Here is a 72089-nt window from a genome sequence, read left to right on the forward strand (position 1 = left end):
TTAGAGCGAGACATCCTCACGACGCATGCATAGGAAATCCCGACCTCAAATCAAAGAACCGTAAAAGCATTTTACCATCATCTCCATTGAAATCAAAGATCTTTTTCTAATGAACAAGTCACAATAAACTGCTGTTTGAGACTAAAATCACCAATGGCAGTGCTGAAGGCGCTTATGTATTTTTCCAATATGGCCGACTCATTTATAAAATTAGAGCTGATAGTTGCCCTGATAAATCAATTTTTTTCAGACATTCCTTTCCATCGCATTGAAATTACATTGAATCAATCCTATTAGCGCCACCTACTAGGAGTTATACCAGCGGTAAATGCTAAACGTTTTAAAATAAAATATTATTATTGTAACACCTCCATAATTATACCCTGAGCTATCATTTTTTGGTATATCAACTAGCTGTTTCATCATATTACTCTAGTAATTAAATGTTAGCCATGTAATTTATCTTTATTTATATTCAAAATTTTAGTCTTTACATAATAATTAATATGAACAATAATCCACCTCAAGAGCATATAGATCGGCTCTGAGCACTTTTCGCCGGACAAGGAAGAGCCCATAACCCATATACATACATATTCGGCATAAAAGTAGTTGAAATATTAGTCGCGATAGAAGAATCTGAGACCATCATGGAACAAGAATAAAATCTATCAACGAACATTAACTAGATCAAGACGAGATTCACAGTTGAAAATGACATGACCCAAATATGACAACCAAGTTACAAGACACTCAAACTCAATCACATGTCAATATTTCCATGTTCCACTTCGAATTCGATGGGTCAAAATCAATGACAATCCAAGCATCGAAAATCTCTGCCAAGAAGAACGCATAAGGCATCCCATCTAACCGAATGTCACGCCCCAATTTAATAAAAAATCTGACAGAAGAGAACAAGGAGAAAAAGATATCGCAGCTTCGAATACAAATGCTATTACCATTAAGTAACAAGTCAATGACTATTTAGAGTACTCAAAAATTTATAAAGGTAACGAAAGCCATCTTTATAGAAATAAAGAAACCATTCGATTAATATGAGGCTTATTTCGACAACATCTCATGGGAGATGATATTTTTTCCTTCTCTGAATTACTTCCGTACACTGATCATTCATACCTATGTTGTTTCTTCTAGTAAAATGGAAAATGTTAATACATTCTCTTCGAAAAATATATCTTAAGCATATGGCCACTTTCAAGACATTAAAACATTGGTGATAGTGATTTTCTTAAGATTTAAATTACCGAAAAGGAATAAGTAATTATTGGACAGAGGTGACTGTACCATTTACCTATCCTTTCTTACTAGAGGAGGAGAGCTATAGCACAATTACGTACCTATTCGGTATCATAATTAGGACGCCACTGTACAAAAGGCCTACCCAGAGGTTACAAAACATTAGTAACCCACACATTAGGCTCTATAGTCTTACTCAGAGAACTACTCCGGCAACGAAGTGTTACGGAATTTCTTCCATAGTAATCTTCGTTCACGAAAATCGCTCGGGGTTCATTCATAGAAGATGTAATTTATTAGAGGCACAAACTGTTTTTTATTAGGCATGAGGAGACTTTTTGAAATTCCGATCGAAATTGTTAAAATGAGATGTAATTTCAAATATTCCCATAAAATTACGGCACCTGAATTGGTGACGCGTTGAATGAAAGTTCCCTTAGCGAAAGAAACGTAGCGAAAATTTTCCATCACGTGAGGAGAAAACATAAATAATGCCACATAATGACAATAAAGTTCTGCTATAGCCATGTTCAACGAAAATTTCCGAATACAGAAAATATCCGAATGCCAATTAACTTCGGCAAGTATAAATATCTCCAACACTGGTTCTGCGATTCACGAAATCATTAATAGGGAGGAAATAGGGAGAGTGAATCCACACTCTTAGCACAGAAATTGGTGGATTCAAACCTAATCTCCTCTCCGTCTTTTGATATTTTCACTGTCATACAAGTCATAATCTTTAAAACTGTCAGATTTTCTTGAATTGGCACTAAATGAATTAATTATATCTTCAAAATATCCAATAACATTACCCGAAAGCTTCCTTTTCCAAATAAACTCCAAATGAGAACTGTGGAACTCATTACATAAAGAGCAGATGGAGCACATTATTCTTTTCTCCGCTAAGAGAGCATTGAATTCTTCACTGTATCTTTCGCATCCTCCAAGGAAACATGTTGTCCGTTTTCTTCCAAGTCTAAGCTCTTGCCAAGAACCTCATACTGACGACATCCGATATCGTTTTTTTCGTACAAAGCAAGGTGTTCCTGAAAAAGGTAGGGAGTTCCATCCGGTACTCTCACGTTCCTACCGATCCACGAAATCTGCTTTCCTTTGTACAAGCTCTTTTTTGTCCATTTTACGGACAAGAAAAGAAAGGGCATGGGCGATTCCTAACTCCAGGTGAAGGATTTAGTCCGATATAATATTTTATCGCGTTTTATTCCATCCATTTCTCTTGAATATGCGTAACCTTTTCCAATACGATGGCCTCTCATCCTTCCAATTTTTTACCCGACCCTTACTCTCCGCCATTCATTTTATCTTATTTTTCAACAGATTTTTTATCATGTAACCTTCGGTTCAATTAAAAAAATATATCGGCTTTGACAAGGCATCACCAGGGACACGGATTATTGATCAGTCAAAGCTTAAAAGTTGTCCTATCATAAATCATGTGTCAGCTGCAATATTTTAAGCTAAATACATAAGTCCTACCTCCTGGATAGGAAATAAGACAAACTGAAAAATAACGCATCATGTTATCTTGAGAATTAAAATCTTTCAGATAATATATATTGCAGCTAAGTAACCAGTCGTATAGGCAAATTGTGTTTACATCTAACCTCTTATATTGGCTACAAAATTTCACAAAAGTTAGCCCAGTTTGTAGCTATCACGTCTTCTTTTACATAAACACCCCTTCATTACACTTGTAAAAATTACCAGCAATTTCATGGGATTTTCTTGAATATGGGCGTACATATAATTTATGAAAGAGACGTGCAATCAAAGTCACGGATTCCTAAGGAGTACTATGGCTAATGACAGTTCATGAATCACAATAAATCCCGATTTATCGTACGGAGTCGTTTTTGGAATGAACATTTCTTTTTATACTGAGACCCTAAACAGGATAACGATACAGCCACCAGACATATTCTAGAGAAGTAATATGAGTCATATAAATTGAATGCACAAACTGGGTATCTGATGAATAAATAAATTAAAAAGGATGCCTAAAGCAAAATTTCATGATGGTTAAGAAACGAAATATCCTCTAGCTATGTAGGTATTGAATTGGCTAATTGCATATTCCCAAGTGAAATAATTTCTTATAAAAACGCGAAAGCCCTTTTTTGTTTATCGATCTAAGAAGGAGTATGGCAGAACTCAAGAAAATTGGTAATCGCAAAACAAGCATCAAAACCTTAGCGCAGTGAAATTTAAATGGCTCAAAACGTCTACCTAGAACCAGGTACTAGTAGTACCTACTTACCCGTGCTAAACAATTTAAATATTGATGAGTATAAATAGGTTATACACGTCCAATATGAACTAGAAGAAGAGTGCAAATTCAAACCCAGATTTCATAAATAATGTTAAGAATACAGCAGTTGCACATATTTTAACTTAAGATGCCTTCCAACGTCCGAGTAACCACCCGATAAGATTTTTCTCATTTTATTGTTCCGCCTCATCACTGAAAATGTGGAATTTGTCCGATAGGCGTGTTCATTGATTTCCTTTATTCCAATTCTTTTCTATATTAATTTTTCCAAAGGTAACATCCTACACCTGTAGCAACTGGATCCTCTTAGAATAGCCACTTCAGCACCTCTCACGATAAACTAATCGTACAGGGAACATTTCAGTGATATAAAATTTCAAATGAAAGATTAACAATCGAAAAACTGGAGACCTTTTTATACGCTGCCGATTCATAAAAAAATTAATCAGGAATATACAGATAAGTAGTAGTTATCTCAAAAGGTAATCCTATCTTGCAGACGTAAAAAATTAATTTGAAAATCATGGCAGGCATAACGAGAGAAAAAACTCAAGAAAATAAAATTCGGAACCCATTATCAATTGTGTTGCCAAATGCCAATCCATCAACCAGGGACTTTTTAAAAATTGAATCATTCATTGCCATCATCCAAAATGAGTTTTGCTCATTTCTCAAAGTTAACTCGATAGCAAAGGAATAAGGTCTTGGTCAACCAAACCGAAGGAAAAAGGCTGAAATTTAATCTGCATGTAGTTTCTATTCCTCGATAGTACATAAATACCCCGTTATTTGAAGTACGATATTTTACCGATAGTAATTACATAACCGAGCAACCATAATATATAATGCTAACTTTTAATGGTCCATTGCATATGTTCGCAAGGAATATCTTCTCCTGAGAACCATTATGTTTCATCGGTACGCATTGCTTAAACTGTTAAAGTAAAATTAATTTCTCATTCAATGGATAATTTTGTTATTCACATTAAAAAAATAGAAAAAATGTAAAAGGTAGGCATCACTTGGCCAAAAAAATCAAAGACTTTTATTCACATTCAAAAACTATAAAAATTAAAGATACACCGATTATATAGCGAGAGAAAAGTGACTTTCTTCATTCATCTCTATACTTCATTTCAATGACTTAAGTTTTAAATGCCTTGGAAGTATATTTACTGAGATAGACTTGCATATGTAATGTGATCATATATTTTCTATTTTTGAAAACTAAGCGTTCTAAAACTCAACAAATCTCAACACTGCCACCGACGTTTTAACCACGAATAAAGAAAGCTGTGAAATGTATCAATAATAATTTCCATTTGAGAAGTTGACTATTCGCTTTCTACTTTCAATTTCAAGGTAGGTTTGGCGATCTGAAAATTCTGGTCACAGCTGAAAGGACGAATGCATAATTGAAATCACAGATGGGATAGAAAGATACCCAAAACTTCCGCAGCGTCGCCAGAACAAATTGCAACAAAGACTGCTGGCAAGACTCCATTTCAGATCCATACCGGTCTTCGTAGATAGCAGCGAAATAAAAAATATCCGGATACGAGCGGTAAGAATGAGGTCGAAGATGCAAGGAAAACATAGCCCGGAGGAAGTCACGGAGGGATTGTGAACAGTGTGAAGCCTGAATGAGCATGGAGGTCTTACACATACAATGTGACTAACGGGCCAGGGAGAGAAAACCCAAGGAAAAGGCGAATTCATAGCACTGCATAATTTGAGACGCCCGTTAAAACAACAGTTGCGTGATACAAAAAGTACGCAAATATTTTTAGGCAGATTCAACGTGACCTAGCTCAATAAAAACGAATAATTTTCATGTTTGCCTCCTTAAAAATCTATCCTGCCTTCCATAAACTACTATTACTGCGATATCACGAACGAGATATGACTACTCATGTGCCAAGAGTCAATAAATGCACTTAAAAAACTTTTAAGTCGAAATAAGAAAGGAATCACATAATATTAAGGTGAAATGAGAAGGGAATTGAAAAAGAAAAAGGCGGATGAATAATTTGGGACGTCCATCAACACTGTAATTGCGTGATATAACAAGTACGCAATTATTTAAGGCAGATTTAACGTGACCTAGCTCAATAAAAACGAAAAATTTTCATTTTCGTTTCGTTAAGAATCTGTTTCCTTCCATAAAACTGCTATTGGGAAAATACGAAGGAGATAAATCCACGAATGTGCTTCTATTCGATAAATGAACAAATGAAGTTTAACCATTCCTCCTGTCGAAGAAGACAAATACATCCGATATGATGAGAGAAATTTTCCTTCGCTTATACTTATATTCCTAGTAAACAAAATCTACCAGATTTTCCTTTCCAGAAATAGTTTCTTCAATCTTACGGTAACTTTTGTGATTTTATAATCACCTAAATCCCAAAATATACAAAACTCTGAAGATAATAAAAAAAGTTAAACCCACAATTCAGATATATTCTCGTATATTTTCGTATGTTCTCGTATGTTTTTCTCTTCAAAGCTATCTGAGCTAGTTTTTAAGAAATAAAGTTGGCTGTTAATTATTTATAAATAACATCACTGACGAGCTAAAACTTTATTTTAACAGTCACCATGAAAACACTTAATTAGAAATTTGATAGCATTATGTTATTGACACCCAAGGTACAAATCATTCCCTTCATTTCACTAAAAAGGGACGTTTCAGTTATCATCAGAATCAAATTTAAGCGACAGCTTAACTGTGCGCCAACCTGAAGGCAGATATGCCGACGTATATCACATCTCTACTGCGTCTTAGGAGATTATTTTTATACCCACGAAGCGCATGCATAATACGTTACGTTCTGGCAATTTCAGGCAGTTTTTTTGGTCAGTTTCTCGGCAACTTGCGGGACATTTCTCCTACTCCGTTTAAAAATTGTTAAATGGCATTGACCATAAGAAAACTCCCTTTCTTACGCTTACAAGACACCATTCCACAGCCTTTAAAGGCGAATACAGTTAACACGACCATAGTCGATGCTGGCTGCAACTCTCACACTAAATTGGAAAATCACGAGAGCTAAGAAAATGACAGCATGTAGCAATGTTTAGATAGATAGATGGCCAGAATTATTAGGCTGTAGATGGCAATTCCAAGAAGCACCATATTTTATAATTTAGCGATCCACAAGTAAGGGATAGTGAAATACTTCATCAGCAAAAAGGAAATCAATAAATAAATACGAAAATCCACTGAAATGAACTTGGAAGCATATTGTTTCAATATAGGGGCATGACAACGAAATACCTTTAACATCAAGGGCATAAAAACGGATGATAAAATCTAATAAATTATTGAATGGTTACATTAAAACATGGTTGGCTTCGTTAAAAGTGAAAATAAGCGCTCACATATGCTGACTTTTTACATAACTGTAGCCCAAAAGTCATCAAATTACACGCCTACGGTATTAAATAAGTCATGAAAGACTAATTTCACTTCAAAATTTGTGGGATGGGATTAAACAAAACCTTTCATCGGGCCTTAAGGAACGAAAAAATTCATAAAGAGTGTCGAATAGGGTTCAAGTAAATAATTCACCCAAATGGACAATTTGGGAGAGAAAAAACTTCAAATTTCATCGAATAAGAGATGATCACTGATACATTCAGACACATGAATTATCCATTAAAGCACCAGATATACGAATGAATGCCCTGAAGTTCGTTCTAAATTTAGATACCGATATCACATTACAACAATAACACTGACTCCTCGCAATAAACAATTAAGGTAGCAAATTAGGCTGCGCCGTCGCTGGGGCATTTCCAATTCTATGCGACATAACGCTGATATTGAGCTCATGAATTAACCATAAAGCCTCCAGTGCTACCCATGAATTAGCTGAAAATGCATTTCTTGCTCTTCCTCACCCGGCCATTTCATTTTACCACGGAATTCCCAAGCTTCCGCGAGCCATTAAAACTCTAATAAATGGAAAGAGACATCTATTTTGCATCGCATTCTCTCCAAGGATGTGCAATGTTCATTGCATGCTGTCATGACGTCCTTAATGCTCAATGCTCATGCAGAGTAGCTTAAAAGATAACAGAGAGAAATCCTATAAACCGAACGAAAATATTCATTAGGGGATGAAATGAGTCAAATAATGTTATCGCATAAAATAATGCATGCGATTTTCAGTTTTAGAAATCCTAATTAAATGATACATGTGACTAAATAATAATAGGAATGCTTATCGATAAGTTGAGCTTAAGAGTTAGTGATTTCTAATTTACTATTTCACACAAATTTGAACAATTGACTAATTCAATTTATATTTTTTCGATGCAACAAGTGGGAATGCTGAGAACGAAAAATTCGTTCTTGGTCTTCATAATTCGACCTCACTGGTAGGCATCGAACACTTTTCTTTGATTTTCTATCGTCAATAGGTAACTAAAAACTTAAAGTAAGTAACGTAAGTGGGACAGTTTTCAAGGATATACACCTGCGGGGTGTAAATATCAATACTAGAAACCGAATCAGATGCCATAGGTACTATTATTTAGAAAATTATCGTAATTTAAGTTTCATAGAGCATCAGTGCGCTCTTGAGAACATCTTATCCCTTTTAAATAAGTATTATTCGTGTTTTTATGAACTATAAATTTGTATTTTGAGCATCAAATAAACAAAACAAATGTAAAGAACCAGCGAACCGCTAGAAATTTATAGTGAACCTTAAGAAGAAAAACACTTGTATGAAATCAAAATTTGAGTTTTATGATAATAGTTTTTACTGACTGTTATTTGTAATATTATTAAAGTGTAATGTTATTTATTTTCGTAAAACGTACCTTAGTTTCAATTTATAATAATAATTAATCACACAAAATATTAATATTCCTATGAGGCATGCAATCATGATTAGAAAAGGGGAAATGCTTAAAAAAAATGAAGTATGCTAACTAATACCTTATATAATTTATAGCGAAACATCAGTATAACATTTGTAAATAAGAAAGTCACAATCTAGTCTAAAATAGCATAAATACGATACACTTTAGGATGCTCACAGATTTGGAATAATGTTTAAGATACCCTCAAAGAACATTGAAGAGTACTCACGAATGAACAGAAAATCATACGGTAGGTGTAAGCTCTATTACAATCACCAGGAAAAAATAAAATAAAAATGTTTTTTAGGCCATTTATTTATAACATGACATAACCATCTATGCCTCCTGAACAATAATATTAATAAGTAGGTACATATAATACGATACAGTAATTTAAATCATACTTTATCCAATAGAAAATCAGTTCATAACTTTTACTCTAGCATTCCTTTGGGACAAATACTATAAATTTCAAGGGGTGCAAAAACAAATACAATAACGCCCCCGCATTCCTCCAGCCTTGAATTACCAGTCAGCGCTAAATGTACTTAACTATGCTTTTGAGGCAAAGTTTTCAAGCATGTAAAATTAATATGCAAGTGTCAAATTCTTGTGCATTGGAAAATTCATTACGGTCCTCTACCTTCAAATTACTATGCTATTGTTTCTTCAAGATCCATAAGGGTGGCTCAATCACATATAATACTTGAATAAAATTACACGTATTTAAGATATTTTATATTAATACATTTGTAACAACTAAGCTAAAATAATCGAAATAAAAAATTCAAAAACAACCTGGTCTCAACTGTTTATAAATATAACATAATTCGTTCATTGCTCGAGGAATTACAAATTCAGTAAGTTATCAAACCATCAAAAATCATAATTTTACACAGGCAGAAAAATGAGAAAATTACCACCTCAAACAGACAGTAGACTGTATTTTTGGGTCGAAAATTTCCTGAAGGGTCGAACGCAAAAGGTTAAAGTGGGTGAAATGTGCTCCGAAGAAGCACAAGTAACGTCGGGTGTCCCACAAGGTAGCGTCCTTGGACCGCTTTTATTCTTAATTTATATATATGACCTCCCAAATAGCATTAACTCCCATATTAGGCTTTTCGCAGATGACTGCATTATTTACAGGAGAATAGAAAGGGAAAGCGATCGAGAAGTGCTTCAAAATGACATAAATAAAATGACAGTTTGGGTGTCAAAAAATGGAATGGACATAAACGTAAAAAAGTGTAAATTTATAACTTTTAGTAGGAAACTAAATGGACCTAGGAGAGAATATTTATATTCAGGGACGGTTATTCCAAAAAGTGACCGATGTAAATACTTAGGGGTGTATTTAATGAAAGATTTAGGGTGGGAGGCAAATGTCGAACAATTAACAAAAAAGGCGTTCAAAATGTTACATTGGGTGATGAGGAATCTTAAGGAAAGTGATCGAACTACAAAGGAGAAGGCGTATAAGACATTAATCCGGCCGATTTACAGAATCCATCGAGATGGTGCAAAGAAAGGCAGCAAGGTACGTCATGGGGAAACACAAAAAGACCGAAAGTGTCGGTAAAATGCTGAAAGAACTTGGATGGGATACACTAGAACGGAGAAGAAAAATAAATAGGCTTTGCGCACTCTTCCGCACACTGAAAGGGGAAAAGGCATGGGGGGAACTTCGGAGAAAGATTGAATACCCCAGCTATATTGGTAGGCATGATCACCAATTCAAGATGAAATGCCGGCCGCAAAGAACTAACGTAAAGAAGTTCTCGTACCTTAACAGGACGATTACGGAATGGAATAGACTCCCTGCAGAACTGTTTAAGCCCTACCCTAACAACGTAAGGATTTTCAAAAAGAGGTGTAGAGGATTAATGTTGGAAAATTAATATCACTGAATTTTAATACTTTCTAGTTTCATTTTGGTAATGTATTTCTCATTTGCTATATTTTTCTTTTTCTTTTTATTTTGTATAACCTGTTACCACCTGGCAAATAGCCAACTTGTAACTTGAACTATATAATAATAATAACTTAAAGCCCAATTTGCAAGACAAGTACAAAAATCATCATTTTTCACCAAAAGTGCGATATGCCAAAAAATGGAGGAATAAAAGATCTACGAGGTGAATTAAGAATAATTTATAACGAAGTTGAAAAGTTCAGTTCTGATTCTGATTGATATATTCTGAATTTTCCCACTTATGACGCTTCCAACATTCAAATTTTTGCAATTTCACACATATTTACGATTTCACGGGTATAGTATTAATAGCCAATTACCCAACAACACTAACTAGAGGCAGAGAGTTTCATTATAATATCAACAGCGAAGTAAATAATCTTACTGAGCCAATATCAAGCTCTCGAAGTTTCTCCTGTCGAAAGAAATTTCTGATTCACACATGGGTATCTACGAGCATCCTATCAACACTCAGTATCCCATAATTTAGGGGCACACGTGGAAACTGCCGTCAAACAGAGACAGCTGTGCATGTTACAGCGACACATGTTCCTGGAGAAAAGCCGAGGCGACCGATTCGAAAATACGCGTTCCCAGTGCTGATGTTGCAGTGCAAGACGATGTCATGGTCTTGCACTAAATAAGGCTTAACATTACAAATCCAATTTATCGAGCCCCAGTTCTCGTTTCCTCCTTGTTTGCGCTGGCGAAATACCTTCCAAACACGAAACATTCTTGATGAATTTCCAGAATCTGAACGATTGTACAAACAAGCATTCGATTCCCGACAAGGTCCATAACAAATACTTATTTTCCGTCATTCATCCTAAACATGTTTAATTTCCATCACATAACATTTAGCACTCCAAAAGAAAACTGCCATCCTAAAACTACATGATGAGGCTGTTTCTATAAATTGGTAGATCGAAGAATAACCGTCATTCATTTGGTACAGGCGCATGTAATCACACACGCGCTACAAATTTAATCTTCGGGATAAGCATTGAGTTTGAAAAAGAAACAAAATGGTTTTACTCCTTGGAAGGCAAAAGCTGATCTTAGAACACCTTTAGCAACAATAGGAGCATAAATCACGGAATTTCATTCATATCAACTGTTTTGAAATTAAAGTTACATGAAGCAACGTAGGATCCTCTATATTCATTCAGCATCCATTCCTATAATACGGTACAAGAAAATTGATTGATGAACTATTCCAGGTTTCCCTTTCTGTAGTGCAACTAGAAAATTTAGTTTTCTGGAGACCATCCATGTCAACAAGTTTTATTTAATGGCACAACTACATAGTCAAAGCGGGTATTGACGTAGCAAACAATTTAAATGAATCAATCGTTGTGAATCACTGAATGATAGTAAACTGAACAGTTTAATTTATACTATTTACATTTATGATTTTTATAGATTTGAAATTTCTGAAATTTTTCACTTCTGATGCTTCCATCTTTCAAATATTTGCTTTTTTATACGTTTTTATGATTTGAAATATGTAGGATTAATGGCCTTCTACCCAATATTTTAATTTTTATTTACTTGTTATTTACAAATTTTGATGGAAGCTCCGCAATAAAATGGCCTTGGGTATTATATAACAATAGCCTCAATCGATCACAATGCCGCATTTAGATGTATATTCGACGAAATTAGAGTGGCAACAAGCAATAATAGCCCTAAATATCGAGAAAAATGAGTCTAATACAGCTCCTTGAATGTATTGTGTGCATTACGATGTCAAAAAGCAGATTCTGAGTATAGACAATATGTATGCCTTAATTCTGATAAAAAGTGAAAATTACAGTAACTTCCATTTCAAAATGTGATATAAACCTGATACCCAATGTCATACTGATCAATCGTCAATTTTTTATCACCAACACCTACAGAGAGAGTAAAACGTGTCACCGCACAAGTAAGAAATCCCAACTTATTTTTTTTAATAATCGATCTGAATATCAAATGCGGTGTTCCTCTCGAAATGACCTATGTCATCCTATGCAAAGCAAAATGGACAACCCAAAACGCAATTACACATAATAATCACAAATTGTGTTGAAAACTCAAATGGATGAAAACAGGATCATGATCACTAGTTAAATTCTTCGCCAATTTCTAGCGTTGGCGAGAAACGTATCGTGTTTTGTGGTAACATTAAAAATGATACACAAATATAGACTTGGTATGCCATTAATGACTGGGTATTGCAACTAAAATTAATTTTTATCCCTTCGTCTCTATAAAATTTGATCACCAAAGTTTTACACGTGCAAAAATCAAAATTAGCCCCATTTTGCAATTCAAATATTAAAAATTATTTTTTTGACCGTTCAGCTGATCAAATAATGCCATTACAAATTTATTTCGGTGATTTGATTGCAAAATTCTACTGTAGTAAGTGGTTTTCTAATTGAAAAATGAGTTTACAGCTTAAAAATGTTACTTTAAGTAAAAAATAAGTTTACAACTAATGAAAGGTAAGGTTACCATCTCATCATTTTCATATGTCTTTCCTCAAAGATTTATGTTAGGTTATGGTCACAGTGTCTCCCACAGCGCAAAATAATTTATATTTTTTCACGATAAATTTTATAAATATTTTCTGTGAAATGGATTGAGAGTACTAAAATGGATTGGAGAATAGAGTAAATTTTACACTAATCGAAGGTCCAAGAAAAGTAGATAGTTTAGCTGATTGTGAGATACATCACACCACCTATTGGCAGGATTTTAACCCTTCACATAAAATGCATCAAGTATGTGCAAGATATACAAAATGTTTATTGGTTGAACAACCCACTGGAAATAATTCTACTCCAATCATCAGGAAAGCAATACTCGACAAGAGAGACCAGACTAGCAAGGTGCTAATGCAAGATATTTATGGAAGCCAGCTCTCTTGAATTACTCAGAATAACACTAACTTTCCTGACCGAAGAACATCTGTGCCAACGACTACACATTTGGAACCGTCCACACAAATCCATTCCCGTGGATTAACGGGTTGATTTCAAAACAAATCATCATGATATCTCCTAGAACCGGTTTAAAAAAATATCAATCGATGCACGACTGCTAAAAACAGCATTTCCTTCTCTGCGTCAGAAAAAAAACACAACAACGACCTCCTTTGAGACGGTGAACTATAAAGCAATCATGGTTTACTCGACAAGAGATCTCGTTGAATCAAAGCATATGCACAAAACAGATTCTAGCCTCTACTTGCCCACTCTTACCTTGTGGCTGAAGAAGGGAATTGAATAAGCAAGGGAAAAGCTATTCCGTTTACCTCTGACAACCTCCATTTGGTGCATTATTAGTGGTATTTTCTTCGTTTATCGAGACGCATTACTTATTAGAACTTGCAATATTACGTTGAAATTTTCATGGCCCATGCAGAAGACTCGTGTCAGGATTAGCATGAATCTCTAAATTCAACAAATATCCTCACGCTCACTATCGCATGCGGGAAAAAAATGAAGATGCATTTTAAAGTTGAGATAAAGTGTTGTTAAGAATTTGAGATAGAGGGATAAGAACGTTAAGATAGTTATATTATATATTCGCTGGAAATTTCAAAATGTTATCCTGAATGTTACGGAAGCGAGGCGCAAAAATAATATCGATCATGCGAGCTCCATGAGTATAGTTTGACTATTATTTTGTTGATAGTGATATTGAGTGTTCAAATTAATATCTTCTAATAATGAAGGAATAGATTTGTAAAAAATTTTGTAGAATTCTGCTTAGGTTTCCGGGATGATACTTATGATACGGATTACAGGCTCTCCAGCTGCATTTGTTGTTTAAGAGTGACAACAGCTTCGAAAGCCACCCAGCTTTGTCTTCATGTCGAAAGTGGGAAACCTTCATTTTTCGCCGTGAAATGTATAGAACTGGCTCTGTCCTTAACGCTCAGTGCTGATTGGTTATTACTCTCTTCCACAGGTTGCTGATTTGGTAGCCATGGTTCTACTTTTTCTTTTCGGTTTTGTGGATTATTAAGCCTATTAAGGGGAAACGTCTAGTAAAATTCGTGTTCATAATCCAAATACGTAATTCGACCAAAACTCCATAAAATTCTCACAATAAAATAAATCATTCGATGACTAAATATTATTTAAACTTTGATGAAGAATAACTTTTCTGACGATACTGATAAACAATAAAAACACTAAATTTATTAATGATAGCAAATGATATTCTTGTAAAAATTAACGATCATTATATTCAAACAACGCTTTTTAATTAATTCTATGCAAGCTAATATCAATTTTTGCCATGACTTCTCAAAAAAAAACATTAGTATCACAAGTAAATTAATTTATCACGTAATCTTTTTGAATTAGAGGAAATATTTTTTCCTTCCCTTGTGGTTCTTGAGAGACAGTGATATTTTTGAAAAGCATTCGTACGCTAAATTTACAGCACAATGTTGTTTATTGATGGAAATCTTTCATAGCGTGAGTTATTTCTATTAATAAGCACCCACGTCGAAGAATGAAATATCACTGAAAAGGCTGCCTGCTTCCAATAGAAAGCAAATACCACTGCTCTTGGATATTTGCCAGAAATTGCGCGTAGGCACACATGCCAATTTTGTTGTGCCATTAAGTACCCGTTTTTAGGAAAGAGATCTAAAACCTACACTTCCATCAATTACTAGTGAATTACTTGACCGTTTTTGATGCTCATAAACAGACACTCGACAGATAGCCCAGGGAAAAAAATTATGAATGGCAATCAACGGCAAGGCCTGAAATAAATATTTATCCCTTTTCAAAGAACACATAGCCACCAGACACCTCGAACTTTACGTTTTATTATTACGGATATCGGAGCTATCATAACGCTATTTTCTCAATTAATGAAGGTATCAGCCATGCATCATAAATAAGTAGTGCATGTGCGCAACAAATATCCAAATAAACATCGTAATAATAGTAACTTGGTGAGAAAATTAGTTATTTTGCACATTAGCGTAAGAATTTTATCAAAACTTATCTTAATATATACTATGTTAATTCAGTTCAGGGGATTTTTATACGCTTAACGTGATTGATTAAGGGGAAAATTTCTACTTCTATCTACATCTACATAATACCCCGCAAGCCATCCAAAAGGCGTGTGGCAGGGGGTGTCGGGATACCAGCCGTTGACAGCTAAAAAAATGAACTGCTCTAACGAAGTTGGGACTAGCGTTTATTAAAGCCCTTTATAGTTCGGAGGAAAACGAATCCCCATATCTATCCGTTCGGCAAAACATCTCTCTTAATTTATCGCTTCTATCGGACCGGGAAATATAGTGTGGCTCTAATATTATGTTCTCCGTGTCGCTCTTAAAGATATCCAATCTCAATTGTTCAAGCAATCTAAGCCTAGCGCGCAGCTTCCTAGTCTCCAGCGGGTCCCAGCCTAATTTGCTTAACATCTGGGTAATGCTGTCTGTACGCACGTAGCAATTTTTGACGAAACGCGCAGCCTTCTTTTGTATTTTATTCAGTTCAGTTATTAAGTTTTCTGCACCGGATCCATATTCTAGGTGCGGACGGACGAGCGTGAAATAGCACCATTCTCTTACTTTCTCATCTGAGAATCTTCCCACAATACGCTTGACGAATCCTAATTTTTTCAGGGCTATGCCGCAAATATTCTCTATATGTGTTCCCCACGCAGGGTTTTAGGTTATCGTAACTCCAAGATACTTCACTTCGTCTGTTGCCTTTATGTTAATACTATCCACTGCATAAACATTGTTATAGTTGTACAAATTCCGCAAGAAATGTACCGTCGTATTGTTGATAAGTGGGGAAAATTGTTGATAAAGTGGAAAATTATGAAATTCATTGGTTTAAGCCCAAATGACGCAAACGTGGATGATATTTGAATATATATTTTAAAGGATATATCTCTAATTTTATGCTATATATACCAATTTTCATATTTACGTAATTCGAGTAAAAGGAGAAAACTGACGGTTGTTTTGAACAGCTAATATGAATCACATTATTATAAATCAAATTATTATATTTTTAATATAAGTTGATTAAAATTAAGAAATCAATGAAGCAACCGTAATAGGTATTTTACAATGTTGTAAAATCTATCACAAAAGTGTATGATTTCAAAAAAATAAATATTGATCAGGCAACCCTCATTCTAAACCATAATTCGTTCCCTACACGGAAATACTTGCTGAAATTGGTGTTCATGATCCAAATCTCCACAACAACTAAAATTCCATAAAAATTATCTTAGTATAATAAGTCAGTCTTCAACTAAGAATTACTTAAGTTTTGATTTGAAATGATATAATTGGCGATATTGACCATTTTTAACTCGCCCAATTAAAGCACCTAATTTGACGTTGAAAGAAAATTAAATTTCTTTGTAAGTTCAATCATGTCAGGCGAAACATGATGGAACTCCTTCATGATGTATCAGGAAGGAAAGGCAATGGCAGGTTCCACAATTTTGTTAATTACTGCGAACGGTTTCGATTATATGATACTGTGCAATGAGGCCGGATGATGATACTATGTAATCGAAACCGGTCGCAGTAATTAATAAATTTTTGAACCTGCCATTGTCTTTCCTGTCTAATACATTACATTTCTTAAATTAATTAGCATTGCATTAAAACGATTGTTTTTATTGATTAATTCCATATAAATTAGTGTCTATCAAAAACTACAACTGGTTTCCTGAGAGGGAATAAATTGTAGTTTTTGAATGAGGATTTCATTTTCTTTTACCACTATTTTATATACTGACTGTATTCGGCGAAACAAAATTTGCTTTCTGAAGTTTGAATGTCCCCGTGTACAAGCACATCGAAAGGATCAAAGTTCCGACGGTATAAAGCGATCTGAGGTGAATAAACTCATGACCACACCTCCATTCGCAATTCGACACCGGTTACCTCAGCGTTCACCTCATCTAAATAGACAAACCACCGTTGCAACTATGGGTACACTAGCACGCGTTTCAAAGCGGGCATCCAATGAGGCCTCGTATCCTTTCACCCTTCGCTAAATGTAACCTTATCCTCTAATCCGCGCTTCACTCTCCTTCTCCTGCTATGAATGCTTTGACCACAATTAAATCATTCCGCTATTTATGCCACGCGTTGAGCGGAACTCACTTCTCTCAACGTTCCCTTCAATGCGAACTCCCTTTCATCCAACCGAAAAATCTTTTCGCTTCCCTTGTTATTCTCCCAATCATCTTACACCCTTTTGTGCCACTTTTCCGCACTCATTTCGTCTTTTAACTGACTAAACCACTCGTCAAATACGAAGCCCGGTGTTTATTGTTAAGTAAATAAAGAGTAAATGATAAGGAGGGGAATAAATAAGGAGAGGAAAGCGGGAAAAAAACCCAAGTGGAAGAGGTGGCGACACACAGATCGCTAATTGAGGAGTGGAAAACGATAACAGAAAGGAGAGTTTGGACGAGAGAAAGGGCGCTCCGTTGTTTCTCCATTAAAAGGGATCCAGGTTATTGGTTCACGGGTTTTCCACCCCAGTGAGAGGTTTGGTTCATCCCTAAAGATTCGCAGAGAGCGATAATAAACATCCTTCACAAGACTAGAAACGCAAAGAAGGCCCAATGTAAAGGAAAGCATATTCCAATAAAACGCTAGCAAAATACATATGTGATCACATACGAGTACTTAAGTTGATTTAATTGACAAACTTGTAATAACAATGGTCGAGAGGAATTTTTTCTTAATAACTCTCAAAAGGATTCTAAGTAGCAGAAAATATCTTTATTCTTGAAGCAATCCGTTTGATTTCAATGAAAAAAGAAATTATAAGATAAAACGTAAACATTGGATATAGTAGTGAATTTTTTAGATATTTCCTTAGGAATTTGATTGCTAGGATGTAGTTCTTTGGCCTTCATACCATTTCAAAGAGTAATCAATTTACTATTGTGTAATGTATAAAATCGTATCATACGTATATTTTTGATTTGATCATACATGTGTCAACATTAAAAACCAACAGTCCCTGTTCACGCAAGTTTAATTACAAGTTAACTTTAATTAACGTTTCGGCACACAATACCACTGTTAAGGTATACCCCAGTACTGTTAACAATGTAAATGTTTTAATCTAGCATGGATATTTTACAAGAATACATGGTAAGTTGTTAGGAAAAAACTACACGTAAGGAAAACTGTTTCCCTTATATTACAGCAAACTTTTGAGTCAACTCTACGGACTATGGTGTAGAAATCCCATCGCAAAAGCAGTGATCCTCACTAGCAGCACTATCTCCTCAATCAGCGAGTTTGTTTAAGGAATAGTAGGTACCCATCCGCACACAAAGCATCAGCCAACTTAAAAAAACAAACTAATAAGTGTATTATGTGCAAAATAACCTAAATCAACATATATGTGAAAATATGAGAAAATAACCAATGCACAGTTTTTTCTTCAAGAGGCTCTGATGCCAAGAACGGTAGGGCGTAACCACATGGCCGGAACGGTGGAAGGAATTATGTGAAAACCCGACGGCACAGTTCAAGAAAAATACACAGAGTGAGTAGGGTACTCGAGGTTAAGTGGGCATTACAAAAAATAATAATTAATTAGGACTGAATAACAATTGACTTGGTACGCAGTCAGGCGCACGTGTTCCAAGTGGAATGCAACAAAGTTGAAGTTCGTCATTAAAAAACATTTGACTTAGCCGGGTTACTAACCCAGATCTCCCTATTGTCGGTCAAGCGTATTAGCTAGTTACACCACCCAGTCATTTTCTGAGATCAAGCTTAAGGATGGGTTTTCCTGAACAAGACATCGACGTTACAAGTCCACACTGATACATGTTGTGAAGGTCGTAGGAAGCCATTGTTGTAGTTAAAAACTTTGTTGCACTATTCGGCGACGACGAATTTAAAAGCACTGCACTGCATGAAAAAAGTGACTATGTTCCCAGTCACGCGCACGGGTTCAAAGTCAAACGGCCAATAGGGTGGTTTCCTATTACTTTTTATTGCCTAAATCGAAAGATCGAAGACTCCTGGAGTACGTATTTCACGCATTTAGATTTTTAAATGACGATATCTATTTTTCGCGATTAAATGAAAAGTGAAAATTTTCAAGCGCGCGAAAACACAACGGCTAAGAATGAATGCCAGGAAAACTCCGTATGACGTCGTTCTGGTTCCCTCTGCCGCAAGGGAGGTGACCTTGAGGCGAGGCTCTGAGCGCTGATACGACTCAGGATGCTATCAGGTAGCAGAGTACCCTGCTAGCTGGTAGCGCTTGGGTTAAATAAGGATTATTTATACCTTATCAAACGAAAAAAACTTTCAGACTTTGGCCAGTTTTAATAAGTGATTATTAAGACAGGTTTCCCTGAGTTCTGTGCCTCATGCATGCATTGGTAACCTCAGACGATGTAAAACCCCTATCCTCTCGTGTAGGAAATAGGTCCCTGTGACGTCACGTGGAGTGGCATAGCATGCCATGCTAAGCATGGGCGCCAATCTAGCCTTTTTCAAATGATGTTAAAATTGACCATTGCCATTCGCCTAAACCGGTATTTCTATAACAAAATAATTTGTATATTATGAATACACTAATGGTGGGTAACGAATCGCAATCAATGCCTTTCGTTTTCTTTGATGAAGGACATTACCCTATTGGGAAATCCAGGTTCGAATCCCGGATATGTCAAATATATTTCCACAGCCAACTTCTTCCTTGGTGTATTTAATTAATTATGAGCTGAGAATCCTTTAGTGATTAGCACATCCGCGCTCCCTTCGTTTCCATCTTCGCTGCATTCACTCAACTCTGACCCCTGACGTCATCAATAGTGAGCGGCGCGCCCACTGGAATTGCGTTAAGGTGCCCGCAAAGCCTTTTTTTCCTCAACGCCACTACTCCAATCTTCCTCTCTAGATCTACAAACCGACTCCACCTACAATTCTTGTTCTGATCGAGTACAAGGACTCAATACAGCAACAAATCTTAGCGTAGGAGAGTGAAAGTTGAATTTTTCAACTCGATAAATTCTGGTGAAATCAGAATACTAATTTCAGAAGTGCAGTAAAACATTAACTGTTGGAGCTTTCATTTTGATAATTTTTTTATTATCAATTATTTTAGCATGCTCGTTAGCCAAAAATTATTATATTCTGATTTTGTCGCCTAGGAAAAATACCTATTCCTCTCCCATATTTTATCCATACACTTTCTCAAAAATAATAATGATTTGAGTAGAATAATGATTATGCTTAACATACAGGCACCAGGGCTTCGAGAAATTTTTAAGTTTAATCCATTTTACCTGAATGAATTTATATTACTAATAGAATAATGAAAGGATTATTAAAAAATCCCTCAGAAAGCCGTAAAACTCACAATTTTGAACCATTTATCTTAAACTTCCGCAATTTATTAGTCACGCACTTACCTCTTATGCTGTTGAGTATACCATCCATATTAGTATATATACCGGTATTAGTTGCACCTAAACCCCCCCCAGCCTTAATTCCTAGCTGCGCCCCTGGCATCCGAAACATCTCTGTAAACTCAACGCCTTCATTTACAACTTGTGTGTCATCAACTAAAATAAATATTTCTTTTATCAACAAAAATAAATATTTCTTTTATCAACAAAAAAACCTTATCAGTCTTAAACTATTTCTTTATCCTGAAATAATAATTTAAAGTTGGCACATATAAGCCGGGGAAGCCTCTTATGGTAAAAGTTGACTTTGGCGGGCGAGGTAGCCTAATCATGAAATAATTCATGAAATTCACAGGAATATAACTGGAATACATGGGCGTGAAAGATAGTTTTCATTACTTAAACCTAAATTAACCAGAACTCGAATTTGTTAAAACTTATTTAACCAGAACTCTCGAGTTCTGGCTAAATAAGGGTTCCCGCGGGAAGTTTGAATATGTGTGGTTTTAATGTAAAATGAAAGAAGCGTACACGTGTGAAAACTATAGCTTCCACCCGTGTATTTTATTTGGTAACTAGCATTCGCGCCCATTGCAGTACGCTTTCAGGATGCTAGAACGATAACACAAAGATAGCTATAACAGAAAATATGAACCTGGAAATTAAAGTTTCAACTCGCAAACAAATTACTCTGCGGAAATCTAGGCGCCTAACATTAAATATCTTGAAAAATATCATAGTGAAAATTTTTTATCGGTGGGGTACCTTTCCTGCGTATTGACACTCCCTCCTAGTAGAGAGCCGCTAATGAGTCATGCTACTATAGTCTGTCCAAACGCGGAAGGCGGGTAGGAGATTAAGGCACCGCTCCGGAGACCAACACTAGCCGCGTAAACTCCATCCGCCATACAATAGCCCTGGTCTGGTTGACAGAATGCACTGTAATGAATAACGAATCTCAATTTATTGGAGTATTCTTCCGATTAAGGTAGGTTCCCATGGAGTACTAAAGAAGTATCGGAGCCTCCCTTTCCTTCAAGCATTGTCCTCTCCAATTCACTGCAAGGCCAACTCTCCTTCAATCTATCTAAAAATCTTATTCTCTTACTTCTCCTCCCCTACCCTCTAACACCATTTTCTGGTGATGATGTTAAGTCTCTGCAAGGATTTCGCATGTTGACGACCACAAGGGCCTTGCCGATGTCACTGCCTGAACGACACCCGTCCTTTGCAAACGATCCCGTTCGATGAGTTTCCGAAGCTCATTTGGTTGTACTCCATATTTTCAGGGAAGAGGTATTTGGTAGGTCCCTACAGTGTTTTTTTTCGTGACAGCATCACGCGCACTACCTTTCGTTGAAGGAGCCGGCGAAGCGCCCGCGCCGGTAGCGTTACTACCGTTGCTGCATAGTAAAATTGTTTGTAACTAATGAATGAATATTATGTAAAAAACAAATATGTACCAAAATTGCAAAATTCATTTCATTTTAAATAAATGTATGAATCTGGATATAAAATTTCATATTTTTAACTGTAATATGAAAATGAAAACTCGAGAAATTTGAAAAGGGATTCGGAAGTGAAATTTCCATGAAAAATTAAGAGACAAATGGATTAATATTGCGAGGAAATCCTTACGTATTTATCAGGCTCTCCTGTATTCCTTTATAATAAACTTGATGATCATTAACGCTTTATTCTCCGTGAGATGAAGAGATTTATTTTTGCTTGTAAGTGCATTTGACACCGTTCTTGAAAAAAGCCTGTATTTTTCAAATATTATTCATTATATTTTACCCTTAATTTTAGCCGTGACAAGTTGAAGTTGAACCACATGAACACCGGGCACCACTAGAATACATAGGTTTAACACACAATTTTGATTGAGTTTATTGTTAAGACAATCAGAAGTAAGGAAATTTCAAATGAAATATTTGTGATTTCAAAGTAAATTTCAGGCCGCATTAGGTTGGCAACTCAAAATATGCAGCCTCTTTAATATTATCAGCAAAAAGTTTCGCAAAATATTGAAATTTACGATAAAATCAGCAATATTTACTTGGAAACTTCCCTAGTCCTTATTGGCTTTTGTATAATAGGCGAAGTAAAAAAATTACCTTTCAAACCTATATGCTCCAGTAAAATGCCTGTGAATGCCATGAATTATTTCATGAATAGGCTACAACGCTCGCTATTCCAACCTTTCCATGCCCCCCGAGACTCCCCTTAATACACTCCGCATCTTAAATCATCACATTTACAGTCAAACACCGCGAATTTTCTCTCCGTCCTTCCCTTTCTATCGTCTCTAATGGAGTATATTTCCTTTAGTGTCGGTCGCCACCTCCTAAGATTATCCGTATCCTTACTCATCTATCAGGCTATTCTACATTCATATATAGGGGGACACGGGGTGGAACGGGATAAGCCATTTTTAGGAGCGAAAAAAAGTTTAACTAACTATAACTAGTCCAGATTGGTGTTGTTTGACTTAAAAGGTCAAGGTTGCATCCTTTGCTTTCTGATTATGGTATGGTATGGTATTTGAAGGAGGCGATCGACAGCTGAGGTCATTTGCGCCGTGAGGGAAGGGTATGGAAGGAAGGGTGGAGAGAAACCCGGAGTCGGCATTAGCCCTCTCTTATCGAACGGCGCAAAGGGGACCACGGCTTAGCGTCCCATCCGACGGACAGAGTGCTGCGCTTGAAATGTCCTCCACACAACATTAAAGCAGGGATCGGGCAGTCTCTGAAAATTCTCTTCCAATTTCCCTGAAAATTCTCTGCCAATGCCGGGATTTGAACCCGAGCCCGTCATGTGGGAATCCAACACTATGGCCACCACACCAACCCGATCCCTTTCTGATTATCGTTTGTTACGTCATGTCATACAACTTCAGCGGTTGGAGAGCTTGCTGGAAAGATGCACTCCTTTACTCTATCAATGAGGAAACAAAACTTAAAGGATACTACACTTTTGATTCTGTTCACCGTTATTCAATATTCTGCTATGAGACCATGAATTCCAAGTTTCATGTTTCCCACTTCTCTGGATACCTACTGTATTTCCCGAGCAACGCCGGGTGTCCGGCTAGTTTCTAATAACCCTAATCAGCATCCACGCATTTATACCCATTGTGATGAAAAGCTTATTTATTTATATCATTTTTAATTATACCCATGCTACCGAAAACAGCACATCCGCCTTTAACATCAGGGTTTCTCAACAATTTAACAGTTACACGTGCACAAAAGACCACGCCCTGGACAGGGGCAACCTACCCAGACGAGACTCACACCCGCGACCTATAGCTAGGTAGGCGAAGACTTCACCCCGCTGCTAAAGAGGTAGGCATTTTTTTAATTTTAGTAAATTCTATACTGATTTTGGAAAATGCGTGTTTTGTTTGAATCTAATTATGTTTTATATTAAGCTGTGTTAATATGGAGTTACGCATCACGCGAACAACCCAATAATCCTGCTTCCAGCTCTACTATGCCACCCGAGGCTCCCCTTATTACACAAACCTCGACCACACCCGCACCTCCACTCCCCTAGAAACCGTCTCCGCGGTCCAACAACCCCACCAATTCCACCCTCCTCCCACTCCGCATCTTAAATCCGCGTTTATACCCTCCCTCATGCATATTTACAGTCAAACACGGGGCTTCCGCGTTTGCGTTTGCAATCAACTTGCATCAATTGGATTCCGTTCCCCTAAAACCGGCCGGAGAGCGGTCGCACAAAAAAGGCCATGGGGATAAGTTGGGCTTGAGGAACGAAGGAGGGATACTGAAACTTTGTTTTCATAAGGTTGGTATGAGTTTGGAGACAGGATGAGGGACAGGTTGGATGAAGGGGTCGCTTCACGCAATGATGGTCTCCCTTTTCCGTTCGCCAAGATAGAAAGTATATGCGTCCCCTTTTTTTTAAATCCCCAGCGTGGATCAGCAAGGAAGATTTAGGATAGCATCGTATATTAAACAGAGAGACGATCACATTGACGGAATATAATTTCAATGGCAACAGATACCTAAGATTTTCCAAATACAAAGAGGGCCAAGCCAGATATATTACTCGTTTGAAACTGGTGATATCATCCTGAAAGTTTGAATGGACTCAGCGAATATTTTCCTGGTCCATTTTAATATATAGCATCTGTAATTTCTCACATGTAATGTTTTACATTTAATATACAGGCTTATGCTTGCAATTGTGTAGATAGTTTACATGCGATTAGCCTAGAATATTTAGGGTAGAGTTGAATATTTAAGAGATAAAAGTTGGCAATGACGAAATATTATTTTAATGCCAAGACATACCTAAGATTTTCGAAAACGAGGTGGTACAAGCTGGTTTATATTACGTGTTTTTAACCAGTGATATCATCTTGAAATGTTCAATGGACCCTTGCCGATATTTACCTGGGTCACATAGTGCTTTTATTGAAGCATTGAAATATTTCATAGAGGAGTAGCATTAAAAATATATTCACCTCATAGCTAATTTGGCATTTAAATGGCAAATTGGGAAGCGAGGCCACACATCTATTGAAATTTTAGGTCACAGTTCTGTTTCCTGAGCTCAATTTTTTCGTTAATTCGTAGGCATTGCAACTTTTTTTTTAGTTTTAATATTAAACACCTGTAATTGCTCAGATGTATTTTATATACATTTAATATGCAGGCTTACATTGAAAATAGTGTATCTAGTCCAAATTCGATTAACCTGTAAAATTTAAGCTAGTGTCGTATATTAAAGGGAGAGACGCTAACCGTGACGGAATATAATCTAATGCCAACAGAAACCTAATATTTTCAAAAGCAAAGAGGGCCAAGGTGTACATGGTAACGGTGGGACGGATGGAATAATTCTCAATATAACGACCAAGTCCCTCACGATGACGACCCATAATTATCCTATCCATTCATTCTTACACGAAACTTAGTGTTTGATCAAATTCTTTAGAGAATTGTAAAACTTATTTCTATTATCTCACTGCCTAGACGCCTTAATACGCTGTTGTATTTGCGAATTTTAGCTATCAGTGAAAAATCATGCATGAGATATTTTGTCTCTTAAAAGACTGTGAAAATATAAAATAAAGCTTAGTGCTGAGTTCTATGCAATCATAAAATTAGTGGAGAGGTGATAATAGGCGTAAATAAGATTCAAACGGTAATAATTTGTTACCTCGATGGCCTTCATTCTCTTCTATCAAAATAAGCCAAAAATTTACATTCATGTGTCAAAACTAGCAATCATTTAAAATTTTACGCTCAAGTCATCAGTATTGACAATTTTCCTTCCTTAGGGAAAATAAGATATTTAGAAAGGAATAGCATCCAAAAAAATTATCCTTACCACGGATTTAGCTTTCAAATGAAAACTCGGAAAGCGAGCCTACAAGTCACTGGGCATTTTGGATGGAATTTCGGTTTCCGAAACTAAAACTTCTCCCCAATTCGCAGGCATCGCAATACGATAGGTTTAATTCCATTAACAAAATATTTCCGCGGAATAATCCTTGCTATATTCATCGACTGTTGCCATACAATCATTCGCAGTTATAATTTATTTGTCTCCTTAGGCTTTTGCTTATATGATCTAACCCAATTTTCCTAAAATATTTAAACATTACGGTTCCAGCGAGAGGGGCTCATATAATACGATTTTGAAAAAGTATTGATTTTACACCCAGATATCACTGAAATATATTAAGGTATTGGTTATTTTTTTGGAAGTTTTGGGTGTTTCATATATAAATTAAAAGGAATCGAGCTGCGGAAAGAACACCGCAGATTCCTGGGATTAAAAACAAAGACAAAGGAAAGGAAGAAGGGCAAAGAGACGTCTCCGAATGAGTTGCAAAGGACAGGTTTTTTAATGATGTAAAAGAAAATTAATACGGCCACAAGAAAAGGCTAGGATATAGAAGAAGAGAATGGAGATTTTTTAGAGAGAATCAAATCATCCGACTGCTGACATGTGATATTGATGATTAGGTATAAGAATTCGTTCATATCCCGGAAGATATAATGGACCGAAATAAATGCTACATTTTATTCTGGCAGTCATGTATCTCAAAAGGTATTACAAGATAATTTAGCAAAGTTTAACGTCTGGTGTCCTAATATATTGCACAACATACCTATTCAAATAGCTTGCTTGGAGAGCCACTATTACAATTTTCACACATAATCGGAGTCAGCATAAATTAACTCGGTTATTTGGAAAGATTTTAAATATTTTCCTCTCCGAAGTGCAATTTTTCCCCGAGGTGCTGATAATTCTTTTTTTTCGAAGGAAATTTGAATGGCAAAACATAATGCCATTCATACCATCTTGTATGCCTACTATTCCAAAAATGATTGAAAAAATATAATAAAAATTTAAAATAACTGTATGATACCGGCAGCGGATATTGAGTAATACCATGTGAAGCGTCGGCATCAAATCCTATCGATCATCACTTGGATTGATGTAACCATTTATTTAGAAACGGACATTTTCTGCCAATTTTGTACGTTAGGTCATTATTTACCAAAAACTTGAAATTGAAACTTTTCCGTCTCAAAATTAACTTAAAACAAAATTAATGTTAGACAACTTAATATTTACGTAGTAATTATATTTACTTGAAATTTGAAAATGCAACTGATTACCGAAACATATCAACTAAGTCGAGTTTTGTAACTCGATGATTTCTCTATGACGTCTCCACGTTGCACCGCAGTCAGGAAAAACTGAATTACCTGGCCAGGTACTGGATCGATCTTGTAAAGAGATCTCGGCAGACGAAACTTAATAAACCTACTTCGCAAAATCTCTCACCCGTAACACCTGAGTTAGCTCTGTTTGAATAACTACGGGCTAACTAATGCCACGAGAGTGCTTTCAATTCTAAAGTAAAGTCAACATCAACTAGTTCACCTTCGTTGTGAAATATGGGCTAGAAGATGAATAAACCATGAGGACGGCATACCTATTTGCCGGCGAATGTTCCGTTAATTCTAACTAAAGTCTCAAAGCAAATAATTTACCTATACGATGAAATAAAAAAGGAATTTCAACACTACTCCATTCAATAGAGTATGATAGAACTTGTCGTTAGGTAAATGAATTAGAACCTCTTGCTGTTTAGACGCATTTCATGTACAGTGGAACCTCTTACAATTAGTCCCTAGCATTTTTTATTTAAACAATGCTTAAAAAATCGTGGATAATTCGAATTTTATTTTGGATAAGTAATTAGAATTTTTGGTGTGTCAAATTAAGCTATAAATTATCTTTTATAAAAGCTGAGAGACTTAATTCGAGGAAACAGGAAAAAAAAACACCCTTTTTTTAAATAAGTAGGTTTTGTTTTATGGTTGCCATGCCAGGAGCTTTATGTTTATTTTTCAATATACTGTTAGTCAATAAAGTACGTATTCAATGTTTTCAATCTCTGCCTCGTTCACATTACGATCGTCCGAGCCGTCGTCGGAACTATCGTGCATTCACATTACGATGGTTGAAACCTGTGCTGCTCTCTAGTGCTGACATCTAAAGTGAACGGGAAATTGATGATTAGCAAAGCTGTTGAGGTTTGCATTGACAAGATGTTACTGTTTTCAACGTGTATTTACCGAATAATTTTTCTTCCGCTCATATTCTTCCTTCCTAGGACAAATCCATGAAAATAATAGAGCTTCACGAGCATTTCGTCTTTCTCTTGTCGCTTCCGTTTTCAGTCTCCCAGCGCCTAACCATCGTAAAGTGGCAACGTTCGGAACTACGTCAACTATAGTCAGAACTTGCATTCACACGGCTAGTTCGGTCAACTATCGTTAGGACGACGGCTCGGACGATCGTAATGTGAATGAGGCATTAGGTTATTATGATTTCGAATTCCATTGCAGTGTATTACGCAATGATATCTTGTATAAACATAAACGATGACGAGTTAAGTTGGAAGTGCACAGCAGTTCAGATGTTGCTGAGGACATTTCAAGGTTAGAATAAAAATATTGCTCTACTTTACCTCGTAGTTTGTTGAAATAAATATTCCCGTTTTTAGGTTACTTTAATCTTGTCAATAGACGTTAATCAAAGTATTTATATTTTAATAGTGCCAATTCAATAAATATTTTTGATTGTAAATATGAATTTTATTGTTTTGGATCTATTTATAAAGACTTCTTTGAATCGAATATTTGGACAATTCGAAGTTTTTAACTGATCCTTTTGTCTTCAAATTATCCAAGTTCCACTGTATTTCTATTGAAGCATTATCAGATTAAATACATGTCAATCCGAGGAATAGGATTGGTGTCACCCCGCGAATTCTACGCAAGGATGTTTAAATAACAGGAATTGATTGTAGAGCACCTGAAGTATAACATCATATAATGCGTAATTCTTCACTTTGAATAGTAAAAGGAAGGTGCTTAAATGCCTCAGACACAGGGGTATTACACATATAGCCGGACCACGAGAAACGAATATGTTTACTGCACAAAATCACTTCCAGTGATGAGTGTGAAATCATGAACACAGAGTCTAGGTCAGCCCTTAAAAATACGAAAGCTGAAAAATTCTAATATCGGCGAAAAACTTTCAAAATATGCCTCAATAAAATGATACCTCTAGAAAATCCAAGCAAAATTATTAGAAATATTATTACTAGAAAATTGTAGTGATATTTGAGATATGGCCCGAAATAAACAAGCACACAAAGTTAGGTCAATGATTCTTTGTTTTTTATTTATCCACTGCTAGTAAACTATATGCCTAATGTTTCCGCAACTGTACGCTGCCAGTATTTAAAAATTTTGAATGTGGTGGGGTAGATTGCTATGTTTCCTTAGCTATAAAATTTGAAGAGTTACCTGTATAAACATGTGTTACTAATTTATCGCTCGTAGGTATTTGTAAAGCAATAAATATGTCGCCATTCACACATTTATCTCAACTTTATTTTCTTTACGATTCTGTTTTGCGTGGTAAAAGTTTTTTTATTTTTCGTTTCTATTCCAAGGTTTAGGTGTATTTACTGCTTTTCGAGTATAGATGTGTACAATATTAACGTTACTAATTATGTTTTTTTCATACTCATCACGCGTAGACTAATAAAAATAATTATCCGGAGTACAAAATATTGCATTGCAGTGGAGTGCATTGCACATCCATGAATACCTGATCGCTTGCACAAGAATAACTGTATCTCAATCAAAAAATGCTTCGGTAGTACACATTAATCTCTCCTTTGTATAGCATAGTTTTTTTACTATAATCGATAAATTTATCTGCGATCGATTTACATCAATTCATCTATTATCAAGTAAACATTTCGATTCTTTTTGATGAATCAATTTCTTTTGTTTGATAGTTACCAAGGGTAGCCTAACGGGTTGAACACAAATCCTCACCGAGAATATGCTGCTGAGCTGGCTAGTAGCATTCTAAGTTAGTAGCTCTAAGTAGCTCACATAATAGAATCCATGAATACCACATCCCTATTAGGCGACTTAAAGGCCGTAGTAGCCGACTAAGTTAGTCGTCTCACTGGCGTGTTTTAGTGGAAATCTATGAATACGGTTGTAGGATTTTTTTTTAAATGTATGCGTTTGCCTTGCACTGGATAACTTGTTCCATCCCCCACATTAACAAGTTGTGCAGGCTTTGATCGCTTAATTAATCTTTCAGAGCGATAGGGCATTTCCTTTTTTTGCTTTTGTTGACGTCTGTCCTATATGCGAGGTAATGTGCGGGATAGTATGTAAATACAGGAGAATACTGCCGTTATGGTTTCCATCATGGCCAAAGATCAGCCAACTTTACGGATCTTGTATTTATTTACTCTGAAGCCCGTCATACTTAGCCAATGGCTCAATTTAAAATTGGAATTGCAACGTCCCGCTAGTATTCACAATTCACCAGCGAATGAGTTGACGCACGGCAGGTCAACGGGAAGGGTGATTGCTGAATTGCCTCCGCTTTGACACAAATGAATCACGCTGTAAATACCTCGCACCCTTGACCTCGCATGGGCAGAGAGTGAAAGCCGGTCGCTTCGTACGGATCGCCAGCCCTCGGCCTGAATGAGGCGCCCCGGGCACGAGCTATGAATAATTGCCCCCGCGTCGATTACCCGCTCGCTCTCGTCAAACATAACCGACGACGTCATGTCGCCAGAGCGACGCGTTTACCGAATCACTCATTGATCCCGATGTTGCTTCAAAACTCACGGGGCTCCACGGTCCTAACTACGCGGTCATCGCCTCGCTTTTCCTTTTCGTGCTCGAGCTTTAGGAGAGAAAGTGAGGTCTCTAAATGGGCAATCTCCTTGAAAAAATTGACCCGGTCGTTCACCCAGAGTGCGTAAATACATTCTATAAGGCCATACCTTTCATCATTATCATCGGCGTACCCAGCGATGGGCAGGGGGGGGGCAGCTGCCCCCCTAGAAACAAAAATCGCAAAAGTCTTTAAGTTAAATCAGTAGTGAAACCAAAGTATTCAACAATTTTTCTTTAAACCCACGAAAAATGATATAAATTAGTAAAAGATGTGTAACTAAAATAATATTATTTTTTCAAGGAAATAAACTCATAAATCCTGTGGCTTGCCCCCCCCCCCCCCCCCCCTAGACCATGGCTTGCCCCTCCTTAGACCATGGTTTGCCCCCCCCTAGTTATGATCCTGGGTACGCCCTTGATCATCATCACTGGTCAATAATCCTAAGATTGGATTGACGCTGCTCTCAATTCAATACTCCCATCAGCTAATCTTTAAACACCTACGTATTTGTTCATTTCTGAATGAAGAAGCTTTGTTGAATTCGAAATTTTTAAAAATATCAAATAAATGTTGGTGCAGTGCAAAGTTATCATTTTCAACATCAAATCATGGAGAGGTGAAGTCCCTTTGTTGGGAATGAAGTTCCAAAGTGCGAAATGTAATAAGCTAATTCTTTCTCAATTCTTGAGATGTTTAAGCGAAAAGTGCCATTTATTGTACCTAGTTTAGACGTTACAGATATCCATAAACAGCCAATTTCTTCCAATAAATACGCTCATATGTGTGAAAAATTTGCTACTTCAAGAAGTCAGGATTAGATATTGTAAAGCTGTTACCTATCTGACTTGACCTTACGGATATATACTTGAAAGAATACAAACCAAAGTATGTTGATACGAGCACTCCTGAAAAGGTCAAGGAAGTAAGTAAAAGGTAACTAGGACAGTGCAGGAGGAACAAACGTGGAAGATGAAAATGAAAGGGATACTTCATTTACGCTTCTACAAAATGAGGATGTTACCACTGGCCTTTCCAAAGCAGGGCTAGTTAAAAGACTTTTTTTAGCGGTTTGATTTATTTTATTATCCTTCTGCGTGAGCAATGTGCGCACAGATATATAATCCTCAGAATGGCGGTCAATCAGTTTTTTCAATTCTTCTTCATCACCTTTGAAAATATGAAGAAATGAAAAACAAGAAATGGCCAAAGATTATCTCCCAACTTGTCTTCCAAAGTCATTTAAAAACTCAAACTCTAACCGCTAAAACAGAGCAAACATGTATTTATCCGGATATTATTTTATGATTCATTAAAGCCTGGTGTACAATTACGCGTATTATTGGCAAATAACATTTAAAATGAAGCAAAAATTTATCCCAACAGAGTGAATAAGCTTTTCAATTTACTTCAAAGCATTCGTAGTAATACCATTCTCAATTTTATACACATCAAAAAGTCTCGCTATGGATCTTAATGCCGTAAATGGCACAGACATCGCAAAAAGGTGTTGGCTAAACTTGAAAATGAAAAAATCATTCTATACCCCGATGGAAACCTGAGATTAAACGTCCAGATATCGGCATGTTCTATCGCATACATTTGTTAAAATTTTTGAAGGCAGTTCTTTAGATAAAAGGGACGGCAAAGAATATTTTTAAGCAAATTGAATAGAATTCAATCAATTTTTTCCGTCACATCGTGAGATATCATTTTTTAAACTTATTCTTTAATTTTACAGCTCGTTGTACCTGCAATAAATTGTCCATATGCAAAAAAAAAGGAGAAGCGTTCATGTACTACACATTGCGAGCACGATTTTGTCAGTGCCTAAGATTAACCCTATGGGCTCTTATCGCAAGTTAGACGGAAAGGTATTTATTCCGAGTTTTTAACCACGTAATTGATCAAACATAACTTTATATTTCACGGAGGCAATCGTGAAATTAACAGCGACGAACGTTCACGGCAAGTGAGCGTTAAATTTGAGATTTTTTCTAATGAGAAAATATCAATTTCCTCGACCGGGATTCGAACCTAGAACTACCACGGAGAATTTAGCTAAATTTTCCTTCTCCACGAAGAAAAGAAGGCTCGACCGGCTCTAAGCGTTTTTCCTCATCGCCTCTCGATGTTACAGCTGAGCAGACAAAGGAACATGAATGGCACCTGACAAGAATCTTATTATGAGGGGCGCGACTTTTAATTCAGCTGCCTTTGACGAGATTTCAGCCCCCCAAGTTCCTCCTTCCTCAAAGAATTGAGTTCTAGTTCGTAGTTTGGCTGCGGCACACCAGAGCCACGCAATTAATGGCCATCAACTATTTCCTCTCAGCAAAGAAAGAAGCGAACGTAATCATCCGACCCAATGGAGCGGATCTGAAAAGGTCTAACATTTTTCTTAAGGTGGAGACCCAATCAAAGTTCAAGTCCTTCCTTTGGACTTTTTTTATACATCATGAAGTGAAGACCCTCCCACTCTGTTTCTTAGACCTCCAATATCAATCCCTAAAAGACTTTCCGAGTTACTACTTGTTTCTGTGACCTTCCATGCTTCAATCTACCGAGAGAGATAAAAGGTGACCTGTCGCAAGAGTCACGTGTACCATTTTCCTTCCATCTTGACTAACTCCATTAAGGTGATTGAGGCTAGAGGCTGACAGGACTATTCAGAAATGGATTGGAGATCGTATCCTTCCTAAGAAATTCACAGGACTACCTTTATCCGATGAAAGTGTTGATTGGACAATAAGTCCAAATTGGTTGTACATTAAGATGTTTTATATATTGTTTTTTTTATTTTTGTAAGGCATTGGGATGGCTTAGTGCCAAAAAAATATTAGCATTGAAGTGCTCTATTTTGATAAGCGAGGTAACGAATGGTTAAAATTGTTTCAATGTCTGATTCCAGTTTTAGGAAGAGGGTAGAGAAGGAGTGATAAGTCGGAGATTTCCCCACATTCGTCAATAACTATTAATTCTTTCAAAATGAAAGTCTACACCAGATGAAGCAGTGGATCCCTCCTATAGCCAAGTATTATCCACACAATTTAATAATAAGCAATGTTAATCTTTATCTTTAATAAAGTTAACGTAAAGGTGTGAAGTTTTGATGACGGAAAAAAGACAGTAACGCGAAAGCTACAACCCAAAATTTAATTTAATTGAATAATTGATGCTAACTTACAAGAATGTGCAGGTCAATATCGACTTTCTAAAAAGAAAATGATGATCTCCCTTAGCCAAAGCTTTTCTTTTCTCGCAGCTTTCCAAAGCACAAAGTTTAATACAATTGAAATTTAATAAGTATGGCATCTACGTATTATATATACACTTCAATGGGCTGGCTTATTAATCATTCTGTCCGTCCACCTAGTCCTTGTTCACCTCCTTTAAAACCACGCATCTGTAGCTTCAAGTTTGGTCATTCCACTCCACGGTTTTGTCTACATCTCACATTCATATGTTAACAAACTACATGGAAAACTTTTCAAGAATTTCTCCCTGGTCTAAATACAATTGTTGCTCCTCACTAAATTCTTCTGTGATTTGAGGGCTATAACAGCTAAAGTTATTCTTATGTTGACCTCAGGTGATTTTCCACTGTACTACCCAAGTACTTCCTCCAATATTACTCCGTTTTCTTTCTACGTTATGTATTCCTTTCATACCATGCTACCTAACAAAAATAACTGTTGTTTGATAAATAATCAGTTACCCAAATGACAACTCGAGACGCAAAAAAGTGTCGAAATAAAATATAATTATGTACAGCTCAATAAATTCGTTGATTATTTCTCTAAAATATTGTTCTACCATTTGTGGTGGGGTGCTGCTTAATTCACCGTTATCAAGTTCGGGCAACAAATATTTCAGCCGTTGAATGATCACATTGCTGTTGTTTACAAAGAAATGTTTCTTTGATTTCAAGGCTTTCATAACTAAAAGCCTGAATATATTCTTATCATGACCTCAGATGAGGAGTTGTTATGATGTTCGTGTGTACTAACTTAGTACTTCAACTCTGTCACTTAATCTCACTCCATAAATACTCTTCACAACATGGCGATAGACAAAAAGACGTATTGTTTGAGAAATAATCAGTTGCCCTGATGACCATGTCGAGGCTTTTAAAATCGTAGAAGTTAAATAAATTGTGCACAGCATAATAAAATTATTGATTATTACTCTAAAATATTGTTCCACCATGGATCGCATGGAGCTATTGAGTCCACCGTTATCAAGTTTAGGCAATAAATATTTCATCGGTTGAATGACCAAATGCATCGATCGGACGATAAGGAAAAACAATGACGGGCTGGAAGATTGGAGGAGGAGGGGAGCCATTACCAACAGCCGTTCCAAACTCCCTTATAACCCTGGTGATTGCGCCCGTTGTATTCCACAATTAGCGAAATGGAGGGCCCGATAGAAAGGTTTGCGGAAAAGGATGAGCGTTGGTCATTTGGAATGGGGATAAAACTGTTTTGACTCTCCTGCGGGAGACGGGACGCACAGTCATTTTTAATACTGGAGAGGGCTGAAGCGACTGGTGGCGACACCAGGAGAGAGTGAGCGAGAGGGACGAACTAACAGCCACTCCGCGTCATCACCATAAATAAAAGTCGACTCAATCCCGCAAAAAGGCTTTTTTTCGCGTCGCTTTCCTTTCTCGTGTTTTACCGGTTGAAAACTGAAATCGACTCCAAATGCATTCTCGCGACTACAAATGAACGGGTGTGAGAGCCACTGTTATCCAAAGCTCTTCAACATTTTGTGGAAGGTTCGTTCTTGACACGTTTTTCGGAGATGCTCTTACTTTTTTTTTTCAAAAAATAACAAAACCAAAAGAGGTGTTATATTCGTTTCCGTTAAATGGAAACATCTGTAACTACCGCACCGAAGGGAAAAGAGAAAATGTTACGCATTAAAACAGTTGTGGATTGACGTCGGTAAGGTCATATGCCGGAATTGACCTGCTTCTGGAAATGACCTTGCTTGATATTCAAGCAATATTAACGCATTTATTTTTTACGCGTCCTTTAATTTTTTAGAATAACCCTCCAGTTAGTTCATTTATTCATGAAAAAAATCACCTCTGCCTACAGAGGAATCACGATGTAGTTATTTCAATGATTTCATTCCAATTAACATCCTGCTACATTCAATGCATACAGAAAAATTAAAAATATTAAGAGCGTTTTTTTAAGGGCAGTAAAAAATAATCTTAAATTTTACCCTCATTGTAGCACTGCAGATATTTATAAAATAGTTTTTTGCCGTAATTTCAAGCGTAAATTCTATAATAATTACTACATAACTCATTGAACTAATAATAATTAACAAACTAGCTACGAGAATAAATACAAATCCATATATTTAACGAAGCCACGTATATTCATAAATACCGTAACATGATTTTCTCCTACCGGTATCAGCAATGTTAGTGTGGAGTATGAGTTGGCAAAGTGCCCTCTGTGTGCCACAAGTAAGAGGAGGATGTTGACATATAATGATTTATGCTCAACTATTTTTGATGACTACTGACAATGAGTAATAAGTATGAATCTTAAGTCATCTTCTCAACTTTTCCTCACCTTCCCCTACTATAAAAACAAAACTACGTGGATTATTCTTGGCAGTGAAGTAAACTTCTTGCCATGTAATCATAGCCTCTTTCTCAACATGATTAAAAAACACCTGTGTCGGTAAAGAATGAACTTGAAGCAAAGCTAAATATTATTTTCTAGACTATGCCTTGGAGAATGGGCAATAAGGAGTCTCTCGGATGTGAGAATAGAATATAAGTCTAAGACCAAAGTCATTACATAGTTTTAATACTTTAGTTTATTCTTCTTATCCTTCCAATCCTTTAGTTTATTCTTAATATCCTTCATTCCGCAGATCACTCGCTCATCAACCAAAAATTATTATTCCTTTAACCGCCAATGACTTGGCAGATCATTCACAGGAATTTTGCAAATCAACCAATGGTTTTATCATTAATAGCAATCGAATCGAAAATATGTTATTACGAAAATTATGACGACTGGAAAACCAGGCTTCGGTAAGGCATAAGGAAGATTGGATGTATCTCTAACCCGCCGAAGCCATATGTCAGAGTATTTATTGCTGGAATACGTAACTATTCCCACAAAATACGTAAATTATATCAGTAAAAATAATTTTCCTCAGTGACTATCAGAGAAAATTATTGCATATAAGAAATTCTTCTAGGTAACATGCCTTAGTTTGAATCACTAAGAGGAAGTCCGGAAAATTATTTTCCATTCAAAGTTTATATGGACAAAATTAATAGGGAATATGATATTCAATGCATTGAAATACATTGGAAGGTACATTTATCATTTTTTAATGATTAGCTTTCAAAAGATCCGAATGAGGATACTAATAATTAGGTCTAAGAATGATATATTATACTGCATTTGGTAACATGGCATGAATTCACACATCCCTCTCCAGTGAATGCTTCCGCCTCCCTTCTCTTTCCTGAAAAATGATAGCTGTGCTGTTGCACTATTCATCATTGATAACAGTTGCCCATTTAATAAGCCTAAAAATATAGGTATCGTTAAAGGGACGCACCGTGAAAATTTCGAGAGCTGATTCAAGTAATATATCAAGTGAGAAACACAATAAAAGATACAGTGTGCGGAGTGATACGGTGGAAATCTTTGATATTCAGCTTATTAAAACAACTTGTCTGTTTCCACACTCTTTTATTTTCACCAACCATGGTTTCGGCAACTAGTGCCATTGTCAAGGTTGCACATTTCGGTTGTTCAAGTTCGGTTTCGACAAGTTGTTTTAATAAGCTGAATGAGAAACACAAATTAGCAAATGATTTTATATGAAATTCTATCCACACATCAGTTCCCGCCTCATTCGTCCAGTAAATTGGAGCATTAAAACATATTCAGATGCCTAAAAAGTTCTTTTCCGTTTTAATTCTTTAAATTTTCGAAGACATTTTTCACAATTTAAAATACTATGGACCTACCCTCCAGGCACAGATTCCTCTTCAATCCCGTCCTGAACTGTAGTACCCCAAAAATTGGATAAGATGGAAAAAAAATCAATGAGTTAAGGTAAAAAATTAAAATACCATAGTCCTTACAATAAGTGATAATTAAAATTTATGATAATAATAATTTGGAAGCCAATAGACATGTACTTCCAAAAAAATTATTTAAAAAAGTTAACATATATTCAATCATGATAAACGTTATATGCCCTCAGAAGAGGCATTGGCCCCAAGGGAAACTTCAACGCCCGTCATGAAACAATTGGGAGTCAACACAAACAAATACTAGGCACTTTATAACTTTTGCAGATACTTTTATAGATGCGTTCCATTTTTGCCACCATTAACCCATGCTGATAAACACGACGTTCTGCCGTAAGGTTACTGAAAATGTTAGAGAAATAAGATAAAAACTGTAAGGACGGCAAACATAACAAGATACGGGTAAACTAACCCAATTTTGACCCTAGTAGAATCTATCAAAAGATATCAAGGCATGGGCTCTACTCACTCACTCAGTGATACAATTCGACTGGCTTGGATACTTGAGGGTAGAACTCACCCGGACTAAGTCACCGGAGCGTTTATATCACACATGCAGGACAGGAGGGAAAACAGTTCTTTTGCCTGGGACACCGCGTACTTCGAGGATTGTTTTGTTAGACTGCGTTCGAAGACTTCACTGTGCTTGTGGACCTAGGACCCTTCTTTCCATCAGTTACCAAGCGCTCGACCCACAAAGCCACCACGCTCTCCCATAGTATAGGCAAAAGGAATGGTGTGAAAGCAGAATCGCTGAATGAAAAACAATTATAATCATACGAATAAAAGTACAAACACAAGCGACAGTTATCCATATTGATTGGTCTCCGGGTTAATTCCGCGTCGGCTCATTTTTGGCGGACGACAGTTTCGGGCGCGTTCCAGCTCCCGTCTTCAGGTCCCGACGGACGGCAGCTGGAACGCGCCCGAAACTGTCGTCCGCCAAAAATGAGTCGACGGGGAATTAACCCGGAAACCAATCACCAACTTAATCACCACGGAAGCCTCCGTAATAACGACAGTTATCAATCTCTGATATTGTAAGGATTAGTACCCTTAAAATGAAAGGTAAGTAGTTACATTTTTTCATAATTATTCAATTTCTACTAAGCGTTTCAGCTCATCATCTGTTACAAGGCCTCTCGTACCAGTTGATGGATGATTGGTGATATTGACTCCCCGGTGACCTCATACATCCTAACCAATCGCATTGAATCTTTTAATGAGTGGCTATTGGTGGCAAAATTTGAACGAATTGATAAAATTATCTGCTTAAGTTATGAAGTGATTATTGATCATCATCTGGTACAAGAACATCATCCGTAAACTGACGCAAGGGGCCTTGTGAAACGGAACGATTCGTACGCATAAAATTCTGGTGGAAAAGTTCAACTACCTTTCATATTAACAAGCCAAACTTCCAGTATATCGCGCCTAAAACGGTTAAACTTAAATGCCCTTCTCCGAATCCAATTTACTTTATAAAAAGTTGATGGATCTTTTTGGTTTTACTCTATAATCAACTGAACACAACACAACATAAGTTGATCACTTTACTCGACCGATTTTTTTTTATAAATCAAGGTATTTCTATAAGAAAACATAGCGTTAGGTTCAAAGAAAAGCTTACTACAACATCCATTCATCAAAATGAACAGTGGATGATGGTAGAGCTCTGCTCGGACTAGACATGAGCAGATAAATATTGCATATTCAATGCCTACAGCCACATTATTTTTATAAATCTTCATATATTGCATTGCAAAATATTTCTCGGCCAAAATATCGCGCCACCAGGATTTTTTGGGGAATTTCATAGCTTTGAATCCGAAACCAAAGTCCAAAAAAGGTGGTCCAGCGCTCTGCTAAAATAATACCCCCTCTACTTCACCAAGGAGATATATTGGTTGAAGCAGTTAAGCGCTAATAAAATGTGCTCATCGAAGAAAATGCTAAATTCCTCAGCCTGAGTGTATATCTTGTACAGAGGGTAATTTCCATTATGAAAATATTTCATCAAGGTATTTCCGAACGTTTAGACGATAACTTTCCGGCGGAAGGATGCTAAAAGCCACTATCCAAAAATAACTAATTATGATTTACGTGCAACCCTGACCGTGCAAGTCTGACAAAAAATAATCAAAAATTATGGTATCAAAGTCAAAATAACCAACCAAAAAATACTTTGCAAGGGGCGCTTCAGGGCTTCCATACAGATAATTATATTTCATAACATCTAAAAACATCTGAGTACCCGAGTAACAGGCATAAGAACTGACCTTTTGCCGACATTTCACACTGCCGCTACCTTCGATAAAGGATGGGCGTAAAAGCGATAGATTTTATTGGAGCGAGCGAATTTTAGAGTAGCCACTTTGCGACAGAGTCGTTCCAGGTAAACCGTCGCTAGTTTATTTTTTTACCCCGATCCAACGGGTACATTTTCATCGCCAGTTTAATTAGCTCAGTCTTCGGGGGTAACGCTACGAATGGGTCCATAAATGGAACCATTAAAATATTTACGCCCGTCCGCCGAAGCAACTCGGCATTATTGAGCCAACGGCGCACGGGTCCCCCATGCGCTTATATCGACGCGTCGGGCTAAATCATTCCTGGCTCATTATCTTCGCGACAACACTCGGCGTGAATAGTCTCCGCTTATTGCCCGAAACACAAACACGCCCACTCCGAAATATCAGCAGTTCCCTCGCCCACGCACACCAAGCTATCGTCCGGTTATTAAACAATGCTAGGGTTGACGATTCCACGATAAATATCAGACGCATATCTACGAGATACATATGCATAATTACATGATTAAATAAGGGACACTGAAATCTGAATATCGTTTAAGTCCGTGGGTTTTTTCTATCCAGCTACTTTTAGTGGTTGAGCTTACAATGAATATTATGGTTTAGAATCCAGATCTCCATCAGCGTTTCTTTAATTGCGGGGCGCGCGATATTGCTTGAATAAAAATACTCTAAGTTTGAGGAAACAAAATAAATACTCAAGCCTTTCTCTACCAGTCACTGTAGAAATTGAACTTCCAACTGTGAATAGATATGCTTAAATACATGATAAAAAGAGTTACTTAAATCTGATTATAATTTAAGGCTGTAGCCTTTACTATCCAGCTGGTTTTAGTGGTTGAGCTCACGGTGAATAGCAGGATTTACACTCAAATGATTCTTTGGCTTTCGAATATCCATCAAAGTTTCTTTTACCTAAGTCCGATTGCTTTACTGCAACGATGGGGAAATAAAGTAAATATACAAGCATTACTCCTCTAGTCAGTGTAGCAATTTAATTAATCGCTATGAATAGAGGAGCCGTGTGAACATCCTGAGAGTATGGTATTGATGAGTGTGATGAACTTGGCCAGGGTAGTTTTCCGATGAAAATATCTAAAGTGACGGTTTTATGACTTCATGAACTTTAGTTTAACTCGACATTTTTCGGAGTTTAGGAGATGCATGACGACCACGAGAAGACTTTACACAGATCATATAGAGCCCCAAAAGTATTTTTCCCCTACCATTTGAGAATTTTGAATGAAAACCGATTTTTAAAATATCATAATTTTGCAACTTGACTATTCCAATTTTAGCCTCTGTATTATTCATAACATAACTCATAAATACCTGTTTGGGTAAATATAATTGGGTTTTTAATAGGATTCTATTTCCATGAGCTAAGAATTCGTTACCATTTAATCTGATTTACTATAGTTCACTCTCCACTTGCATAACGCACGGTTATGTAGCAACAATAAAGAGAGAGATAATATGAATCGTTGTAATTTTTACACCATTACTATCCAACCGGCATGCATATTTTTCATCATCTGAGGGAAAAAACACTTCTTTCTTTGGGAAGACGAGCAAAATAGTTCTTCCGGGATGGAATGCAATGGTTACTGAACACGAAGTCGAGAATATTTCCATCAAAAATTCCCGCGACTCATTATACAAAGAAGAAACGGGCTAATCCAGCACGCGCCTTTTCGACCGAGTGACAAAAAATATTTCTACTCTTCCTGCAAGGTCCCTCGCACATTTTAATGGCAATTTTCCGAACAGGAATCGAGAAAAAGAAAAACTGAAAAGGATAAATGGAAAGAGAATATATATAAAAAAGATGAAGGGGCCAAAAAAATAGCTACTACATAAATAAATACTAAATAAAGCAGCTGCAGTATGAGGAAAACCGGTATTTTTTTTACTATATTGAGAGCATTTCCTGCACCGAGATATAGATGGCTCTGGGATTTGTGAGCCGGACACAAATCGAACAGTGAGACAAGCGCGAGTGGGATAATCCCCTCCGCTCTCCTTTAATAGGCTAATAAATCCACACCAGACTGGACTTATTTTGAGTCGCACACACCAGCACAACGTCCGCTCGGGTATTTGAAACCGACGGAACGGAACGCGGGGAGAAGCCAACGAACAGATCGAAGCCGAGAGCAAGTCAAAGCACAAGCTAGAGAAGAGATGGAGGTCCAATAAAAAAATAATAAAACTTGCCTTTTATTTCATATTTTTCGAACAGGAAATTCTTTCTTTTGTTCCCAAATGGAAATATGCAGATCCGAACGAAAAGTCCTCTTCGGAAGGGAAGAGGGAGAGAAAAAAACGATACGTCCGTTGAAATTTGTAATCTCCCAGCGTGAGGAATGACTACTGCATTGGCTAACGCTAAGCCCCACGGTTCCATTCGACTCCGGCGATCCGCGCACCCTCTACACTACATCCGCGGCAACACCGCTCCCTTTACCTTATATATATTGAAACGTCGCCATTCGCGTTTCGCTTTTTTTTTAATTGCTTTTTCGCGATTGGATTAACCCTCATGAAACGACCCCGACCCGACGTGCTTTAAGTGCGTTTACGCCTTCAACTCTTTCGCATTCACAACGGAGGAGGGGAGGAAAAGAGCACTGTCGCTTCGAGAGTTTCAACTGTTTCATTCCCGCCAAAATGCAGAGTCGGTTTTTCCCAATTCCTTTCTCACACTCTTGCCCGCTTTAATTCTTCCGCTGCGACGTGATTGATATTAATTGCTGAGCCGTAATTAACTTTTCGCCAAAATTATACCTGAACTTGCTAACCCCGTCTCCCGTGTCGTATCGAGGTTCATTCGCAAGGGCATGCATTTATTATGGCGTAGACTGTGGCACTCCAGAGAGTTTTGTTGAAGCTTTCTCGCTCCAATCCATGCCAATCTCCTGTGTATCAGCGAGAATGCACAATAAATTTTTAGCGCTACTTGCATTATTCAATTTTAAATCTTGCTATTACCGACTAACTCTGATACATAATTAACCCAGGCACGAAAATTCAGAGAATTATAAAAATGAATCTGCAGGATTGGATGAATGGGCGTAAAACAACACGCATTTCTTGAAAGGGAAAGCAAACATGATTACCAAAATAATAGGATACCATTTCCATGGCTGCCGAATTTCAGTATTTTCCGACTTTTTCACGACCACTGGAGAGGAAAAAATGTATGCAGGAGTAAGAACGTAATTCCAGTAGAATAATGTTAACATTCTCAATCAACTTTTACCGTCCCATTCAGTCAACCTTAGTTTAAATAGATAAATTCACTTATCACACTACGATTTCGATAGGTTAGATACATCATTTTTTTTTACCTCTAATGCCTTTAAGTGAAAACGCGCATTCACGGCAAGAAATAGCCATCATTTATGGTATTAAGATACGTATGGAACTCGTACCTCTTACAAGAGAAAGGCTATGGCGTAAACATGTAGCGAAATATTCTGAATACAGTCCCCGTGAAATAATGTAAAACTGGTGCTCAAAACTGTTGTTCATTCCGGTAAAGAAAAAAATAAGATTATTTATATATGTGGCTGGCATTACCAGCCTCAACATACGAGCTTTGAGTGTTGCTGAAATGGCACATTTCCTAAGAGGTGAGTCAATTATGCTCAAAAATGACTCATGATATCTTGGTTATGGATTCCCATTGCAGAAAAATAGCATGAGTTCTAGATTGAGGGGTGCACCAAGTTTCCATAAGCATTCGATTATCACGCACTCTATTTCCGAGATAATCAGTGGTTAGCTAGCTCATTTGCAGTAAACATCAATTTTATGTGAAAGGGAATTATCCCTCCGTCTTCATCCGATGGGACATGAGAATATCACTATAAAGATAGGTATTTTTAGCCTTAAAATGTAATATAGGCGTTATTGAAAACTCTTAAGGATGATTTGAACGAATATGCGCTAAGTCATCGGCAGATTGCAAAATTTTAGTAGACTCCATTGAGCAGGGTATCACGTACCATGGTTCTATTTCAGAAGCATGAACGCAACATTAAGATGAAATTGAACGCATGGTTTTCCGATTTCCAAAAAGCATTTATAACAAATTCAAACGCAATAATGTCGAGAAAATGACAGGATGAATATTGAAATTTTAAGTTGTGCATCAAGAAAAAGAAATAAAGGAAGCCAGAATGTGCAAGAAATAAAAGCAAAGGATATTGTACAAAATGCTATGCCGATAATAATCCTTTTTTAGCTCTCATAATAGAAGAAGATAAAAATTCCTGCCTCCACATAGAAACTATAGAGATCCCTCATTTCCTGGACGGTGATCCCAGTTAGAGAAACGTAAATTTTTAGCATTTTCAAAATAAGCTCACTACAGAACAACATTCAAAACTATCTTCATATATTAATGTACAATATGTTCCTACTGTATCCATTCATTTGTAACTCAAACTTTCAACACCTATTGATTAACTCCAAATTGGCACGGGTGCAGAGGGTCAATTAAGGGGACAGATTATGTAAACGATTCAATCCTTATATTAATAAGTTCACATTTTATGAAGCTAATTAGCCGAAAGTGGAACCATTTTCATGAATTTGAAGTGATTTCTCTTCTTTTACAGCAATTCTTCGCTAATAACTCAAAATATAATCCGGTTAAGAGCTTAAATTTAATTCATATGATGGTCCTTAAGGCGTTATTAATATTATGTCAGTTGTTTGTAATAGCAACATATATTTTCATGCTTTAATGAAAATTTTTCGGATGTTTCGAAATCAATCGCCTTTAGAACCTGTTTAAATGCAATGCAATTCCCAATTTAAATCAAATGCAATTCCCAGAAAATATAGCACGGAATGATTAATTTTGTCGACGTAATTTAATGAGAGATAACTGCCATAGCATATTTTACTATTTCCTTAAAAACGACATATAATTCTTTGTTCGAATCAGCTTTACACAGAGAGATGGATTGCTATACATCACTAAGAATATGATTCCGTAATAAATATTAAGTACTCCAATAATTCTTGTTTTTTTCAATCAAAAGTGTATGGTAAAGTGATATATTTGGTCAAAGTAGGGCATCTACCCTCAGATTACTAGAATTTCAATTTGTGAACGGCAGGGGATAAAAAACTGCAACGGCAAAGATGAATATCCCAGATTCATGTAATTCTCCAAGTTGGCACTCGCTCATTCCATTCTGAGGTGATTTGAATGGTAAGTCTAAATATGGTAAATCGATGGTTTACTATTCAACAACATGCCATCCAACAGACTTCAAAAGAATAAAAGTAACAAGTGCATATTTCAAGGCCGCTTGCAGAAAAAGGTTAGACAAGTACGGCACGCAGTATGGCCTTTTAGATACCATCATCATCTGCCTGAATGGGTAGGAATGGGCAGTCTCAGAGACGAGGACAAACATTTCATGGCAAAGTTAAGTCAAATACACATTCTTTATGCGTGAGCTAGCCATAAAGTAACACGACCTTGAACAGAGGTTGACAATACATTTTACTTATCTGCTTTTTATTTTCCACCTATTTAAATCAATTTATATACTTAGGTATTAAACGCAATACTTGGTAAAAACATAACTACTGAATACTTATGCGTACAAATAAAAGATGCTACGAGGAGTAAATATTTTATTTTTATCGTGATCCTTTTTACGACTTAGGTTTTGAGCTGTAGGAGAGCCCGTAGAAAAGAAAAAACTTAGCTACTTTGAGTAATACCAGTAATACTGAGGATATAAATGGAAAAAAATAATCGTCAACTGACTTCAAGCCACGTATTTCCATACATGTACTGCGTATTTTTACTTGTATTGAGCCTAGAATTTCATTGCTGTGTAGTACTACGGTATATTCCTCAAAATTTCTCTAAAAATGTTTCAACAGCTTATCATAGCTATAAATGCAAAATGCATGCGTTTACTACTGTTAGCTGGCGAGAAGTAGAGTGATTCAGTTTCTATAGAGTGGCCTTTGTGATGCATGCATCTGCTGGGGGGAGGGGGGTAGGCAAGAAGGATAGAGCACGCGACGAGGACTTAACCTTTCGCTTCGTTAAGTCATTAAGATCCCGCATTGTTGAAGCCTTTCACTTTCCCCCGAGCGATTTTTCCTCGCGGAGACCGGAGACGCTGCGTCAGGCTACACTGCGAAGGTCACTTATCTCTTTATGCGCTTCATTACCGAGCTCCACGAGGGATCAATTTATAGTGTCGGATTGCACGAAACCGTTACTATGGAAAAACTGGCGCTCGAAGCTTAAAACCGCAAGTTCTCTGTGTCACGCTGGAGTAAGGAACGCAATCGAGAATGCCTTCCCATTTTTGCGATCTCCTATCCGACGAGAGACTTCGCGAAGCCGTTGTTATACCTCCCATCAATCTTACGCTGGAGGACTGGCTGAGCAATGCTTTGGTGCCTGCGGTGATTTTTCGTGATAGAATGGAAAGATATTAACTTCGTGAGCAGTTACAGTAATAATACAAAAGAAGAAGGCCAACGCAATATTATCCATCTATAAATCCATAATTCACGACCACTCCATATATGCCAGACTTCGTAATGAAAAATAGGAGTACATAGATATCTCCATTTCGCAGAAGATCATAAATAAAGAATTTTTCATTTTGAAAGGAATAAAACTTAGGTTCGTTTATTCTTACTAAGGATTTAAATCAAAACAAATTATCCTCAAATGACTTCGAGCCACGTATTTCCATACATACATCGCGTATTTTTACTTTAATTAAATCTTAAATCGCACGGCTGTAAAAACAACATGGTATAATATGGTACCATTGGTATATATTCCACACAAGTTTACTGAAAGTTTATTTCAACAGTTTCTCGTTGTTTAAAAAGACAATATGTATACAACCATGTCAACATTTTACTATGTAAACTTACTTTTCACTTATTTTCATAGTGATATATTCATTCCGTGAAGTAAAAACTGCCAACTGTTATACTCGCCTGAAATTTTGTAGAAATAAATTATATATTTAAAAAAAGGCTAAAATTGAATGAGTAGTGACAGAGAAAGGGATGATCAACAAATTCGGAATAATAAATAATATTAATACGAAATTAATGAAATATACGTTAGTAACGAGGAGGAAAAAATCTAACGAATTATTACCCTAAGATGTAATATTTTCATCCCAATGCCAATAATACACATTCCATGTATAATTGTACCACCAACGGTGCGGATCAAAAAACAAAAATAAAAGACTATCTAAAAATATCCTAGCGATAAATAAAAGATAATCTAAAAATCATCCTAGCGATATTGCATCGTTAATAAAGCATAAAATCTATGAAGTCTTTAAATACGATAAAATAGAAATGACTAAAAATTTGAGCCTGACTTCTGTCGTTCCGAGATGAAAACCAAAGGATTTATGGTGAAGTCGACATCATTAGCTAATAAAAGTTTATACATCACACCTCAAGAAGATATTTTATGTGTTTGGAGTTTGAAAAAATACATATATTTTCCGATACTTGGGATGTAGATCGTTGTATAAAAGTGCAATGTTCACCTTGTAAATAAGAGTGCAGAATAGATATTTTTGAGATGTGGTTGTGGGGTCGGCTGGGGAAAGTGAGATGGGTGAATTGAGTGAAAAACGAGGTTTGGAGAAGTAGAATTGGGGAAGAAAGAGCACCTCTAATGCCATTCGGAAAAGAAAAGGAATTTGTATGGAGCATATATTGAGAGATACAGGGGCTTTAAATACACCAATAGAGAGAGCAGTGGAGGGAGATAATAGGTAAAAAAAAGGAGAAAGATGAATATGAATTCATTGAAGAGATGGGTAGGAGAAAAATTACACCGGAAGGCAAAAGGAGTAGGACAGGGTAAAGTCGATATGGATACGATGTTTGAAAGGTAGGACACTACATGACAATCATAAAAAAGATGAAAAAGTAAAAGTAATCTTTCGATACGATATATTATGATATACCTTGTCCTTTTTGCCACATCCTTCTCTCGAATGAGAAATTCTGCTCTCATTTGCCATTTTGTTAATATCTAAATTTTCAGCTGTACATAATTAACTAGGGTAAAAGAATCAAAAATATCTTTAAAAGTTAAAATGACCCAGTGACCCAGGTATTCAATTACCTTGAGAGCATCCGTTAGGAGACGGTTGAAGACATGATCCAAGGTTGAACTGTGCCGCAATTTTCCAAACGCAGGCTGGTTACATTTACTTCACTTCCTGAAAGGGAAATCTGATTAATATTCCAACTGATCATGGCTGTTCTAAAATGATCTATTTAAGAATCAGAGATTATTATTTAGAAAATACTGGTCCACTGCGAAAGGATGGGAGGGTTATAAACGCTTTGATAAGTGAATAGAAATACCTACTATTACTAATACCTGATAATTCTCTTCGGTACTCATTGAATACTCAAATTCAACTAATATATATTTGATGCACTGAATTGTTGAGGCCTTTACTTTGTAGAATTCCATATTTAATGTTTGGAAGGAAATTTCTTAGCTTTTCTACAAAAACACACACTTTATTGCCGACTAGTTTCGGTTAAACTGTACCATTTTAAAGACTAGTGAAAATGGTACAGTGTAACCGAAACTAGTCGGCAATAAAGTGTGTGTTTTTGTAGAAAAGCTAAGAAATTTCCTTCCAAACATTAATATATATTTACTGATATTCGGAAACGAATTTACTTATTATTTATATTCCACAGAACGGTCACCTTGAAGACCTTAATTAAGATTCGCAAATGGTTGTAGCCAAGTTCAGCAAGAGAAACATTTCTATGGAACATCACAAGGTGAAGGTATTTCCGTATAATTATATGTATTGCCGTAGTTTGGAGCCAAAGAATGTGTAAAATATCATAATCTGTTTTGAAACCACATCGGAAACAATAAAATTAAAATAAATATCTCTTCACTCATATTATCACCTACTACTTATTTCATAGCTTGTAACTTATAGGAATTTAGCCCTCGAGGTATCTTGTATAGTTAGCTTTTAATATTAACACTACTTTTTTTTACATAAAGCGACCTTCTTGAGGATCACTTCATAATGACGATTACTCATCGAAACCCGGTTGCTTTATGTAAAAAAGTGGTGGCACAAGTAAAAATTTAACTAACCAAGAAATCTTATAATGGAATACCACACAGTTAACAATGAGTTGGTGAATTTTTTAATGTAACCCTAGAAACACCAACACCACCAAAACTGGCTAAAAATATAGAATAAAAATAATAAAACAGTAGCGTTTCCGAAAAAATTTTACTAAAGAGAGAGAGAAGGGATTGAAATGCTGTTCCCATGCACTCATCGAGATGAAAACGCGGGAAGTAAACATATGTATTCGCCCAGCGTCCACCCGCAAACCGAAGAGGGTAAGGAGAAGATAGAAGAAGGAGAAGATTTCCTCGAGGAGATGATTTGGAGGGAAATGGCAAACAGTTACGCCCACCCACCAAAAACCTTGCTCTACTCCTGCGTCCACCAAAGCCATCTCAGCTCCTTCCGAATTCAGAACACATTTCCGAACGCCCACCAAGAACCGACAACTCAACCGCGGGCGGACTCGGCACCACCCCGCCCCGAGCTCTACATCCCGGCTGCATGCTTCTCGTATACATATTCCGCACGAATTCAATCGTAATGGCTTTACAGGGTGGTTAGGGTTGCCAACCCATGCGCATATTGCTATGGCTCCCTTGTTCATCAAGTAATTTCTTAAGCAGACATCTTTCATGCTATAATTGCACCAAGCAGTTAGATCATTTGGTCATTTAAAAGTCAGCCAATCACTGATGAGTTTAGAAGCCCGTTGCATAAAGTGGAGTGGAGTGGGGTACTCCAATGACCCCTAATGAAGCATTATGACGGCTTTTGTTAACATCAGATAATTGGGTCGACATGGATTCATTGAGAATGTTGTAAGATTCCGTAAATATTTTGCTGGGACATTCATTAAATTGCAAAGGAAATCCACTTTCCACACTTCTGCTACCTTCACATGACCGCTTTTAAATTCCGATTGGCATATAGAACAGATACCGAAACGGGATTTCTACTCGCATTTACGATTATATGACGTATTTTACCCCTTTATGAACTGTGGTCACTCTATTATTAAAATTCATGTTCACAGGTGTAGCGTGGTTCCTTGCAAACGGATTTTCTTCTTTATATTGTGGCAATTAGGTGTCAATATCCACGGAGAAAAAATTAGCATGCTGAGATTTGCTGACGACATAGCAATGATAGCCGAGACAGAGAAGGATTTGAAGAAGACGTTGACAAACATGGAAAGGACAATGGCCAGATATCAGCTGAAAATCAACAAAAAGAAGACTAATATCTTAGTTTGCAGCAAAAGAGAGGAGGCTAAAACAAACATCAACCTAGGAAAGCATAAGCTTGAAGAGGTGAACGAGTTCTCTTACCTGGGAAGCCGAATTACCAGCGATGAACGGAGCAAGAAAGAAATACACAGTAGAATAGCGCAGGCGAAGAGGGCTTTCTACCAAAAGAAGAATCATCTTACAGCTGAAAATACCAGCATAGAAGTAAGGAAACAATTCATCAGATGCTACATATGGAGTATGTTTCTCTATGGAAGCGAGGCTTGGACGTTGACAGCAGCAGAGAAGTCAAGAGTGGAAGCATTCGAAATGTGGTGCTACCGAAGAATGATGAAGATAAAATGAATTGACCGTGTGAGTAACCAGGAAGTGCTAAGGAGAGTGGGAGAAAAGAGAAGCCTCCTAAAAACATTAAGCAGAAGAAGGGACAACTTAGTTGGCCACATTTTGAGGCACGATGGTCTGATGAAGACAATCGTTGAAGGACAAGTGGAAGGGAAAAAGGGCAAGGGACGGCCCCGAATGAGTTATATAGGACAGGTTATAAAGGATGTAAAAGAGAATAAATATGTAGCTATGAAGAGATTAGCGGATAGGAGAGAGAAATGGAGAGCTGCGTCAAACCAATCTTAGGATTGTTGACTAATGATGATGATGATATTGTGGCAAGTATTGATGCTCTCATTTGGATAGGATATCATCAAAAGCACACTAGCGGATTCACATTTCATCTTTAGTGGTTTTTTTCAATACTGTACAATTTGGACAATAAAAAACCAATACTTTTTATCCCTACTTGGCATCATTGGGCAACCAGTGTGACAAATTATACGACATGTATTTGAATAAAACGAAAACAGTGCTTTTGCAGAAGTGATTTACGTGCATATAAACATGAAATACGTAGCTCATGGCTTCACCATCTTCTAAAAAAGTTCAGTGAATTTGTAATTCTATGTAAATTTCATTTCATGAGTGATGAGTAGCAATCTCATCTCTAGGAAATACCCATTCCTCAGAATCCATAAGTTTTGATGACAGTGTAAGCATCCGACCATAGCCATTATTCTAAAATAAAAACTTCGCATTTTACGTCTAAACATTTAGCATTATACTGTTTTAAATATGCCATAACGTGCAAACAATTTTGAGCCAGTTGTAATTCAGTTTACAGTTATAATTGTCCCTAAACAACATCAGGGCCTCATATAACAGAACTTGAGTTTTTGATGTCGACGGTAATCAACAAAATTCTTAAATTTATGTATTAAAAGAATGCAAAGTGATTACCTATTGCAGTGATACTCAAACGTTAATTCTATAGAACGATGCCTGACGACAAATTTAGCTTTCGATAGCTGAAACATAAACCAGCTAGAAAGGGGAGGTTGATAAAAGTCAAATAAACTACAATGGCCAACAACTTAACAAGATTCTTTGCCTTTTTGACTTCCGGCCGAACATCATTATTCCCTTGACCTTCGCCTTTAATCATAAATCGTGCGTTATTTATCTTCAATACGGAGCAAAAACGAATTTTTTTTTCGTTTTTCGGCTTAAGTTGAAAATTTTAAAACGTAAAATCGTTTCATTAAAATGCACTTTTTCATAACGAATATAACAAATGATAAAACTCGTTGATTGGTAGGACGATATCAACTCAAGGCAAGGAATATATTATTAATAATAGAAATAATGTTACTAATAAACTCGAGAGATTTTCGGCCGCTACGAATGTCAAATCATAAATTAGATGAGTCTTATTGTCAGAATACGGCAATATAGTTTGTATAGTTATTTTTCATTTCAATAGGTACAGTGTTTTAAATAAATTCAATGCCCATAAAGACAGTGGCGGATCCAGGATAGGGACAAGGGTGGGGCTTTAGTAGGGGCTAACCTCCCAGAAGTAGTAGGGGTTCGAACAAAATCACCATTCTATCCTGTGTAAATTGGATATCCATTGGATCCATCTTCATGCAGTGGCGGATCTATGGGGGTGGCTAAGCCCGTGGAAGATGGACCCGTGTCTACAGCTTTTTTCCCATAATATTACAGAAATCGATGTTAATTTTGGCCTAGTATTTTGGCTACTGTGTTGGTAGTGTCCGTTCAAAGTGGCCTACGGAAAGTAAATAGCCCTCTTGTCCTGAATTTGAGAAATTTATACGGTCGAAATATAGTATGAGATGGGATCTAGCCTAAATTATCCACACCACCCTACGTATCTACGTAATGGGGGGCCAACTATTGCGTTAAGTCATTTGCTTCAAATGAAAATACTCGAGGAAAAATAACAATAGCTACATTACCATCGGGAAGTTTTCGGGTAGCTTCTTAGTGATCAAAAATTTGAGCCTATATTACATTACTCAGCTGCTGTATAAAAAGTTAGTGCAACAAATTTAACATTTTAAGAAATGTGTTACTATTTACAAACTTTCATAACAGATTTGAAATTTAGATAAGAGTTTTTAAAAATAAATATTGCACAAAGCACGCACTTTTCATATACTTGTGAATCTGCTGAATAAATAGCGTAAGCATATTTATAATATATATTTTTGGTGCATCCCAGCGGTGCGCAATTTATTCTAAACGGTACCTACGCAAATACATGCAGAGTAAATCATGTAATATCTTTGTTTGAAAAGCTCTTGTCTATTTTTCATTAGTGCAATGAATGTTTGCACTTAGAAACTCTTTTTTATTTTTAACGTGTTGCACTAGCTCATAATGTATGGCAGCTGAATACTGAAGGCTAACCTTAACTTTATGAATATATATAGAGCCTCCCAGAAACATTTTGTACCTGGTAGTACGTTTTTTTCCGTTGGCAACCCTAGTGCTTGTAGCAGAGATGATTTTCTGGAAAGGATAGGGGCGGAAGGCTGAGACATTTACGCCTCCTGGTAGGAGTGATCGAGAACTGGTGGGATGAGGCCCCAGCGGATGGAAGCATTAAACCGTAGGAAGGATGAAAAAAATGAAGAACATCCGGCGGCTGCTGTCCCATCAAAGGGATTGGTTCGCGCATATAGAATTCAGATTTACGATCATTCGACTCCTTGGCCCTTACCCTCGACCTCTCGGATGCGAAACCTAAAACCGATACACACTCCACTCATCCCACGATACCTCAACGCAGTCGCGAGCTACCTGACGCAAGTTCCTGCCGCTGAACATCCTGATAAATGGCGGTTTAAGTTCTCTTGAACGTGTATAGCTACAGGCGCCCCCCTAATTTTCGTCAGGCTTAAGAAGACGCATCACTCCCTCACAAACGGTCGTATTTCGCCTTGTTTGGTGGCGAATCTCTTGCTTAAATTGAAAGATTTTGCTGATGTAGAGAAGGCCTTTTTAAAACTTTGCCTGTGTCCCAAATATGTATTTTTCACCAGAGGTAATACCGATTTGAAATTTTAATATTATGCCTTATACTTATAAAACTTATACTTGTATCTTTCAGCTTCCATGTGAATGAGTGCCTATCCTTTCATTCTTGTGTCCGTGTCCATTTCTTCTGTTGGAGAGAGGTTCACTGCCCGAGTGCCATCTATTGGTTTCTCTTGTGGGCCAAAGCAAAGGGAGTTTTCTGTGTATAAACCTCCGCCGAAATCATGATATATACCTGAAAGTCCAAGTCAGACCACATTTTTAACCCTCTAATTTCTGGATTTTCCATCTACCACAGCACCGTTGTCCTCGTCCCTTTTTATATTATATATGTTCCTATCCCTTTCTTTCCGTACCTGTGAATTTATTTGCATGTTTGCGCTTAAGGCGTAGTGTGAATGAATGAAGGGAACAAAATTCAATCTTTAAAATGATACCGAACACTTATTCCTCACATCAAAGATTGGTTGTTGAGAAATAATACTCGCTTATAAGGCGGCCATTTGAACTCTCTACCGCCCGCCCTCACGGAGTCCACAAAAAGCAGGGTAGGCAAGTGAAACGAAACCAAAGTCAAAACCAGTAAAATTTGAATAGTTACGTTTCAGGGAGCGGAAACGAAACGATTTTAACCCGGGGAGCTGAACTCAGGGTCGAAACAAAATCGGAGTCAAAACTACTTCGGGTCAAAACTAAACTAAAACTCTGGGACGAAACGAAACGCATATAATGTTTCGCAGCGGAGGGACCACGTGCTTCATCTTCGAACGGTTTAGTTTCGACCCACACACCGAGTACGAAGTATGGTTGACTGAAGTAGAGGTTCGGCCTACCGCCATTAGATGCATGGGGCAATGGGGCATTCATATTTTTTATCACTAACATGAGAACGGTGAACGCAAACTGGCAATTCGATTTTTAGCTCAATGTTTTAACCTCTCTACACGTATGTCAAACGTATAACCTCTTATCCCCCTCCACCCAACTTCTTGGTACGAAACTTAACTATGAGCAGCGGAGTTTCGAATAATTTAGTTTCGTTCCCGGGAGTAAAGTTTCGTCCCGGGTAGATACTAAGCTCCTTGGTGATTTTAATTTCTTGCGGGAACGAAACTAAACCTAGGGCTCGTGTTTTCGTTTCCCTCCGGGTCAAAACGAAACATTTTCGTTTCGTTTCACTTGCGAACCCTGACAGAAAGTGAGCTGTTGAAAATAACTCAAGAGCGGAAATATAGGTACGAGTCCGATTTGGGGAGGAGAGGGGAAATGAGAGTTGCACATTTATTTTATCTACTAAAGCAATTTATTGCAAGCCAGAGAATATGTATGGGAGAGAATATGAACAATTATTTACATTTCTAATAATAACTATAATAATAGGTACCAAGACTCCCATACTAACAATATCTCCCCGAAGCTGTCCTTGAAAACAGTTCATAGAAAAATATATTACGCCTTAGGCATTGAACAAAATATTTAAAACCACTGTCAATAATAGAACAGATGTAATGCCGATTAGCAAGAAAAATAGGCCTGCCGACGGAGCCTTATTAGAGCAATATTTTTGAAAAGGGTGTATTTATACTTATTATAAGGCCGCTTAAGCTCATGTGAGCAGACTAGGGGCAATAAAATGCACCACATTCAAAATATACATCCAATCTAATTGAAAAACATCAACATGTCATTGAAATAAAAATACCATGCTACATATTCTGAATTTACATTGAGCTTGAAGTTAACATTTAAATCATGGCCGCAGCACTTTTAAGAGTATAAAAACATATATTTTTAATCTATAAAAAAGCAATGTATAGCAAACCTGCCAATATATAGGAGAGAGTTTAAACATTTATTACACTTATAGTAATATTTATAATAATAATAATCCACATAGATGGTGGAGAGATTGGTAGAAAGAAGTACGGAGTGAAAGGAAGGGTATGAGAGGTAAGGTGACCATTTGAACTCTCCATCGCTCGCCCTCACGGCGTTCACGGAATGTGAGCTGTCGAAAATAACTCAGGAGCGGAATTATAGGTACGAGTCCAAGGCGGAGAGGAGAGGGAAAAGGGGAAAATTGAATATAAAAAAATGGAGAAAACGAAGTGGGAACCGAACGCTTTCTCGCGGCACGAACGTATATGTATGTATGTTACCTACGTACGAATCGTACGAATGTATATTTCCCGTTGCTCCCTTTTTATTCGAAGGCGCAGCGGGGTCGAGAGAGAGAGAGAGAAATGTAATGTAGGAGGGGAAGAGCATATGATGAAAAATGTAACGGATAGCGCAGGTTGAGCTTCATTTTTTTTCCTCTACCGCTGCTTCTCCCTCCACCGACCACTGATCTGGCGGGAGAGGAAATGGAAGCAAAACGCTGAAATATTTGACAAGGAGTGCTTCCCGTTATTTCGTGAGGTTAAGAAGGGTGATGCATGGATTACATACCTCCCATCCAACTCTCCGGCGAGCATTCCTCGCCCAAAAATTCCTTCCATCATATTTTTTCCCCCCGGAAATTAAAAATTCTATTCGACCCACATCACAAAATTTTATCCGCGCAATCGCATGTTTCGTCGAATTTTAAAAAAAAATCCATATGTATTCATGCGAAATGGCACAAATGCTATATTGCACTGCAACGGGCCAAGCTCTCTCTTGGGCGACGGTTGGCACGCTGGAGACACGAGGAAAATAAAAAATCCATTGAAAAACAGCAAGATGTTGTTGAAATGAAAATACCATGTCATACATTCCCGATTGTGTTCAAAAATCTAAATTAAGGCAATGAAGAAAATAACGTAGCTTTTTAAAGAGTGCCTATATATACGCATATATCTTTTTCTATGAATGCAATTTATCGCAAATATGAGAACTTATAGCAGAAAATATCATTAAGTTACCAATAGGCCTTAATAAGGTATTTTACCTTTTTTCCGAGCACATTATTAATTTGTCTTTGTCATTAATAACTCAAAAAATTCAAAACAACACAAATTTGATGAATGAAAATGAAAACAATATTAGTATATTCATACTCGATGGTTAGTAAAATAAGATAATGGTAGACAGTAAATATAAAGAAAATGAATCATCATATGGAATCGGTTTACCCATTTTTTTCGGCAGGATTACAGCAAATAGTGTAAAAATTGAGAGTAAATAGTGTCTATCAAATAATTACTATAAATATTTGTCCGTGCCATAAGAGTCAACGAAGTTTCCGAAGCTCGGTAATTACGTCCATAGACAACTTGAAAAATCAATGTTTTTTCCTGACTAACAATGTCAACCTCGAGCAGATATAATTACCAATTTCCTGCTTACATTTCATTTACCCTTCATATATAAATAATTATTTCTCGTGCTAAATTGTGTACAAGGTACCAACGACTGTTACTTTTTCTAAAAGTACCACTCTTGACATCTCTTCGATCTCTCTACTAACTGGTTTCAGAAAAGAGGTCAAACTCATGTCTCGACGTAGCAATTTCCCTAAACACCAAAGCTATTAGAGTGAAGACAAGGAAACGAGCAAGCATTAAACATGCAAGAATCCTGCATTACTTTTGCGAACGAAAAATAATTTTTCTCCAGCGCAATTGGCAAAAAAATATATATACCACTGTTTGAAAATCCAAAAAAAGTTATGCCGCTTCAAAAAACTAACAAGGGCTCCTACAAAATCGTATTCACCTCTTGGTAACAACGGCTCATGCATAACCGTGCCGACCTCTTGGAGCAATGATTCTCATCGCCAGCATTTACTAATTATTTCCTTAATACTGTAAGCCATATTCAATTTCTTCTTCAAACCACATATCGTTAATTTATATTGAAGCGTTAATTCCAAGCCACTCTCCGGAATACTTTATTATATATATCAAACAATATTAAAACTAAGTCTTAACACAACTCAACAAAAAATGACAAAGCATGGCAATTACTCTAACTTTAACACTTTCATTAATATTCCTGTTAACCTAAAAGCGAGGCTATTGAAATATACTGCTAGCGTCAATTTTTCCCAAATGTTGATACAAAAAAGTTGCTGATTATAAGTTAATATAAGGTACTAATTAATACATGGAATACACAATGGCACAAAAAAGCAAATGGTCAATCAAAAATTATACACAATAATTGTTATCTGATTTCATTTTTCTGGAACTTCTGAATTCAATCGAATACTGAATTCAATCGAATATCGGAATCAAGTTAGTCTTCTTAGAAAATAGCTTTGTTTAATAAGTGGTCTACGTTTGCAATTCATCGGTATTGCAAATTGGTAGCAGATTCAGAGACCAAGTTATATATATTTCCGGAGAGTCCAACCTGTTATTTACCATGCATGAATGAGTAACAGACCAGCACCACCTCTTGTAGGTGAATATATTGTGCATGATTCTTATAATGTAAGATATGGTTACAGTTCATTACCAATTTATCCTAAAATTAAAATTCAAGCAATAAAATCAGGCTTAATCAATTATTTTTTCATTTCGTTCTTCATCCTTAGTGAATTTTTCAATATAACCTCGTTAAATAGGGAATAGTGGGACAACTTCTTACTCTAGAACCCTTACATTATGGCTATAATACATGCACTTTGCGTATATTTACGAACAATACCATGATTGGAATTACAAATATTTCATTCACGGAAGTCGCTCAGGTTTCATAAATTGAATCAACGTATTAGTAAATACAATATCGATCAATCTGATCAATATGCCTCGATCTTCTGATGCAGTTATTTCCAAAGATGCAGCATAACGATAGGTAGTACCCTCAAAAAACAACACATTGCAAGATAGCCTCTACTTATAGAAAAAATTAATTTCACCTAAAACTTACATTCCTGCTTCTCAAATCAAGAGAGGCAAATGCACATTGAATTCATTTTCACCAATTTCCGTAGACCTATTTATGATCACGTATTGAGATCTGCCAAAATACAGAAGTATTCGACTCACTTTTCATTTTAAGATTATTTTACATAGAATATGCAAAATAATCTTATACATCAATATGTATTCATTTCCAACATGTGTACAGGTTCAACCTGAAATAATTCTTAATTTGCCATAAATTTAACGGGTTTACAGATGGTTCTACCCAAATATTCGCTTCCTTTGATTTTTGTACTCCAATAGTATCTAGTGAAAGAAAGCTAAAAAATATCGGCAATTAATTCTCAGACCTTAGCATAGCACTTTGCCGCGTAAAATATCGCTGTGATTTCTGTCAATTAGGGTTCATGGCGGCCAAAAAACTAACGATAGGTACATTAACTAGAATTCCTTCACAGAAAATCCACGGTAGGAAAATCCAAGGATAGGAAAGGCTTAAAGTTTATGGAAGAAAACAAGACAAAAATTATCTATCTAAATATGATGAGATCCTATGAATACATTGCCAATGAGATGTTAAAAAGAATCAATATCGAGGAAATTCAACTTTAGCAGCAATCAAGAATTGAATTCACTAACAGGAGGTAATTTAAGAACGGCTGAGGCCCTGTAACTTTTTTTATATTCACAAAGCAGAGAAAAATCTATCATACGGAACTCCCTTGATCTTCCAATAATGCATACGTTTTACATATTTTCAAGAAGAATATAAAATCCACGAAAAAATATGAGTTGATCATTTCTCAATTGTTTTAAATTTCCACCATCAGTTGATTCAACAATTATCTGCATTATAACTACTTCATAGCAAATTAAACATAATATGATTCCAAACTAAACGTTAGATGCTTGGCAAACCAAAAGTCGAATATATTCCCCATGTCATTATCAAACTCTGCATTAATTAACTGCACAACTTCATACGAGTCACACAGATTACCAAGGCGCAGCTTTGAGTCATTAGAGGATCGAATATTCCATGCACCATTTCCTGTAAAAGGATAATTCGAAAAGAGCTTGTGCCTTTCTAAATTACATTCACATGCGAAATAATTTCAAAATAAAACATTAAGTCAGCACTATTTTCGAATTACCATAAATAGGTCGAAATGATATAATTTTCATATATAGGTAGAATTAGTTCATATATTAAATCAAGAGCTAAATTTTTCAACAGGAAGAGTGTAAATTATTTCATTCTGAGGATTCATTCAATGAAAATCTTATCAATTACTTCTCATTAACAGACATCAGCTTCTCGATTATGAAAAATGTAAGAAAGGATTGGTGGAAGTAAAACTCGTCGAGAATTAAATACATACTTTCAGGATAAGAGGCCTAGGATTTTACACTGATATCACAGGTTCGGTACAAATAGATGAATAAAATCTTGCATTAGGTTTAAAGCCTTAATTTGAGTGATGAAACGTTTCTCCCGTAATATTCTCAGAGTAAAATCTGGTGTTAAGATGCACAATAGTCCAGTATATAGGAGATAATAAATACAGGATATAATAAATAAAGAATAAATAACATATTATGACACTTTTTATTAGCCGAATATAATTTATTTATTCATTTAACTATGTACAAACAAGAAATAATGTTTATACAACAGTGTAAATTTACAAATGAAAACAAACATTCTGGTCCCGCTAAGCCGAAATTGGCTTGTCAGCAGGTGCCAACTTAAGCATTACAATTTGTGTCTTGTAAAAATTACTAAATTAACAATTTCACTAACAAACAAATTTTTACATGAAAAAACATTCTTAATAGCAATTAAGCATATCAATATATAAAATACTGTTACATTCCATTATCAACAACCAGACAATATCCATGTCTTAATTTTTCTTTTAACTTCACTCAAAGATTTTAACTCTTTAAATTCGCTCTTCAAATTATTGAACAGTTTAGGTACAACAACTTTCAATTGCCTACAACCCTTATGCGTATAACATCGCGGAATCTCATACATTCCTAAAGCCCTTAAATCGATATTACTATTAATATTTCTTTTCCTTTTGTATCTATTATTAAAATAATTATCAATTATTAATATGTACTGATACAATTTATCAAGTGGTAATGTACCAAGGTCTTTAAAATACGAGTCACCTGAATATCCACCATTTTCCTCAAAGTTAGTTTGATGAATCATTTTTAAAATCCTTTTTTGGTTGGACTTCAATCTTTTCATATTAGTCACACCACATGATCCCCACACAGTAAGGCCATATCTGAGAAGGCTCTCAAAAAGACCGTGATACATCATTTTGAGTACATTTTTCGTGACGCTGTCCTTCAGATAATAAAATTTGTACATAATGCATCTGAGCTTTTGGTTCAATTTTGATACATGAGAATTAAAAGTAAAATTACAATCAACAATCAAACCCAAATATTTATATTCGTTCACTTGTTCTAAAATATTACAGTTACAAGTTATCATGTTGGAATGTAGACATTCATGACCGTGAGATTTAATATTTATTGATTTAATATTAGAAGCAAGATAAGTGATGTGCATTGTTTTAGATTTTTTTTCATTTAAAATTAAATTATTGTCATGGGACCATTTTAACATATTATCGATATCATTCTGCATATTATTGACGGCATTTTTGAAGTTGACATGACTAGATATCAAGACTGTGTCGTCAGCATACAAAAGTAAATTACAATTTTTAATACATTCATGCATATCATTAACATAAATTAAATACAAAATTGGCCCCAGAATCGATCCTTGGGGCACTCCCATTTTTATGCTGGTAATATCACTAACAACATTTTGAACTTTCACTACCATCTTTCTATTAAATAAATAATCTTTAAACCAATCAAGCAACAACCCTCTCACTCCAATATTGTATATTTTTTTAAGCAACAAAGTGTGATCAACCATATCGAAAGCCTTTTTATAATCAATGTAAGTTATTACAACATTCTTTCCTCTATCTAAATTATTTCGAATATTCTCTGAAAAGTATTCTAAGGCATCCTTTGTACCTTTCTTTTTTTGAAAACCATATTGATACTCAAAAATTGCTCTATTTTGTCCAAAACATTTAACAGCATGTCTGCCACATATTTTTCTAATATTTTACTCATACAAGGTAAGATAGATATGGGCCTATAGTTCTGTGTTTGAAGGTGATTTCCACTTTTATAAACCGGACGAACAATAGCTGTTTTCAATTCAACAGGAACAATGAAATTTTCTAAACTAGTGTTAATAAATTTTTTTTAAACCGGTATAAAGATGCTGTTAGATTTTAAGACTTTAATTTTCATCCCATCAATTCCAGGTCCTTTATTTTCAATATTCTTAAGAATATTTTTAACATCTTTTTCAGTTGCATAATTTACCACTATACTATTATTTATTATAACAGGACTGTACTCGTATAAAACTTCTGAACAATTTATTCTAAGCTCTTCGTTATCTTTTGAGTACTGCTTTACAAAGAGATTGACCACAGATTTTAAATTCATCTTACCAGAGAAATATTTAACAATAGTATGATCAGGCCCCTTATTTTTATCTGCTCCAGTGATTAACTTAACTAGTTCCCAAATCTTTTTTGCATCATTACCTGCAACACAAGCAATGATAATAGAAATGATAGAAAATATCATACACCTATATACTAACTTTAAATGAATATTACGATAGCGTTTCTAGTTAGTAAGCATGATTAAGACTTAAGATAGCTTAACTTTAAAAACGAATGGCAACTCGGCGTCTGATAGCGCAACGGTGTCTTTTGAAATCTCCAGAAGCACTCATCAAACTTTTCCTTCCTCTCAACCCGAAATCTTCCAACCTCATTGAATACACTCATGCAAAGCTCATTTTCTTAGCCTTGAAAAACCGCGAGAGAAGGAATCATCCGTGACCTATCCTAAGGGAGAGAATCTTGGCAACGCAACTCTTGTTTATCAACGAGCATTGTAAGCGCAGAGGAAAGGGCACCAAGCACTCTGTCCTTCAGTCACTAGTTTGCCTTTTATTCGCGCTCGACTCATTTCATGACAAAGAGGGGAATTCTAGACGGAGAAGACAGAGTAACTGACAGGTTAAATTGAGAAATTTCCACTGAAGAAGTATCATTTGCCTTGACCGGGATTCAATTACGGTTTCTCCTAAATCCACGCCATATGTCCTACCACTTAAACTAACAAGGTTCTCCGCGGAGTTTTGTCGGCTTTGGTGTACAAGGTAGTTTTTGCTGCCAGACGTGCAATGCCACAAGGCAAAATGTTTGTGCCATAATGAAGAGGATAAAGACGCGAGGGCGCTCACAATCGACATTATTGAAGAGAATGAACGCGAAGTAGCCAATATCGTACCGTAGCGGAGTTATTCGTAAGTGCGCGTTATAGTGTAGAAACTTAAACGAGGAAAAATCATTTACCTATATGTATGTACCGCGATTCAATCCTGGATGTCAAGAATTCACGCGGAGATGCATGCAATTCAAGGAAAAAAGATCATTCGAATCAGTGACAGAGAGCGAACTAGCGTCAAGCTATGAATCAATTTGAAAAAATGAAAAGGCATGTTCTTTTGGTGGTCCTATGTAATCATCTATTCATCAAAATCCAGACGACAAGACGACATCATCGCCCGCTTCCACTAAGAGTAACGTTTGCCGCATGAACAGACGAGCCTTAAATTAACCTAAAGTTTTTCCCAGGATTTCACTCCCGCGTCGCATTTGAGCCTTCCTGACCTATAATAAAGGTAAATTAAACAAAACTTACTTCCTGTTGTACGTTAGCTGCAAGAGGTCAACATTCACAAGTGAACTTTTTACGCTTGAGTGAAGGCATCGTGGACGAGCAGCCGCAAAACACTTTTCATGAAACTAGGGAAGAAATGACTGCGCACTTACATTATTGAGAAAGCAGGCATGCTTCGAATACTAGACCAATGCACACAAAAAACTTGAGAAGCAGGTAAAATACTTCAACCACAAGATCGTTTTCATAACTGTCCAAGTATCATAAATAAGATTTTTTTCTGCCATACAGAAATTTAGAAACAAGAAAAACATACAGAAATATTACATGCACGGAGCCATTTCAAAAGGAGTATTAAATTGCTTATTAAAATGTATCTGATGTTGAAAAAATGATTTTCAACTTCAAATAAATTGATACTAAATCATTTTCCATCTCTTTTGAAGAAAATAAATTAAGGCATCAGTTCTTTCAATATTCACTCATTTGTTTCCATCAAGTCATAGTTATTATTGGTAGCTGGGGTTAAGATTACGGTTGTGATCATATGAAATAGAATTGTAAATATCAAAAACGAATATAAATTTCAACTTTTAAATCCGAAACAATATCCATATTTTCACCAAAATTACACTTCAAGGAGTCCACAACTGGCCGAATAGACGTTTCAACAGGTCAGGCGAGTAAAAATTAAGGAACGATAAAACTATTTAATGTAACACCACTCTCTACACCTTTACACCGAGCCCTGTCCTCCAGATTAGTCCAACCCCTCAATCCTCTCTGAAATGTGAAAACAAAAGGCTTTCTTTGGTATTTATCAAGGTGATTCTCTTCAAGAACGCTTTGAGATGCAGCCCTTCATGGCCACTGGTATCAGCATTATTAAAAAAACGGTGGCGATGCAATTACTTGAGTCGTAAGGCCTTTCAAGAGGAGGAAGCTGCACGGAGTGAGAAAAGTTTCCCGTGAGTTATACGGTTCAATGGAAGGAGTAGGAGAGGGAATCGCTCTACGGAAGAGGTAAAAGTTGGAAGAGGAGGGGAAGAAGTAATGGAAAAAGAGAGAATAGATTTTATTCCCTGAGTAACATCAATTACGGCCAAGTAACAATTATAACGAAAGTAACGATTCCTCTTCCACCATAAGGATTAAATGACAAATAAAAATTGTAATTCGTAAAAATAATTGTTACAAGTACAAATTGCTGCAAAATTAATCGTTAGAAGCAATCCGATTATTTATTATTAGATTAGAGATAAATTATTTTCAATGCCGGTAAAAATACTGAGGAAAAGTAATTAGGTTCAATTGCAGTTCCATCGTAAAAAGTAATTAACTACGTGGACAGGTTATTTACAATTAAAAGTAATCAGTAAAATTACAGTTACAACAACAATTACTTTTTGTAAGATTCTCTACTCTAGAGACAACCTAGCAACTGTCTAATAGTGTTGTAAAAATGGGGAATAATTATGCCATAAAATTTCCTGAAGCTGCCATTTCACTTGCGATGGATGGAATTATAACTGCTGTACAGCACACGAGGTGTCCTATTTTGTACCTATCATAGTAAAACTACAACATGAGGGTGGCTAAAACTAAACAAGCAAATCACGTAGGAGAGGGTAAAGTAAACGTCGATTACGAGCAAGTAACGAAATATTACAAGGAGGGTAACGATCCCCCGTTCACTATAAGGAGTAAATTAAAAATTAAAATTACATTCCTTAAGAATTAATAGTTACAAGTACAAATTACTGCAAAAGTAATCAATACAAGTACAAATTGCTGCAAAAGTAATCAATAAAAATACTAATTACTGCAAAAAAAATCTATACAAGTAATCCAATTACTTTTACTCGATTACTTAACAACACTTGTCTTAAAGTCCTCTGGAAGGAGCAGAGAGACGGAATCGCTATGGGAAGAGGTGAAGGTTGGATGGTAAGGCGAAGAAATGATGTAAAAAGAGATTTTATGCCCGAGAAGGGGATTATATTTACGGCACCGTAAAAAAAATATAAATATGAGAGGTCATCTTATTTTTTTCCTTTCACTTCTCAGTCCGCACACGACCGCCTCATACCACTCCATACCACTCTCATCTTCTGACTGCACTTGCTTTCATGAAGCCACTCTCGACTCTATATAAGAGTCTTATGCAACATGGAGATAATCTTTTTGAATGGCAGCGGAAAATTTTCTATTTTCTCCGAGGCGATATATTGGAGGAGTATGAGATCATTAGGCATCGCAATCCCATGCAATTTGAAACGTCGATAGTGTTTATTCTCACGGCGGGGAGTACTTACTACCGTTAGTGAACGGAAACCGACGATGACGGTATCAAGCGGTACAGAACTAAGTTGTTAGAAAACCCGCATGTATGTTGAAACCAGGAATATAACAAGAGAGGATCCTTAAGACGGCCTCTAAATGTGTTGTCACCCACCGCGCATTTAAATGGGTTCAAAAAGCCGCCTCTAGAGTCACTGACGGATAAATTGATCCGAGTTACACGGGAAAATAAGGCATAATTAAGGGTGCTAACCGAAATTTATACACACTATTAAGTGATCTATCAAATTCATAATTTTCCAATGTTATTCCTCGCAATTAGAAAGTTCATAATGCAAAATGTTGGGAATTAGTTGACCGCAATGCACTCATCACCGCGCCGCGGACATTTTTGAACGCAAATTTAAATGCAACCGAAGTGGCAATAGAAATCAGCCTTCCACAGGATGGGATTGGGCCTTTTCTATGCTGTCCCTTTGGCTGAAAAAAATAGGTTACAACGGCTCAGCTGATTTCCACATTACTTGCGATGGGAAAAATGCCCCTTATCCAGAAATTTGACTTTGGAACTCAGCGTAATGGTTGGCGTAGTGCTCCGAGGAACCAAATACTCATGGCTCAATATCGGGGCAAGGGGATTTTTTTCGCATGAAAATTTATGTGAGTTCCTCCACCATTCTGAGGCAGGCTCAAATTATATTATGACCACTTGAAAAAAAGATTTACGACTACAACTTAATTTCGGAAGCTTTAATTGGCATATAAAGCGACACAATTTCTTATTACATTAAAAAAATAGCGAGTATGGAAATTTTCGAAATAAAATAGTTTCCTTCTCAAAGAGAAAATACATAAAGAACTTAATACACTTAATGAATTTTTGCGAGGAGGTTCATCATATTTTGTTCTTCGTAAAAGATTTAAATAAAATAAAATCCTGGCCTAAAAAACTCCCAGTGTCTTCCACGATTTATTACGTCAAACATTTACAAGAATTACCAACGAAACCAGCTCGTGGAATGTAATTGCGGAGCTCAGACAAATAAGGGCCACTATGTTAAGCCTAAAGCAACACGGTAATTATCTCTGAGCGACATGAGATTTTTTTATTTTCAAAACCACAAGACCATTCTGCGCGTGACGTAACAGAGCAGCTAAATTTCATTCGGTATTAATTTAATAGGGATGACTATCCTCGTGGATGGTATTCCCAGGTTACTGTTAAATGCCTAAAATCCATGGTAGTCAAGTGAACGGTACAGAAAGAGGCCATTAGGCGAGGAGCATACCTCTTGACAAAATCGGGCTAACATCACCACCTAGGCTTCTTCAAGAGTCTGATAGTCGTCTCACTGGGAGATACGCAATGATAAATTCAGAATTCATGGCATTTCAACGGTAATATACAATTTTGAAACTACAAACATGAAAACAACTATAAAATGAAATAGAACTTTCATGTTTTCAACTGCTTATGCTCAAATAAACTTAGGTAAAAAATATTTTTTGTGACCAATGTGAGAGTTATTAAATTGCTATTTCACTTTTTAAACTTTCTAATTAATCACAATCATCGCATTGCGAATGCTTGAGAAAAATGGTTTTCTACTTTCATTCCTGTGACACACATTCAATATTACTCGGAAAAACACAAAGGCAATATTTTTCCTCTAAAGACCCACCTGCAATGAAGGTGTCTGTGCTGATCTTTGCAGTGGATGCCCACAAGCCAATTCTTCTTCTTTTCGTCATCCTGAGAGGAGAAAAATGGTGCCTTCGGCCTGAAATGGTTCCTAATAAAGGAACGCAGCACCAATTACGCATTGCTTAAATAATGCGCGCTCACTTAACTCTTCTAGATATTTTACTAGCCACGTACTCCTCCATTGGCGACTTATGGTATTGTATTTGGCGGAGGCGGCCGACTGCTAAGGTCTTTTGCGTCCTGAGGGAACGGTGAAAAAAAAACCAGCGTCGGCATTAGCCTACTCCAAAGGCATGCACCAAGGAGACCACAGCTTAACATCCTGGAAGGAGTGCTGCACTTAAGGTGCCCTTTATAAGGCGCTCAAGCAGAGTTCGGACAGCCTCTGAAAAATCTCTGCCACCCCTGGAATTTGAACCCAGACCGACTGAGCAGGAATCCAACATTCTAGCCACCACACCAACACGATCACTTCCTCCATTTAATACAAAACAAATAATTGCTTCGACGATATCAAGTTTAGCACGTACGCAAACGATTATTCTTCACAAAATAATAATTTGTTTACTGCCCCAATGATACTAGACAAATTTTAGGACAAGAAAACACTCGATATGCACCACAATACTTCCAGCAGGGAACTGAGCCCGCCACGCTGCCAGCGGTATCCTTACGTTGCCATGACTGATCAACGTGACGTCAAGCAAAAATAGCGACCTAGCTGGCTTGGTTTCTAATAGAAGGTGCTGCTCTTCTTCTGCCTTGTTAAATCGACCCCAAGCCATAAGTAAGGGAACACCAAATACTTTCGGACAAGCACATAAGCGACTCATCAAGGTCTGCATGCTGATCGGCAAATTGGCCCGGAAATCTAAGGATCTTGAGTATGGCGCAACTTAGGGACGCAAGTTGACGAACACGCAGCTGTTGAAAAGGTTGCACTTTCGGTAATAATAAAGAAAGTTTTGCCTCTCAGCGTATCTGTTAAAGAACTTAAAACAAATTCAGAAGGTGAAAAGGACTTTGTGTTAAATTGATCAATAATCTCTAATAAATTTCAATGCGCCATTTACAAAAGATGGAAAATATAAAAGGCTAAAATAAAACGAAAATTAAAAGAATAGATTTGCAAAGAATGAAAAATTTTAAATACATTCACCAGAATGAAATCGACTGATTTTGGGGTGACTTGGTAGAACGATGTGATATTCATGGTGAAAAAAAAACCCAGTCCTGTTCCACAAACTTTTATTTGCTGTCGACTAGTTTTGACGGCTTTAGCGTCTTTATCAAGACAAACAAGTTTGTTGTGACAACTGTTTGTGCTGATAATGACGCTCTGTCGAAACAAGTCGACAGCAAAATAAAAGTTTGTGGAACATTGCTGGGTTTTTGTTTCACCATGAATATCATCAACAGACATTGTTGACATATTTCACTGCCGATAATAACAATATAACACAATAACTATGAGTGTTTTATCATCACAGCCCTGTGCGTGCTGTTGAATACATGAAAACAGTATTGCGTCCACAGAACTGATAACAGCGAGAAGAATATATGAAGTACCAAATTATTGAACTCTATAAATCATAGCGCGCTATTAACTTCGTGAAATAGTCTTTGAGTTTTCCCTGGTTTAATCATGGCATGGCTGTCTAAGTTTTTTCTCGTTTTAAAATCGATCATCACGCCTTCATTGACTCGATGCAAAATCCTAATAGCTTTCCAAAACGCTATAGCTAAGCTGGGATAAAAACAGGGAATAAATCTGTATTAACTTCTTTTTCTGACTGAATTAACAATACCAAGGCTAACGTAGACAACTTGAAATTACGTTTCCTTTTTACTCAGGTTGGATTCCATCAATTCCTAGCCTACCGAAGGTCAGCGTCGCTGCCATTATTCATGACCATGGGGAAACAATGGTTGTTACTATTTGTCATTTTTTTACCCGCTGGTTATGGCGCTTTCTAATCATTACAAAATAACAGCTCACATTTTAAAATTGCCCTGCTTAAAGCAGCCATTACTTTCTGTCAATGGAGAGTTATATACAACATTATTTACCTCAAGCATTCCGCGAGGAGATTAAGAGTGCTTAGTAATAGTAATATCAGATATTTTTTTTCTTTCCCTTATGAGGTATTAAAAGCTATTTTATTGATAACCGAATGCTCATGAATTGACGATTTGAAGAGAGCAAAATAATTATCAGTAGCTCAGTAACCCCACTATAGACAGTGCTGATAAGCAAAACACTTCAAAATAAAGTTGCCTCGTCAATTAGAAGGCATATTTGAGGGAGTTCAACGAAACTAATGCCCTCAATTTTGCATTGAAGGGAATAATCAAGAAACTTCTTAAACTTAATATGAGTAAATATGAAATGATATCCGAACGTTTTAATAAGGCCAGCGTTTACCAGACATTATAAAACCGGGCCTTATAGAGGGAGGTGTACCTTAGAAATCCTTAGGAATTCTTCGTCCACCACATTCTGACTTCTCTACCATTTTATCTTCTAGCGTCTTTAAGGAACTAGTTTCCTAAACAAAAGCAAAAATTCCAAAGCACTCAAAGGGAAGGCTTCCATTTGCAGTTCAATGAGATTTATGGCATTAAGGACTAACCTCGGAAGACAGAGGTTTTAACGCGGCATTTTAAGTGCCTCTAAATTAGAGCCAGTGGTTGCGGATCTAGATTTAAATGCAATAAATGTCATCACCAGCGATGCATGCTAAAGGTTAAGGAGCCTGTAACTTTGGAAGCCACATTAAGCCAGATAAATGTCAGTCGTACAATTAAATGTGGCATTAACGCGTGCGACCAAATTCACAGATAAGCCGAGTATCTTGAGTGCGTCGACAAAAGAAGTAAGGCGCCGTTTATACATTTTATAGCGCCTTAGAGCCGTTGAGACAAGTCTTTTTAGCAGTTTAAGATTGCTCCACTTCCGTAGGATTAATAGAAACATATGTAGTAACCTCAACAACCATGTCGGTACAATAAAATAAGCAGAGAGTCAATCAAGATATATATGCCGATTCAGTGGAAAACGTATAGTTCCCGCAGTGAGTCGGTAGAAAGGAATACAATATAAGACATCGGTTATTTGATGAAAAATCTAGCTATGACAACACACCATTATTTATCAAACCTGGGAATTGGAGCTTTGGGTGCGAAGGAAAATTAATGATGTCAACGGATAAGAAGTAAGATCTAAGCTTTCCCGGCGAATATAGCCAAAGAAGGCGATTCGGGCTTCCAACCTGGTGGTTTATCTTCATTCTGCCGACGTTTCGGAACTCGAGTCATGTTCCATCTTCAGGGCTGATGTCGAGTGGATAGTCACGTCCTAGTCACGCCGAAGGTGCGATTTAAAGCTGTACCGGTGAGCCTTGGCTCAACCCAACCAGCCAGTTTACAATGATCAATTAAAAATGGCGCACGTGTTCTCTGGTGGGTGTATTGTTGAAGTTGGCCAGTTTATATACTCTTCATCGGGTGGAAGGTCTCACGTGATTTACCGGGAGGCAGCCAATTCGATTTCCTTTCGGTCTCCATGCATTGCTTAGAGAATACCCGGCGTCACAGTTGAGGGTGTTACTCGCAAGCCGGATCTTGATGGATTCCTTAGGCAGTCTTTCCCAGAATTTTACCTCGCGGCAGAGAATCTTCACTTTGTCCAACTTCACCGTATGATCGGATTCGATGTAGTGTTCTGTCACCGCGGATTTGTCCGGTTGGCGGAGCCTGAGATGCCTCCGATTTTCCTTGATTCAGGTAGTCATAGTTCTCCCCGTTTCCCCAACGCCCTCACTCACAAGGAATTTGGTACACTCCTGGAGTTTCAAAACCACAACGATCCTTGGCTTTTACTACTTGGTCTTTGAGTTTAGATCATGGATGGAAGACGGAGTCAATGCCGTATTGTTGGAGGATCCTTGACATTTTTCCGGACACCATAGACGGATAAAGCGTAAACGGAGAGGAAAAATTTATCCTAAAAACGATCAACAGATGTATCTACCATCACCTTCTGAGGTATTAATTAACCAGGATGGACACACACTGGACTTAGCGGTCGAATAACG

This window comes from Ischnura elegans, chromosome 11 (genome assembly GCF_921293095.1).
Source record: "Ischnura elegans chromosome 11, ioIscEleg1.1, whole genome shotgun sequence".
NCBI lineage: Eukaryota > Metazoa > Arthropoda > Insecta > Odonata > Coenagrionidae > Ischnura > Ischnura elegans.